This window comes from Pelecanus crispus, chromosome 1 (genome assembly GCF_030463565.1).
Source record: "Pelecanus crispus isolate bPelCri1 chromosome 1, bPelCri1.pri, whole genome shotgun sequence".
NCBI classification, from domain to species: domain Eukaryota; kingdom Metazoa; phylum Chordata; class Aves; order Pelecaniformes; family Pelecanidae; genus Pelecanus; species Pelecanus crispus.
This window is the reverse complement of record NC_134643.1, coordinates 92,028,527-92,096,672: the sequence shown is the minus strand read 5'-3', so window position 1 is coordinate 92,096,672 and position 68,146 is coordinate 92,028,527. Positions and strand designations below refer to the sequence as shown.

At 51.0% G+C, this 68,146-nt stretch overlaps 4 protein-coding genes across 9 annotated transcripts; 3 read left to right on the top strand and 1 right to left on the bottom strand.

Annotated features, from left to right (window-relative positions):
- Positions 1-10,645: 10,645 nt before the first annotated feature.
- COPS7A (COP9 signalosome subunit 7A) lies at positions 10,646-22,904 on the top strand. 3 transcript variants are annotated; one of them, XM_075709545.1, is made up of 8 exons: positions 10,646-10,807; positions 10,935-11,010; positions 11,589-11,677; positions 11,753-11,955; positions 12,433-12,538; positions 12,862-13,013; positions 13,353-13,418; positions 22,716-22,904. In XM_075709545.1, the coding sequence occupies exons 1-7, from the start codon at positions 10,646-10,648 to the stop codon at positions 13,390-13,392; spliced, it is 828 nt and encodes a 275-aa protein (XP_075565660.1). In that variant the 3' UTR covers positions 13,393-13,418; positions 22,716-22,904. The 3 variants fall into 3 exon arrangements, with proteins under 3 accessions (XP_075565660.1, XP_075565669.1, XP_075565650.1); XM_075709554.1 differs by lacking the exon at positions 22,716-22,904 and adding an exon at positions 22,651-22,706; XM_075709535.1 differs by lacking the exon at positions 22,716-22,904 and having other exon boundaries at positions 13,353-14,000.
- Positions 22,905-25,383: 2,479 nt separating this feature from the next.
- On the bottom strand, positions 25,384-32,128 carry MLF2 (myeloid leukemia factor 2). 3 transcript variants are annotated; one of them, XR_012831183.1, is made up of 8 exons: positions 32,048-32,121; positions 29,959-30,085; positions 29,456-29,491; positions 27,891-27,944; positions 27,356-27,481; positions 26,843-27,002; positions 26,514-26,754; positions 25,384-25,958 (listed from the first exon to the last, which is right to left on the bottom strand). XR_012831183.1 is itself a non-coding variant. In XM_075713619.1 (7 exons), the coding sequence occupies exons 1-7, from the start codon at positions 32,095-32,097 to the stop codon at positions 26,576-26,578; spliced, it is 732 nt and encodes a 243-aa protein (XP_075569734.1). In that variant the 5' UTR covers positions 32,098-32,121; the 3' UTR covers positions 25,966-26,575. The 3 variants fall into 3 exon arrangements, 1 of the variants encoding a protein (XP_075569734.1); XR_012831184.1 differs by lacking the exon at positions 29,456-29,491 and having other exon boundaries at positions 32,048-32,128; XM_075713619.1 differs by lacking the exon at positions 25,384-25,958 and having other exon boundaries at positions 25,966-26,754.
- Positions 32,129-40,507: 8,379 nt separating this feature from the next.
- On the top strand, positions 40,508-43,983 carry PTMS (parathymosin). Of its 2 annotated transcripts, XM_075727500.1 has the most exons (5): positions 40,508-40,619; positions 41,314-41,385; positions 42,166-42,244; positions 42,404-42,468; positions 43,034-43,118. In XM_075727500.1, exons 1-5 carry the CDS (start codon positions 40,572-40,574, stop codon positions 43,082-43,084), a joined length of 315 nt encoding a protein of 104 aa, XP_075583615.1. In that variant the 5' UTR covers positions 40,508-40,571; the 3' UTR covers positions 43,085-43,118. The 2 variants fall into 2 exon arrangements, with proteins under 2 accessions (XP_075583615.1, XP_009482973.2); XM_009484698.2 differs by lacking the exon at positions 40,508-40,619 and having other exon boundaries at positions 41,348-41,385; positions 43,034-43,983.
- A 17,607-nt stretch (positions 43,984-61,590) lies between these two features.
- Positions 61,591-67,040, top strand: LAG3 (lymphocyte activating 3). The gene is made up of 8 exons (XM_009484710.2): positions 61,591-61,678; positions 61,862-62,033; positions 62,206-62,432; positions 62,706-62,963; positions 63,144-63,437; positions 63,782-64,072; positions 64,348-64,463; positions 66,912-67,040. Exons 1-8 carry the CDS (start codon positions 61,624-61,626, stop codon positions 67,020-67,022), a joined length of 1,524 nt encoding a protein of 507 aa, XP_009482985.1. The 5' UTR covers positions 61,591-61,623; the 3' UTR covers positions 67,023-67,040.
- The last annotated feature ends 1,106 nt before the right edge of the window (positions 67,041-68,146 follow it).

Genomic DNA, 68,146 nt, shown 5'->3' with positions numbered 1-68,146 from the left:
AAAAATCAAAACAAACCTGAGGAGGACCCAGCCCTCCTGGCAGAGAAAGAACGCTAGGTTGCCTGTCATTTTTTAACTCCCAGCCGGCATTAAGGGCTACAGTGACAGCTCCGATACAAGACCGTGATCTGGGACCGTGGAACCTAGAAGCTATCTCCAAGCATCGAGCGGAGCGAGTTTAGGCACTGGCAGTGAGACCCCACACACACACTGCCTGGTGCCCCAGGCACCCCACACCTATATTTTTCTCGGTGGCCATGAACATCACAGAGTTCATGGTCCAAGAGGCAGAGAAGCAGTCATTGCTGGTTTGGTAGCAGGAAGCGTGAACCCCAGCGCTGGTGAAAAGGGGTTATATATACGTCCTGCTGTATTTGGCTGGGTGGGGACGGGGAAAGGGAGGAATCCCAGAGCAGCTGCCCCAGGGAGGTAATTCTGCTGCACTCGGAGCAGTTTTGGCAGCTGGGAGCGTGAATCCAAATGCTGGTACCCTGGGGTGGGAGATGCCAAGCCCATCTGGGGAAGGAGTCCCCGCTGTGCACGGGGCCAGGGGCGACAGCTCACAGAGCGGGCTGAATATGGGGGCTGGCAGTCTGAATGCAGTGGCTCACGTCAGGCTGCTCTACCTGGTATCTGAGGCTGAGAGGGTTGGTGGCAGCGCCCAGGAGGATCCGGCAGGACCGCGGAGGGGCTGACACAGCTCGCCTTGTGTCAGTGCAGGTCCTGCAGCGTTTGGTGACTGCCAGTGGGAATTCCTGTGCCAGGATAGCGGGGCAAGCACGCACGGGCTGGGTATGGAAATCCTAGGCTGGGGCAGAATCCGGGGCTGGAAGGGTGGTGGTGTGTTTGGACATTTCGGTAGCTAGGGAATGGGCGTGTGAAGCCCATCAACGGTCCTCTGAAGCTTAAGTCTCCCTGCATTTGGGAACTGTGAGTGTGGCCCCATTCCAAGCAGCACTCTAGGATGCCGGTCCCCTGCCATCTAGTGCCTGCCTGCAATACATGTCATGAGTCTGCCAATCTTCTGCCTCCCAGTTTCCTACTGTTCCCGGGCATCCGAGTGCTTCAGGTCCTGAGTCTCCACATCTGAATTGCTCTCTCTTGCATGGTGCACCCTTGGCCAGGCAGGAGGAGGGACTGACCCCTCCGTTTCCTTTCTCCAGCTGCGCCAATTTGGCTGAAGTCGCCTTCCTCAGCGCAGGCTCCAGTGCTCCAGCACAACAGGTCTGTGATGGAGCCCAGAGCTGGAGGGCAAGAGGCAGCGATGCCTCGGCTGTGCCCCCTCCCTCCCAGACCCTCGGGCGTCCCCTGCCCCTCCTGAAAGAGGAGGGGGGCGGGGGGGGAGGAAGGAGACAGCCAGCTAGAAGGAGACAGAGCACCTAGATAGGGAGAGGGGAAAGAAAAAGGGGGAGAAAGGACACGGGGAAGGAGACGGGGAGAGATGACTTGGAGACGGGCGCGCATCCCTCCCTGCTCCTCGCCGCTGCAGCCCCATCCCCACCCCGTCCCCCAAGCCCGGGCTGAGAGGATGAACTTACCTTGCGGGGAGACGAGTGGGGCGCAGCCGGGGCGGCGGAGCAGGGGGCCGGGGGAGCACAGCTGCTGCTGCCGGTGCCTCTCATGGCCAGGACGAAGGAAGGAGAGGAGGAGGAGGAGGAGGAAGGTTTGATGAGGCTGAGCCCTGGCTGAGGGAGAGGGAGCGAGAGATGCCTTGAAATAAACAGCTGCCGAGGACTGGTCCAGCCCCTCTTTCTCTGTCTCCGTCTCCGTCTCTCTCGCTCGCTGCCTCCCGTTAACCCCATGGCTGCTGGCACGGCCGCGTCCGGCACCGTCGCCCCCGCTGCAGCCCGAGGGGCGCGCCGGGGGAGCCGGGCGGCGGCAGCGGCCGGGCGGGGGGCACCGCGTCCCCCCGGCCCCGGGGCCCCCTGCCCCGGCGGCGGGGTGCGAAGGCTCCCCCCGCTCCCCGCTGCGCTCCCGCAGCCCCGCGCCCGCCGCCCGCCGGACCTGCCCCCCGCCGCCCGCCGCCTCCCCGCCGCCGCTGCCCGCTCCGCTCGGCTCCGCTCCGCTCGGCTCCGCTCCGCTCCCCCGTCTCGTCGGTTATTTCGGGATCTTCACAGGAAGCGATTAGGTTGCCATGGAGAGAGGTGTCTCCAAGGGACCCGTCGCTCCAGCTCGCTCCGGCGAATGCCACCCCCGGACGGGTCCGTCCTTGGGGGCGGAGGCCCCCCGCCGTCCCCCTCCCGCGGGCCGCCCCCCGGGCTCACCCCCGCCGCCGCCGCCGCCTCTCCGCCCCGCAGCAGCCCCCTCGGGGAGATGCCACCCCCCGGCCGCCCCTCGCCGCCGCGCCGGTCCCGCCCCCCCCCCGGTCCCCGCATCCCCGCATCCATCACCCCCGGGCTTCGGGCCCCCGGGCCGCCCTGCGCGCCGCGGCACCGGGGTGGGGGCAGGCGGGTGCCCCCGGTGGGGTGCAGCCCGGGCGGGCGGCGGGGTCCGGTGGAGCCTCACGGGCAGAGCCGAGCCACCCACGCGCGGGCCGGGTGGGACACAGGGGTGCTGTGGGAGCCATGGGGGGGGTCCGTCCGAAGTGGGTGTTCCCCCTGGAGGGGATCACCCCGGTCGTTTGAACGTGTCCCCAAGCGTGTTTCTGCCGGGGATCGATGGGATGCGTCTGGAAATGGTAGGGATGTGACAGCGAAATTAAAGCAAGAAGCCAATGTGCCTTTGAGGGGCTGGGTGTTTTACAGGGAAAATCTCCCTCCACCATCAAGTACCAAACAGAAAGCACAGTCCAAATCAGAAGGGAGCAGCTGAGCAACCAACGGGCGAGAGAAGAAAGTCAATGACAGAAAGACAGTTTCCACGCCAGGGTCTGAAATATGAGGAAGCAAGAAAGTAATTTCCTCAGATCCTCAGAAACAATCAAACTTTTCATCGTAAAGCAATGATGAAAGACTGTGGGTGACCCTGGGAAAAAATAGAAAGAAATAGTAGAGACAGCACCGAGCTGTAAAGCAACCTGCCACTGCATCAGGGGTGGAAAAAGATGACAAATGGACACGCGGTACCAAACCCGAGCACAGCAGGATGCCCGGAACAGATCCTGCTGACTTTGGACAGACACCTGAGGGAGCTGAGTCTGTTGGTCTTCGCCAGGCCTCCCATGAGCTCCTGCGCTAATGAACCAGGCTGATCCAAGCTTTCCCATCTCAGGATGTTTGAGTCTTGTGTGTGTTGTTGTGAGCGTGTTTGGGAGAGTCAACAGGTTTTGCATGTGTTTAGGAGTAATATTGGTGTGTGTTTGGATGTATCGGCACGGGGATGCGGTTGTGTTAAGGCTTACGGTTACTGGGCGGTTAGGGCGTGGGAGGACGGCAATACCGGGGGAGATGTCATGGTCTGGGTTTGTATGAGACGCAGCGCCATTGTGTGTCAACAGGCGTGCACACGTCTGAGCCCCCTGGCTTTTGTCCCCCTCGCATACAGGGGACTTTATGTCAGAGATTATCCAGGCTTCTGTTGCATTCTCCAGCCTTTTCATCTCTAGCCCTCCCAGGACTTGTAGAAACGACCCATGCAAAGCTCGCTCAGCAAGCCCTTGCACACTCATCCCAAGAAACCACCTGTACAGACATGGCCGGGGACACGGCGGTGCGGCATGAGCCGGCGTTCAGCTTGTCTTGCTCTCTGCGCTTCTCCTCCTGCCTTCTCACCTGGGGGTAGCGGAGGGTAGAAAGCTCTGGAAGGGGCTACATCAGCCACACGGGCTCTTTCTGACCTTTTCAAATCCTGACGAATGTGTTTAGTATAATTGGGAAGCACAAAACAGACGAGAAATTTCAACCAGGGAAAGGTCAGTTAAAGGGCAAAAATCCAAATGACGCAAACACTGAAAATCCCCCTGAAGAGCAAAACTACAGAAGGAAGGAAAAGGAGCCAGAGATATGAGAGAGAACAAGGAGGAAGATGTTGTAGGGACCAAGGAAACCTTGGGAAATGTTGGGGGGAGTCAGGAAAACCATGGAGGTGATGGCAACAGCAAGTGCAAGGGTGATGTCACTCTTACATCACCCTTACGTGATATAAAGGGAATGGCTTGTTTGGTTTGGAGCACAGGTTTAGACAAGCAGAGTGGCAACTGGAGGTACTCTGGATGGGGTGGGCTCAAAGGAAAGCTAACATGAAATTACAGGGAGATTTGAGGGGAGAGATGGAATCATGTGGGCTTATGGAGGAGCAGTCGGGTAGCTGTGGAAAGAGGATACAAGAGTGACGCTAAGTATAAAGTATTACTCTGAAGGTGTTAAAGCGAGGGTGATGTGGTGATGGAAAGAAGACGGAAATGTAAAAATTATCTCTGTTTGGCCAGGATTTGGACCAGGATGACTGTGTCGTGTGAGGACAATGAAGTACCTCCCTGCCCAGCCATACCTGGGAAGGATAGGAGGCTGTTATTTCTGTCTGGCAGAGTCACTTTTAAATCATCACATACAGATCATTTACACCCAAGAGTCCTGAGGCCAAGCAGCCCACTGCTGCTGGTTTTAGCGTTGTCTCCTAAGGGCAGAGAGACCCATGTGGTTGCCCTGTTATCTGCAGAACCTTGTCTGTCCGTCTGCCTGTTAGTTGCCATGGGTCTGACAAAAGAACCAGAGTCTAAAAGGTAAATAAGCTCCAATAAGCTGTATGAAAACTGGCAGCCTGACAGAGGAGAGAGACGCTATCGGTACCAGTGCTGGAGGAGAGCCCATAGCCATGCCGCTGGGCAAAACCCCACAGGTCGGAGCAGTCCAGCCAGCAGGCCTAAAGAATTAAGCAGAAAATACTGGGAAAGCTGTCTATGTTAGAAAGTGGTGGGGGAGGAGCCCAGCGACATAGACTACAGACTGAGGGGAAAGGACTCACAGACGTGACAGACTGTGGAAAGGGTGTCATCAAGATACCCCGGCTGAAGGTATGGTAGTGGGAAGTATAGAACATATAGGAAACAAGTCTGTAGAGAACACGGTTTCCTCAGCCCCGTTGCTCACCGAACAACTGGTTAATAAGCTCTGGAATATCAGAGACATCCCAGAGGACTAGAAGAGAGCTGTGCCCTGCCAATATTTGTAAAGAGCAAACAGAAGACCTGAAAGTTTCTAGGCAAAGCAACAAAGAGCTGATATGAGACTCTCCAGTTAATGCCAATCAGCCTGATTTGGAGGAAACCGATCTTGCTGCATAAACTTGTTTTGTTCTTGTCAGTCTTTGATGTGACTACAGGTTTGTTTGGGAAAGGTGACGGCTTAGATCTATCCAGGCTTCTGGAAGCATTAATATCCCAAAGCATGCTGATGAGAAAAAATAGCATTATGCAATATTAACAGAGCAGGAGGTTAAGTGAGCTGGTTGACTCCATTTAACGATCTGCAAACGCAAAGGAGGTCGCCCCTGGAAGCCCACCATTGAGTGGCAGTGTTTCTTACGTGGATGCCCAGGAATGAGTCCTGGGTCAGGTATGACTCACCATTTTATTCAGTGCTTGGTGAGCAGATATAGTTCATTCTGACACAATTTACTGAGGACACAAATATTGTTAGTGTGTTAAAAGTAATGAGGATAGGACCAGCACAGAATGACCTACCACACTTGATAAGGTGGTAATTCTCATAAAACTTCTTATAAGATAGTCGAGAGCAAATTGTACAGCCATGAACAGGAAAAAATGTCCGTATCTACAGAGAACAACTTCCAGTCCTGAAAGGAGGTGATCTGAAAAGGATTTAGGGATCAAAACAGGCAGAAAACCCAACACAAGGCCAGTGGGCCAGGCTGCAGCAATGGATCTGAAGTGATCCCTGGCCGTGCAAAGACAGAAGTAAGGAAGAGAAGTGAGGAGATGATTAAACCTCTCTCTGTGTCTGGGTAAGTCCCATGCTGCAAAACTGTACACTGCTTCATGCTCCATATTTTAAAAATAACTTTGAATCAAAGGTGATCCGAAGGCTGGAGATCTCAGTAATTTAAAGAGATCGACCTGTTTAATGTATCAAAAAGCAGAACGAGACATGACTTGCTTGCAGTATCACTTCTTTCCTGGGGAAAAGTCTACCAGGTATTCTGGCAGAGAACAACAAGAGCCAGTCACTGGAGAGTGATTAATCAGAGAAACAAACTACCAAGTGAAGTGCAAGATCCTCTCTCTTCTGGAGTCTTTGAATGACGACCGGAGGCCTGTCTGGGAGACAGTTCCTGGTCCGCAAAATCCTGAGGGCTGTGAGAGCAGATCGGAGGAAGAGATGCTGTGCAGTTACCCTCTTTTTTAAACTCCTCTGTAAGCAGCTGATATTGGGCTGCCTTTAGGCATAACTAGGTACAGGTCTTATGACCCTATGTGCATTAGCCCGGTACAAGTTCTAGGGTTAAAAGCCTTCTGGATCATGTTGATATCCAAGCAATTCACCCCAGCCTCCTTTGTCCTCACAGTGTTTGTCTCTCGGAAGTCTGTGTTACATAGAGTTGTGAAAAATCGTCTCAGAAGATGTGACCCTAGCTATGCTTGAAGAAGGACTGGGGAAAAAATGTCATCAGCATTTTGACAAGTTATTTGGATTCTGCGGTGGTGAAGAGAGAAACAACCTAGAATGAGACAGTACAGCTCTACAGACTTTAAAGTGGGACAGTGAGTGCATAGGGAAGAAGGTGGATCTACAGCACAAAGAGAATGGAGGTTTCTTTCTGGAAAGATCAGAGCAAGATCAGAAGAGAGGGATGATGCTAGGGGTGGTTACAGCGAGGATTAGAAATCCCAGACATTCAGAAATAACAACACAGAACCTCCCCGTGTCATGAGATTTATCTTAAAATTATGAAATGTTTTAAAGACTTGCTTTCATCTACACTCTTCGCCTCCTACTTTCAACTCTTTACGTTACATGAAAATCACATTTCACAGTTTCCCTGTGACCATAAAGATAGGCGTTTGCTTTGTGAACAAAGTGAAAGCATGGGAGTTAATGACTCCAGGAGTCTGGTGTTTATTCTCAACACCCGGCACCATGATCTAGGGATGAGGCAAAGACTTTGCTAAGTTTTGGGGATGTTACTGTGCACTCTCACAAGAGTTTGCATATTTTAGGAAGATGATGACCTTCTCTTCTGGAGAGCTCAGGATCTGATTCATTCAAAGGACTTCCTGCTCTTTGCCCTTGTTTTAGCTCTACGTAGGACAAAGAAGGAGCAGACAAAAACGTGGGACCCAGCACACAGGACATAGGACCTAGGGGTCGGCGTGGAGAAGGATGGAGAGAGCATCATGTAGCTAGGATGCTCAGGCTGCCTGGCTTTATCTGACTAATAATGAAAGGCACCAAGCGTGTCAGAGAGTGTGAGAGAAACAGATCAATAGAGAGATAAAACTGAGATGGAAGGAGCTGGCAAGGGGGTGGGGAGGAGAGTAATAAACCACTACAAATCAGCAGGGTTACGTGTGAACCTGATTTGAATGCACTCTGCGCTGGTGTAAGTGAATACAGCAAGTGTAAGGCTATGGTGAATCAGACTTAAATACAGAGAGGGAAAAGTAGGAAGGAGATAGCAGTCTTGTTAATACTGCCCTGTAACCTGCCTTCACAACTCCGACCCAATCTTGCAAGCCCTGCTTCTCCTTTAATCCTGCTATATGGAGAAGCCTGGACCTTGCTAGCTCTGAGAATACAGATTGATAGCCTTTCCCTGTTTCCCTGGGCCACCGTAATCTTCAGTCTGTCCTGAAGATGTGTCCGTTGGGTAAAATGTGTCTCGCTTACATTTTACCCAACTGAGTGCAGGAAATGATCCTTGCTACCTCATTCACCAAGGACCTGGGGCAGGACAGCTTCTGACAATAGCCTGAACCAGTGGGCTGGGGGCACTTTTCTAGGAGAGGTGACTGTCTGTGCCCATGCGTATGTTCCAAGGGAAGCTGACCAGAGAAGCCTCTTTGTTCAGCTCCAGATTTTTGAGGCAAAAGAGACTGAGACATCCCAAAGCTCAGGGGGCATCAGAGCATGTGAATGAAAATGTGTTCTACCAGAACAGGACTGAGGGTCTGGGTACCTTCCCCTGTTAGGGCACCCATTTGCCTCCCTGGCCCAGGCACTCAGAGCCATTTTGCTCCTTCTGCCTGGAATTAGTTTCGAGTGACGTCCACCTAATTCCAGTGGCATGACCATTAATGTTAGAAGTTCAGTCTTCCACACTGACCATCGTTGTCCACACCGGTCCCTCCTTCTGCCAGTAGCCTCGGCATGGAGACTAAGCACTGAAGGAGCCTCAGGGACTGAAGGGACCCTGAGAAAGGGTAGGGACAACACATATGGCTGTTCAAATGAGCTTGAGCAACCTCTCACTGGGAGACACAATGATCTCACTCCCCAAAGGCAGCCATGGGTTGTATTTTCTAGCTCTAAAATTGTGTTTGGAGTGATACAGTACCCAAAAGGTGCCTTCTCCACGACTCAGCCACAGCAGCTGCGTGAGAAGAACTAGAGTCAAAGCAAGTGATAGGAAGAGAGTTGTTGATACTGGCAAGTAAAACCTTAACAAACTTAGACTTTACCCAGATGAAGATTTCAAGATGTTCTGCTTATTTCAAGATGTTACGCTTATTTCAAGATGTTACGCTTACAGAAGTCTGGCAAAGCGCAAGTCAGCTGCCTTTAATACATGCTAAACCGATCAAGCTGAAGACCAATTCTCTTGCTGGCAATCATGTGCTGGAGTGCAAACTTGCCCTGACAGCACTAAGATTTTAACATGCTAAAACCATGTGGCCTGCACAGACTGTATTGGGCTCCCATCAATTCATTGTCTCCTTTGCTTCCATGGAAAATCATTGCTGATTTCTAAAGCAGCCAGCCACGAGGAAGTTGGTGCCGGACTGGAAACTCTTGGCCAAACAGCTTAATGCTGCTTATTGAAATGAGTGTTTGCTGACTGCGCAGCTCCCAGTCCCCCTCACAACTCACCTCCACCTACCACATGATTTATACAAGACAAGAAGAACTACGAAGGTCTTTTTTCCAAAATGACCCTCACTTTTTAGACCCATCAGTGTAAAAAGAGCTCTTTCACCTAACACAAGGAAGCGTGCCCTCAGCAATGCCTCCTGATCACATTACACTAACTGATTTGCCCACGAAGAGATACTTGAAGTATACCATAAACATTTCTATCCTTGTGGAGTGTTTAAACTATCTTTTTATGGCCATAGCCTGCCTGCATCGGGGATGCATTTCTTGACAAGTGCGATGGTTAATGATTCAGCAGATAGTAAAGCAATCTTTTTTTGTAAAAATTAATGCAGTAGAGGAGAGGATGCATGCAGGGATTTAAGAAATGCACAGTTTAAATATGTAAGTACGGTGCTTTGCAACATAAGATTTTTTACATTTACATATCCCCAAAACACTGCCCAAAATAGCGAGATCTTAATGGTGTGAAAGCAGAGCAAAGACAAGAGCGATGTGTAGGCACACACAAGGTATTCTATGCATCTCTTTTAATCCTGGTGTGGTACTTACAAAATATATCACTGAAATATGAAAAATACCGTGCCATAGAGTAGCGCATCTGTTTTCTCATCAGTTATTTCAACATAAATATTGTACGGGTGAAGAGTAGATATTCACCAGAATGTACGGAAAGACCCAGGGGTACGTGGATATTCACGCGGCATCCGTGACTGTCATGCCAGCAGCAGCTCGCTGGGCACATTTTGGTGCGAGCGGGTGGCCCAGGGCAGTTTCTGACAGGAGATGGGTGGCATAGAACAGAAGTGAGCAGGGGCTGGTGGTCAGCAGGGCAGGGCATGAAAAAAGCAGTAGAAAACAGAGACGACGGATGGACAGACGGCACCCGTGACCAGCATGGCGAGAGCCGGTGACAAACCGGTGCCCACCGTCAGCTGGGGTGGAGGCTGCGCCCCAGGCAGCCCCTGCGGCGGCCGAGTCCCAGCCGGGGCCCTGTGGAAGCAGGGGCCGCCGCCCCGAGGCTGTGCCCCGGGGGATGGCCACCCCGCCCCGGCCAGGCGTCCCCTGCCGCCTCACGCCAGGCCGCGCCCCGGGCCCCACGGAACCGCCCGGGCCGCAGAGACTGGGGCAGCAGCGAGCACCGGGCGTGGGCTTGTGCACGCCACGCCTGCCGGGCCCTGCCCGACCCCGGGTCCGGGGGAGGCCGGGGCCAAGGCGGGCGGCGCCCCGCGGCGGTGCTCGGCTGCCGGGGAGGGGACGAGGCCGGCGCCCACCGAGGCCGGCGCCCACCCCGGCCGGCGGGGGGCGACCTCGCGGCCGGCCCGCCCCGCCGCTCGGCCCCGCGGCCGGCCAATGGGAAAGCGGCGGAGGCGGGCCGTGCCGCTGCCTCCCCCAGTCGGAGGCGGGCGCGGGGCCGCGGCGTGGCGGGGCCGGGCGGCGTCAGCAACCGGAAGTCGCCGCTCTGCGCCCGGCGGTGCCATAGAGAAGTTCTGGCGGGGCGGGGAGGGGGCTGAGCCGGGTGGCGCCCGGCGGCGGGGCCGGGGCCGGGGCCGGGGCCGGGGCCGGGGCCTGGGCCTGGGCCTGCGTCTGCGTCTGCGTCTGCGTGGGGGCGAGCGCGGCGGGGCCCGAGCCCTGCGGGGGGCGGCGGCGGCAGCGCCATGGCGGCCGAGGGGAAGGTGACGGGGCAGAGCCAGGAGCAGTTCTTGCTGCTGGCCAAGGCGGCCCGCGGCGCCGCCCTCGCCAGCCTCATCCACCAGGTGCTGGAGGCCCCGGGCATCTACGTCTTCGGGGAGCTGCTGGACATGCCCGCCGTCCGGGAGGTGAGACCGGCCCGGCCCCGGCCCAGCCTGGCCCGGCCCCCGCGGCCCGCCCCGGGCGGCAGGCCTAGAGGGCCCTGCCCGCGGCCCGGGCCGGAGTGCGGCGGGGCCTGACCCTGTGTCCCCGCAGCTGGCCGACAGCGAGTTCTCCCCCGTCTTCCGCCTCCTGACCATCTTCGCTTACGGCACCTACGCCGACTACCTGGGTGAGGCCGGGCCCCGGGGTGGCGGGGGCACAAGGTGGTTCAGGGGCCCTTTCCCCTCCCGGTGATGCTGGTCCCTCGGTGCAGAAAACGTGCCGGAGCCCCGAGCCCTTGTAGACCCTCACCCAAACTGCCACCCTTTGCAGCAAGAACTGTGCCTCCATCACTACGGCCTGACAGGCGCCCGGTGGCGGTTTGGGCCCGAGACTGCTGGAGTACCTGACAATAATTAATGCTACTGTTTGCCAGCTGCGTGGGGAATTTCCAAGAACATCTTGACAAAGACATTTTTGAGGGGCGAGGGGAAAGACTTAGGTATCCGCTGGGATATGCAGACCTCCATAAATAAGGCACCAGACAGCTAGAGAGGATGACTTGAGACTGAGGGGAGGAAAGGCTGCTCAGAAAGGGTCTTTTGAGCTGAGAATTAATGGGGACGGCTTGGCAAGACGAAGCATCGCTTGGGGGATTGGTGTGCAGAAGCTTTAAGAAATGGGTATGGTGCAGATGCTTCTGTGCAGGGCTGGGAAATGGAAAGTGAGGCATAAATTCTTATACCCTGTTCTTTCCTGTGACAACAGCTGAAGCAGCAAACCTCCCTCCCTTGTCAGAGGCTCAGAAGAACAAACTGAGGCACCTGTCAGTCGTCACTCTGGCTGCCAAGATCAAGGTAGTGGCCCTTTTTTTCCCCGAATTCTCCTCCCACTGGGATTACCTCATGCTAGTTACTGTCATGTTTCCACAGTGCATCCCCTATTCGGTGCTGCTGGAGCAGTTACAGCTGAAGAACGTCCGACAACTGGAGGACCTTGTGATTGAGGCTGTGTATGCAGATGTGCTGCGAGGGAGCTTGGATCAGCGGAACCAGCGCCTGGAGGTGGATTACAGCATTGGGAGGGACATCCGGAGGGAGGAGCTAAGCACCATCACCCGCACATTGCAGGAGTGGTGAGGAGGAAGCCCCCAATACTAACATCCAAAAAAGGTTGCAGGAGTGGCCGGTGGCTTCCCCGGATCCTCTTGTGTGTCACTGGGGGGTAGTGTTGTGAGGTGGCCTACTCAATCCCCTTTCCCATACTCCAGCGGAAAGTAATTTTCCAAAAATAATTTTCCACATTCCCCTGTTTGTTGATGGAGGAGTGATGAGACTGCAGCATCCTTTGCACAATCCTGGCTGCTGGCAGGAGGCTTTCTGAGTATATATCTGTAGTTCCTAACCTCGTGTCACTTTGTTATTTGTCCCCCTCTCGGGTAATGACGTCACTACGTTATTACATTTGACTCCTGCTCCTGTGTCTTCCCTGCTTGGTGTAGGCATCACCTTCCAGTCTTTTTGGCCTCTAGAGTTGAAATCTGTCATCTTTCACGTTTCTTTCTATGCTGTGTAAATTACCTGGCCTGTTCAGTTCTATGTCTTCTCTCCAGGTGCCAGGGCTGCGAGGTTGTCTTGTCGGGCATTGAAGAGCAGGTTAGCCGGGCCAACCAGCATAAAGAGCAACAGCTGGCACTTAAGCAGCAGATAGAGAGCGAGGTGAGTGGGCCGAGGAGGGAGCAGCCAGTGCCCCTCACTTAAAAATCACTAGAACCAGCACCCTGTGGTTGTTACAGTCTTTGCTCAAGTAAGGCATTACCTTTTCCCTAGGCCAGACCCCCTGGGGGGTGTGCCTGAAGAAGAGTCCTAAATCAGCTTAGCACTCCTCTGTAGTACAGAGGTCTGGACAGCTGTTAGCTCTTGTTTGACCTGAGCTTGCAGCTCTTAAATCCCGGGCTTGCTTTAAAACAAACAAACCCCAAAACCCAAAGCAAAGTAAAAATGTGGGAAATTCCTTGGTTCTTGCTTTTCTGCTGTTGCAGGTGGCAAACCTGAAGAAGACCATTAAAGTGACAACAGCAGCTGCTGCAGCAGCCACATCCCAAGACCCGGAGCAGCACCTAACAGAGCTCAGGGAGCCGGCCCCTGGCACCAATCAGCGCCAGGCGAGCAAGAAAACTTCCAAAGCCAAAGGGTGAGGAGTGGGGGCAAATGAACAGAGCTGCTCTGTGTGTGTGTTCAGGAGGTGAACTGGGGTGCCCTGTTTCAGAGCAGTGAGGTTACTGACTGCAGGGATCTGCTCCCTGGACATGGAATGGTCAGATATGTAGTCCCAGCTGAGCTCGTCTCCTGCTAATTTGGGGGAAGATCTCTGCAACTCTTGATCTGAAGCAGAATTCATAAGCCTTCCTTGTTGTTCTCTTGCAAAGAACATCAGCCACTCTTTGTATGCATTTAGAAAAGGAAGTCAGGGGTGAGCCTTAGTGTCCACTCTGAATTGGTTTTGGTTTTTTGTTTTTTCCTCTCTCCACAGGCTCCGGGGCAGTGCGAAGATTTGGTCTAAATCAAACTAGTTGGATCTCCCTTCACAACTGGGAGGGTGAGAGGAAGAGATTTGGGGGATGGAGGGGTAGCAAGGGTCCCAAGTGTGATGCTTCTGAGCTCTTCTCTGAGATCCTGTCTTGCCAACTAATTCTCCTGCATGTTTGTTCTCTTTCCTATCTTCTTTACCGACTTCCCAGGCAGTGCCTCCCTCCTCTTCATTACAGCATTTCACACTCTAAGCTTCCAGTTGTACGCGTTGCTGTTTCCCTTACCCCTCAAGCCCCCATAGCCACAGCTGTGTGTTTCTCTCTTTCTCTCTCCCTGTCCTTTGACAGGTCAATTTAAAGAGCCATAGAACTGTGTCGGTCACCTTTGCACCCGCAGGGCATCACAGAAGCTTGGAAAGAGTGCACTGGTGCTCAGCAATCATTTTGGCTCTATGAGGCCCCTGGGACACTTTGCTCCAGGATGCAGCTGCCATCTTTGATTGTTTAATCTTTGTTTTGCTAGGTGGGAGGGTAGTTTTTGAAGGGATTCTTTTAAAAATATATAAATATATTATAAATATATATAAAACAATAAAAATATAGACCTATGGACATATCTGTACAAACTTGTGCTCCTGTGGTGGTGTGTCTCCGTCTCGCATACTGATTCTGGATGTTCCAAAATAAGTTGTGATATTGAGAGCCTCTATCCTGTTTCTGGGTGGAATATATCCTCAAAATACTCATTTTCTAAAGGGCAGTGCCACAGTAGCTTGGTAGAGCTGTGACTAGAGTCCATAAAGCAGGAATGAATCCTAAATCTTATTTAAAGAGTTTCTTGTGTGATTGATTTGCATCTTTTGAATGTTCCAGAGGTGCTTTTCAGGTAGTCTGAGAGGAAGGTGCAGAGGTTGAGGAAAAAGTGTCAATACTACGTGCCTGGGGACAAAACAGAAAGTGATGTGGGGACTTGCCTGACAGAGTTGAAGGTAACAGAGTCAATGCCCATCTGGGTAAATTTTCATGGTATAGATGCTGCTTAAGCCATTCTTGGGTGATGTTGGAGTCTGGTTGAAAAAAGATCTTTTTAATGAAGTTGGCTCCTGTGAGATGCCCAGAAAAAAACGTCAGATTCTTCAGAGGATGCATCCTTGAGGCTGGCTTGAAGCCAGGTCAGACGGATGCGAGTGCCGCACTGCACACTGTGACTCCCGCCCCAGCTTGGTTCTGCCTCTTCCCTTGTGCCGATGCTACAATTTGATTCCCTGAACCTGGGTGTCTGTGTGTGAGCAAACCACCAGAAAATAATTCAACAAGGGAAAGCCCTGATCTTTGTCTGCATGGAGACTTTTTCAATTCACTGGCCTGGGTGAGTTTTCTTCTGGGTCAGCTCCCTGTGCAGACAAGCGAGAGCTGGGGCTGAGGCAGCGCAGGTGGGAGCAAGCCTTGTTAAGGAGGCAGGGAGGGGGCATGAGACCGTGCTTGTTTACTGGTAGCAAGGTGTGATGTCATCTCAGTACTCTAACACCACAAAATGCTGGTTTGTGCAGTATCGCTGTTTTACTAATTCTAGACTGCTGTAATGCAGCACTCGCTTTCGGTGGGAAACCCCTGTCACTGAAACCCATGAACTCGTAAAACTTTGAAGCAGCTTTCTTCCCTGTGTGTAAGGTCGCAGGGCGGGGCCTACCAGCCAGCTGTGCTGGGGCGAGGATCTGCGGAGCTGTCCTGGGGTGCCTGCTGTCACTGGCTGAGGTCTCCAAGAGCTAGGGCAGCCCCACACCTTTTCTCCATTCTGTGCCCCGAGGCATCAAGCCCCTTGGCTGCAGTCATCTGGCAAGTAAGTGCCGAGCAGGAGAGGTTTGGCATTAAGTTGTCCAGACAAGAGATGCAAATCTGGCTGCAGGAGCGCATAAGGGGGCAGCTAAGCTGGGGCTCTAGAGAGGTCTGGCTAATTTGCAGCAATAGGGAGTCTACTTGACGAGTCCTGTTTTCTGTAAGTTACAAGGAGGGGTTGTGACAGTGCTTTCAGCTTTTGTTTAAATTACCTCAAGCCTTCCTCCCTCTGCATCACATTGCCTTCGTCTGTCTCTCTCAGTGAGGAGAGTCACCGTGGTCGCTGCATTTGCGATTGTCTGCAAGAGGCAATAACATCCGTGCTCATCAGATTCTCCCACTCCATGGGAAGGGCCAGTCTGGGACTGAGGTGCCGACAGGGGAGGTGATACCTGGCAAGCCCTGAGCACCTGCCAAATGTCTGGCACCTCACGCCCTTTGAAAGAGGAGCTGCTTGCAAAGCCGTTGGGGTGTGAAGTGAAGGAGAGAGGAGAATGGGCTTGGGATGGAGCCAAGCAGCCAGACAAAGCACCTGTCCTAACAGCCGGCTGAGGTCCAGTGGGAGCTGGGCTGGAGCAGTGGCTCCTCCGGGGAGAGCTGAAGTTACCAGTAACAGAGGAGGATATTTGTGCCCCACAAAAGTCCTGCTGCTGCTTAGGAAGAGCAGCTCTAACAGCCCTTTGTCCCAACTGTCTTGGCTCCTCTCTGACCTGTGGGCCCTTGCTCTCTTTAACTCCACTGTGGCTATTAGGCACAAAGGGCCTTTTTAGACACCCTGAATCCACAGTTTAAATCCAGGCTGCAGATCCCAGGAGCGGAGTTGGAAGCATCCCAAGCCAGCACTGTGAGCTCCATGCCAGTCGCATGCGATACACTTGTTGAGCACACCTGCACAGCACACTGGCAAGGCAGAGCTGTGCCTGAGCTCTGTACACACGCTGGCATCGGTCTTGTGAGCACAAAAACCCGTGCACAGGTGACAGCAACCAGAACATGGACCACCATGGGGTCCTGGGGGGGCTCAGCACATCAGCCTAGGGCTGTTCTGAAGCCCCAGGCTCAGATCCTCACGGCTAAATCACAGCCATTGCGAGTCTGCCTGCGTGCTTCTGCCATAACTTTGTTTTGTGGCATCCAGTTTTCCTCCTCTCCAAGACTCAGCTCAGCTCTCTGATAGTGGCATTTGCCAAGCACAGCCATAGGCTTTGCTCCCCCTTCCCGTTTTCTTATTTGCCCCTCTTGAGGCTGGTTGTGTTGTGGATTTTGGAAGAGTTTGGGATTAAATGTATTTGCTCAAGAGGCATCTGCACAGCTCTGAAAGTCTTCCATTTTGTTTATTTTCCAAAGGGAACACCTTTTAGGACCTCCATTAAGAAAAAGGAAGCAGAAGGTAGCAGGTAAAAGTACTTCAGACCTTTGGTATGACTGAAAAATACATGAGAGGTGTGCAGTGCAGAAAGAAAATGTTGCTGCACATTGCCTTGCTGGATGGCAAACAGCGGGCAGGAGCATAGGTTTCCCCTCGCCCTTCACCTGAAAACCATGCTTTTTATTTTCTTGTTCACTTCAGCTGTTTCTCTGAATTTCAGTCAGAGAGGGTGTGAAGATTATTAGTTAACATTTGTAAATCACTTTGCAGATGGCAAGAGTGAGGTAAGTACTGAGCATTATTATTATAGGTTTCATTTTAATTTTAAATGTCTTTGTGTTTTTAGCGCTGTTTTCTCCCAAAGAAAAGACTGAGAAAATGGACCCTGAGTAGAGCAGAACAGAAATACCTGGACACACAACACCCTAAGCTCTGGCAAAGGACTGAGGTTTAGGGGACTGTAGAAGAGAGGGTATGGAGAAGCCTTTGTCCTAGCTTGAGGAGCAGATCTGCCAGCCCTAGCATAGCGATTGTACTGACTCTTGCGCAGTGATGCGTTGCAACCTGTCTTTCGGTGTCATACGTGGGGCTTTCACATCTGGATTCAGAAAAGGGAGAAGGTAGGACAGGACCTATCCCTGCTCCTCCAATTCACACCTGACTGGGGAGAGGGATGTCTGAATTTTGCCAGCCACCCTGTGCTGAGAGGTAGCTGCAGATTCTTATTAGGAATCGTGGTTAATGAGGGTAATTCTTCGCATTGCATTACTGGAGACACAATTTCTTCTGGGGCAGTTGCTGTTCCCCTTCTTGAAGGTGATGGGGTCAGACACCATGGTGCCAGCAGCCCAGCATCCGCCGTGGTGCCCATGGGTGCCTGGTGAGTGGAGAGGAGCCTGGCAGCTGGGTTGAGCACCCTGCAGGACTTGCCCATGTTCTCCCCATCCTCCAGTGTTTTCTGCTGGGGGACCTTCAGAGGTAGAGGTGGTCTTTCTGCTTGTCCTGGTTTCGGCTGGGATAGAGTTAATTTTCTTCCTAGTAGCAGGCATAGTGCTGTGTTTTGGATTTAGAATGAGAAGAATGTTGATAACACACTGATGGTTTAGTTGTTGCTAAGTACTGCTTATGCTAGTCAAGGACTTTTCAGCTTCCCATGCTCTGCCAGGTGCACAAGAAACTGGGAGGGGGCACAGCCAGAATAGTTGATCCAAACTGACCAAAGGGCTATTCCATACCATATGACGTCATGCTCAGTATAGAAACTGGGGGGGTTGGCCGGGGGGGCAGTGATCGCTGCTCGGGAACTGGCTGGGTATCGGTCGGCGGGTGGTGAGCAATTGCATTGTGCATCACTTGCTTTGTATATTATTATTATTATTATTATATTGTTACTATTATCATTACCATTTTACTTTATTTCAATTATTAAACTGTTCTTATCTCAACCCAGGAGTGTTTCTCACTCTTACTCCTCCGATTCTCTCCCCCATCCCACCGGGGTAGGGGGAGTGAGCAAGAGGCTGCGTGGTGCTTAGTTGCTGGCTGGGGCTAAACCACAACACTGCTTAATGGCCCTCAGCAGGGCTCCCCTCAAAGGGAGCCAGCATTTTGTTTATGGGGGGTTGCTGAGGCTGCCCTTGCCTCTGTTCCCCAAATGAGACATATAAGGGGTTTGTTTTTTGATGAACGGATGGGCTGGGAGGGAAACATCTCATGACAGAAGGTTTCCCCAGGATATGCACCCGCTGCCTCCATCCTCCAGTGGGTCCCCAGTGCCAGCTGGGGGAGTGGGTGCTGCAGCATCCTTCGGGGCTGCAGGGACGCTGCAGAGGTCACAGTGATGCGAGCTTGCCTTTACTGGTCTGGAGGATGTTCGCGTGGCTGTGTGGTTCCCCCAGAGCTAACAGTGGGGATGCCTCACCTCTGCTTTAGTGGGGTGTTGGCTCACCTCCCCTCCAAAGGCTTTATGTGGAAGGTGGGTGCCTGACAGTCTGGTCTGTTGGGTGAACTGACACAGCTGGATGGGTGTCCTGGTCTGCTTCCCGTGGGGCCGTACCTTCTCACAAAGGCTCCCTGCCGACAGCAGCCGCTGAGGGTTGTGCCTGCTTCTTGCCTGGGATGAGGCCCTGGCTCTGCAGGACTACAATGCAGTGAAAGGTAGAGTAGTCAAAAGAGTCCTGTGGCCCATGTCAGCAGCTGCAAATGCATCTCTCAGATCCCTGGCATCCTTCTCGTCTCCTCTTTATCCCCTGGAATAGCTTCTCACTTTCCTTCTGTGGCCCCTTTCCATCCTCTCCATGACTGTCTGTGTTCCTACCCACAGGGCTCTTCTCTCCTCATCCCTTTTCCTAGTGCTAGTCAGCACTTAGCTGCAAAACTCAGAAAAAACCCACCTGCTTTCTCTATTGGTTCCTCAGCCACCCACCTCTTGGGTGTTTCTCTTCAGGCCTGCTCTAGTTTTCCGGGAGAATCCCTGCCAGTGCGGTGTGGAACTGGGCTGGTTTTTCCTCTGCCAGTGGCAGACTCTTCCACTGCTGGGGAAAGGAATTTGTTTGCAACAAAAGTCTTTGCGCAATTATATTCATGTTGTGATTAATTCAATAGATACCAAAATGGCAGGTGGATTCGAGAGCCATGACCCTTATACACAGGTAACAAGAACGTCCAGAATTTCTGTAGCACTTGTGCATGTGTTAAAAGCAACTCTGAGCCCTCCTGCTCCAAGGCACAAGTGAAGTCCCAGCCCCTTTGGATCAGGAGAAAATGTTTCTGGGGAGGCTTTGCCCTAGCTCCTGTGGGATTCCCTGCATCTGCCTCTGAAGCATTTAGCACTGGCTTTGGGATGTGGGAAGATGGATGAGCGGTTCGGTGGGAGCAGCAGTGAGAAGGAGGCTCCTGGTGACCGAGCGTGCTCTCTTACTGGTATGGTCTCATAATCCCTTGCGAAAGCTTCTCAAGTGCCAACCAAAACCTGGTTAATTTTATTGTCCCCACTAGTCCCCTTGGCAGGCTGCCCCAGAACCTGACTGCTGTAGTGGTTAGAAAGTTTTTCTAATTTCCAGCTTAAGTGGATTCACAGCTAGTTTATATTCTCTTGTGCCTGTGCCAGTGCAGCTTTAGCTGAAGCTGTTCTTCCTCCCTGGTGTTTATTTCCCTTGAGCATAGATTTCACTTTGCTTAACTAACCAAACCGGCCGTCTCATACATTGTGAGCTCTCCGTAGCTTATAGGCTATCCTACAAGCTTGCTCTTACTTGCAATTTCAAATTAAGCTTTCTTGGCTAGAAATGAGCACAGTTCTTTTCCACAGGTGAAGTCTTATCAGCATCTTGCACAGCAACAGTAAGGCACACCTATAGCTACTAGAAATGCCTCCCAGATCATGTGCGTCTTCTCCTTGATGCCCTCAGTAGGTGCTTACAGTTATTATATGATTCACTGGTGATCCTGAGTATTTCTTCTTTTTTGCTGCTTAATCAAAGAGGCTCCAATTTACAGCTAAGAAAGTCTTGGGTTTAGGTCCTATGTGCCTTTTCCCTTTTACTTTGTACTGCTAACTTTAGTCCCTTTGCTGTTACTGACACCTTTAAGGCCACCTGCGTCCTCCTGTGTGATACCCTCATCCAATTTGGCAATGTGTCCGGGTTTTATTTATTTACTCATGTATTTATTTTTTGCAAACCTTATTCTCCTTTTCTCTTATTAGTAAGGAATGGATATCGTGAGGCTAACATCTCTACTTCTAGCTTACCTTTGACCATTATGGCACCAGCAGTTGGAGTTAGGTAGTGTCTATTCTATTCCCCTTCCTTTGTATCTCCTTTTCTTGCCCCCTAAGTTTGTATTAAGTGCCCTCAGGATTTATAAGCAGCCACATGTGAGGAGATAGTGGAAGGAATAGTAACCTAAGTGAAGTTTCCTTATGGGGACATTTTTTGAAGTGTTGTCTTTAAAAAAGCAAGTTCCCAGGAAGAGAAAAAATAGTTATATTTAAGACAGGGCTGAAAAATAAAATCAAGTAATTTTTTTTGGTGTGATTTGGAAAGTAAAAAAATGTTGCAAAAATCAAACAAGTGATTTTTAACCTAGACCCCTGTACTGAGGTCTGTTTTAAATCCCGTTGTTCTCCAGCACCAGAGTCAGTGCCAAGGGAGTGGCATTCACCTGTGGGATTTCGCACTCTCACCCCATGGAACTGCACACTTGTTTCCCAAAGCAACCACCGTGCCCACAGAGCGCTCTGATTCCTGCAGGATTTCGCACTCTCACCCCATGGAACTGCACACTTGTTTCCCAAAGCAACCACCGTGCCCACAGAGCGCTCTGTTTCCTGCAGCTCGCTCTGTGGTCCCATGTGCTTTGAAGTGCCCGGCAAGTCACCAGGTCTCTTCTTCCCCTTCCCACCCCCGCCCCCCCCCCCCCCCCCCAATCTAGCACTGCACCAGCCTGCTTTCCTCTCAGATTCATAGATTTTTAAAGCCCGAAGGGACAGGTATAATCCCACCGTTTGGCTTCTCAAGTGGCCAGGAACTACCTCACCCCGTTCCTTCTCTTTGAGAGACCCCATCTAGGTTTGGAGTAGCTGGAAAGCCCAGGTATGCTCTAATGATCACGCTCTCCCGTGAAGGTCTGCATCTCCTTTCCAGTTCCATCTTTAGGTGGCTGCAGGTTTTCTCCTAGGCTGAGGAGCCCTCTACTGTCAGAAACCTCATTCCCACACGGGTAAAGCCAGCCCCTGCTCAAGTGGAACGAGCTCAGACACAGGAGTCTTGAGTTCATGTTACCTCATACTGCCAGTCACTGTTTCCAGGCTTCAAGTCATCCTTGTTGCTCCCTTCTTGAGTCCTTCTACTCTTTGGTGTCCTTTTTAGCGTCGTATACTCAGATTTCACACAACAGGTTCACTATTGTGATACAGGGGAGAAACTTTACCTCTTTTCTTGGGGAACGCAGGGTAATGCCTCCAAGTGTAACCCATCTCCGCAGCTGAGGAATTAGGCCAGTAACATTCATTTACTTGGTTATCTCTCAATCTCCTAGTTCTTTCTGGAGTCTCTCCAGGGTTTCCAGAAAACAGGCCTCCATCTTGAAAAAGCACAGACTACATTTATGTTCCTGGATGAAGGTCTTTCTGCTTTCACTGCAGCCCAGAACAGTTACTGTTTATAAATAAACACCACACCAATAGTTATGGACCGCTCTGCACATCTCATCTTTTTCCAACATTTCTCACCTTCATTGTTCCTTGGATCTTCCAAAAGCTTTATCAGCACGGGTTTAGTATCTTCTTTCAGATCATTAATCACGTTACTAATGAGCATTAGTTTCAGAACAGCATCCTACTAGAAATAATTTCATATTCTGGGGTCTCTTTTTCCCCTCATTACTTGAAATCTATCAGTGAACTGAAATTTATAATATTGGCCCTTTTGTCATGTTAATAATTTCTTTCTTTTTTTTTTTTTTTTTTTAAATCAGGGAATAGTCTTGCATGGCTAAGTAAGATACCTTGTACTGGTGTAACCTGTAACTTTAGGTTGCTGTAGTGCCTTTGTTAACTCCCCCCCATGATTTAATCAGAAAATAGTACAGCAGTTGGACAGGAACAATTTCAAGAAAGTGAGATTGAGAAAATATAAAAACAGATACATTGATTTTTATTTTTAAGTTTACTGCATTTTCTCTTACCTTGACTTAATGACAGTTTAACTGGTTTACAGCTGTGGATATCATCTCATTTACTGTTTACAAACATCGGCACAAGGTTATTTCCTCAGTATTCTACAATGCTTTAAAAAGTACAGTGAAAGGTACACAGAGCTTCAGGGCTACCAACAAGAACATTTAAGGACCAAGTTTCCACTAGCTCTAGTGGCTCTTATTTTCACAATACATTCTGAAATATGGAAAAATGGGTATACAACAAACCAACCCCCTTAAGTTTCTACTCTACTTGTGTGTAGCTAATGTGCTCTCACCTGCAGCTATGTCACCCATGTCTCTACCAGTGTTTCCAGCCTCCCTCCACCTCATTCCGCCCACCTCCCCTTCCCTCATGCCTTTTAAGCACAGCCGGCCCCTCTGCCTCCCTCCAGGTACCCTACTTGCTCCTTAGCATGATCCAGAAGAATCACTGTACTGCATCGCTTTGGTGTTTCAGCTAGCCCAGTTTGAAGGCAACAGCTGTGGGAGAAGGAGCGAGAACGGATTTTGTCTCTATCGGATGGATGACTTGGAACCGTGCCCTGCATGTCTTAAACAAACACAGCTGGACTTTCATGTCAGGAACACCCAACCTTCTCTTTCTCCATCCTGCTGGAAGAGCTCTCACAGACATCTCAGAAATGTGAGAGACTCATCCCAGGCCTTCCCCTTGCCCTGATACAGCAGGTGGATGACTTTTAACAAGAAACCATTTCACTTGAAACTGTAACTAATGGGAGAAAAATTAACCAGACGAAGTTATAGTCTAAATGCCAAAGTGAGGGCTGTGTAAGAGGTGGGCTTTCCGATTGTGTGCGTGTTCTTGTTTCCAGGCAGCTCAGTTATAGAGTAGTGCTGCACACAGACTCGGGCACCTGCTTACAACTTAGAGGTTCTCACAGCTTGTCTAAAGACAGAGGAAGAGGAGAAAATCCTTGGTTGTGCACACATACCTTTTTGTTGCCTCCATGCAAATCTCTGCATGCTCTTCCATTGGATTAATGACTTGCATCAGTGATCAGTGAGTGAATTTTCATCAAACCAGGGTATCGGTGAAAGGGAGAGCCCCAAGCACAACTCGCAATCGCTCGGCAACAGGCACCAGTGGCAGTGCATCTTACCCCCGCCGGGGTACGGATCTGCCCTCTTTCTCTTTGCCTTCACATTCTCTCCTCTTCTTGAGAGTCCCTCAAGCCACTGATGGAAAAGCATCATCGTGCCCGGATTGATGCCAGCCTGGAGCAGCTAAGGCGGCTTCTTCAGCAGAACCCAGAGCAGCAGGTGAAGAACGGCTTCCCAGGACCGGAGGAGTCAAGGGAGGTTCCCTTCTCTGGGAAAAAAACTTCTGCTCTCTGAAGTCAGAGGTTAACATACCGTGTCAGCCTCAGGAGCAGTGGAGACCTTCCCAATACACTTCCTCTACTTACTTTTTGGTTTGGGATCTCTAAAACTCTCTTCTGGGTTCCTGTCTCTGCTTCCCAGCCTTAACACAAGGTCCTCTGATAACTGAACCTCTTTTCCATTTCCCTAGACCACCAGATCCTTTTCATGCCTGGAGAAGGCAAAGATCTTGGAAATGACTGTAGAGCAGTTAGCAAGGCGCAAACAGACGGGTAAATCACACCCCCTGCCACAGAGTGGAAGAGGATGCCAAGGTCCCAGATCCGTAAGCAGGACAGCACCCAACAGGGTGCAGATGCTGAATCCAGATAAAAGGATTAGGGATTAAATCAAAATTAGGAATTCCATGCCCAAGGAGGAATGGATCCTCACATCTTAAAGGTCCAAGTTAATCCCCACCACCAGCACGCCCATCTCCCTTTTCCCTTTCTCAGACATTGCCTCAAAGAACAGCCAGGACTTCGCAGCTGGTTACCACCACTGTCTCGATGCCTTAAGCACAGCATGATGTAACGCAATTTCTGAGCTCAGCTGGTTCTTCGCCAGATCAAAACACCAGGTCCCACATCTTGTGCCATCTCAAGACCTCCACTGAGATGAGGGCTGCCGTTGCTCCAGTTCCTTCTTTCAAAGTCTGGCAACCCCAAGAGGACTTGTCTTCCACTACACCTCTCCCAAGCCCTGCTTTTTCCTGTGTAGCTCCTCCTTTGGCCTTGCTCTCTTCAGGGCCTGCCCTGACTAAGACATCTCCAGAAATTCAGTCCACTCCCAGGGGCAGCTGGTTTATCCCCCTCCAACGCTTACTCCACTGTCTCAACCGAGGTCCCTCCCTTCACTCTCCCAGATGCCGGAGACCTCTCCAACTGCACCGGGATGTGGAGCCATCACCTGAAGACAGGACTCCTACTGGGGTTTGCTATGGGACAGAACAGCACAGGGAAGCGGGGACAAGAGCCTGCCGTCAGCAAAGGCTCTGCCCTGCGCTTCCTTGAAGGGTGGAACACGTGCAAACTCTGCCCTAAGCTTTCAGGGGCTGGATTTGGCATCCTTTTTTCAGGGCAAGATAGTCCTCAGCGAGGTGTCCGTCCCTCCGTTAGTCCCCATACATACAACATGGGGATACACGGCAAGATCCCGGCATGCCACTTCCAAGTCACGCATAAACTTCCTGCCTTCTGTTCCAAATGAGTTGATGAAAAGGTTTATGGAGCAGGAAACTGGCCCAAGAACCCAAGAGATCTTTCCCTAGACCTGTATTCCTAATGCCCCTCAAGTTTCACCTAATAACTTAAGAAGTTAAGAAAAGCAACGTCAGTTTCAGTTGCATAGAAATAACAAGAAAATAATGGAAATAGTCCCTGGCCATGCAGGAACCCCGGAGGCCTACTTCAGGGCCACACAGATGACCAGGCAGCAAGAAAGACCAACCAACCTCCCCTGAGTGCACAGCAAAACTACAGCAATTAAAGGGTATTTTTGCAAACGGTGGGTTCTTGGGTCTTCTTTCACAATTTCCATGTTGAGCATTATCTCAGTTTGTAACTATATGGGAAGGCTATAAGGCTATTTTCTATAAGAAAATAAAGCCTTAGAATTAAACACCAAGTTTCTCCTCAGCAATTTCCCAAGGATACGAAAGAGGTTACTTAATTCCACAGCAGGCACAACTAGGTCAGCTGCAGGTAAAGACTGATCCAACAATTCTTTACAGTTTATGTCTTTATTCAGTAAACATCTAGTTACAAGTTTCACAAATTAAAAAAGTGGGGGAGCTGATTGAAGAGGGGTCAGGGGGAGGGGGGGGCCCACAGGCTGATCCAACTTTTATTCTGCTCATCCCTTCTCTAACGTACACACCCTTCTGCTTCTCCATAGCTGCACCAAGGAGCAGGAGGGGAATCGAAGCCTCTGTCCTGGTGAGGGGACTGACATGGGGTTCTAGCAGAATTCCCTCATATTTTTTTCACAGGGGACTAAACACAAACTTCAGAACCAGCCCAACCCAGCACAGAAAGAGCGGAAAGGATGGAAGAGGCAAGGTGGCAGCTTCTCATGCCCACCACTACTGGCAGAAAGAACAGAACCAAGGGAGAGCAGAAAGGGAATGGGCATTTAATGTGTTCCTTGCACATCAGTGAGATTCCCCACACCCCACTGCAGCACCCAAATGGGGCAAAAAAGAACAATGCAGAAGATTAGTTGCTTTGTTTCAACTCTTAAGTGGGAGGGAGGTTAATACTAAATTTGAGGAGGGTCCAAGTGGTGCTTTGAAGGGGCTTCAGAGTTTCACTGTCTGTACCTGGGAGGAAGGGAAACGGAGAACATAAAAAGAGTAAGTGGTGACCAGAAAGCAGCACAGAAAAAGACAGAAAAAGACATGTTTAAACCTCACGTCTGGACATCAAAAAAAAAAAAAAGGAAAAAAGACCTTTTTCAGGCGCTAGAACACATCCTAGTGAACCCTATTCAAAACACAGGAGAGCAGACACCAGCATTTACTTATGTTTCAAACTGGACTGACAGCACATGGTCTCCGAGTTCTATACAGTAACAGTATAAACACTCTACAGATTGTGATCCTACCTCATTTCATACCATTTCAACCACCATTTAAGGCTGACGCGACACTTTTTTGTTGATAGCAAAGCTAACTTGAACAGTTTCCACCTTCCCATTCAGAGTAGTATTTCCTCAAAACTCCCACCCCGTCCTGCTCTCCAGGTTAAATGGGAAAACCCATTTCCAACCAACACCTCAAAATAATGTAAGACTGGGGCAATGAAAAAAAAAAAGGCACATGGCTAAGAGGCAACTGCACAGCAGAAGATGAGGAAACCAACTTGTTAAGACTTACAAGAGCGTGTAGGTAGATTTGGGGGTGGCCACACTGCACCCCCCATAAGGTCTGCTCTAGGTTCACCAGTCATACCGACGGGACTGTCTGGAGGGAGAATCCTCAGGGCCCTGGATTGCAAGACGAGTCCCTTCAGCCCGACGGCCACTGCTGCCTTCATGCCGTCGGTAATCCAGCCCCCGCTGCGGCCGGAAACGGGATGTCTCTCGCCTCCACTCGTCATCAAAGGCGGCTGCATCACCTATGTAAGGAAAGAACAAGCTCAGATGGGGAGGAGGTGGGGAAGCAGCACCTGGGCGTGCTGGGAGGAGGACACAGACAGTACTCACTTTCATCCATGTTGATGTAGTCCTGCCTCTCCTCCTGGTCACCCGTGCGATGGTTCCGGGACCGCTGCATGATGTGGGCCCGCTCCCTGATGTGGTGTCCAATCGACATCTGTTCCAAGCCACTGTCTGAGTCCCTTACGGTCCGTCTAGTCTCACGGATCTGAGGGCAGATTCCCACATAGGATCAACATTTCAATTCATTCTCCCAGCCCCATAAGGCACTCTGATTCTTGCCTGCAGCATTTCAGTCACAGTACGCTGCCACCACTCCCAGGATGTCAGATGCAACATAATGATGAGGGATAAATGGATTCCCCCCTGCCAGCACTTCCCATCCCCTCCCAGTGGCCCTCAGCATGGTTCAGTGAGTCACAATGCGTTCCTCGAACTGCAACCGACTGCAAAGCAGAAGTGCTGTGGGTGGCCAGCGCTGAGCTACCAAATGAAGTCTATCCACCCACAGCAAAACCAGCAGCCTCGTGCTGGGAAGATGCACTGCAGCCTCCTCCTTACCCCGCCAGGTGCTGAACGCATCTCTGAGGTCTCTTGATAGACTTTGGGCCCATCACCCAGGTTGGAATAGGAGATGACAGTTGAGGAGGTAAATGTCTGGCAGTTAGCACCACTTGTCATATGCTCCTGCAAGAAGAAATGGGGAACGGTATAAAGGAGGAATGGGAGGGAAGAAGAGATGGCAGTTAATTCTCTCTATATACAACAAAGTAGGAAGAATATAATCCCCATGGATCCATCTTTCTGGAGAACACATCTTCCTGCTAAATTAATCCTTGCTTCTTGCTAAACAAGTCTACCCCCACACTTCCTTCCTCACCCATCTCTCCTCCCTGCCCTCAGTGGGTACGCTTCAGGAACAAGCTCTCTATCACTCTGTATTGGTCAGTAAGCAAAGCTTACAGCCTCTGCCACCTCAGCAGCTTGAGCAGAGCCAATGCCAAAGCAGCACAGTAAGATGGGAGACCTTAGAGAGGATGGCAGGAGCACCCTCAGTACTCCCCTCGATACAGACTGGCTTATGGAGGGTTCTTACCATGTTTCCAATCATGTCGTTCATCATCCCAAACATATCTATAAAGCCACCTGCCTGATAAAAAGGAAAAGAGAACACAAGAACAGTCAGTTTGGAAAGATACAGGAGGAAAGAACAACAAAGTATCTGCAAGGGACAAAACCCCGCTGCCTAAGAAGAAAAAAATTGTTCTTTCCCCTTTCTCTCAGTAGTGCAGAAAAAAACCCCCCAGGATTTGGGGTTGCTGTTCTCTCCATTCTCTCAGGTTGCATTGCCCAAGCGTTCTGGCTCTCCAGATCTCTGGATATGCCAAAGATTGTTCTTTTAGTTTGGGTCTAACTCCCAATGCACTGGGGTTTGTGAGTCCAGGCACTTGGCAAAGCTAGGAGAAGAAATCTCAGGTATGCACTTATAGTGATCCTAACCATAAGACAGTCATCCTCAATGATTTTTTCACCTCATCACCGTCAACTCAATTTAAACCACAAGGAAGTTTCCATTGATTGTATTCTTTCTAACATAATAACAAGTTTTCTTATTTTCCCTACAAACACCTGACTTTTTAATCTTGTAAACCTAAAGGCTGCAGTAATATACTGGGCCAGCAGGTCTCACAGGTTAATTGTGCAATATGTAAACAAAATTACTATGTCAGTTTAAACTTGCTGATTTTTTTGTTTCCTCAAGTAGCCTCTTGTTCTCATTTCCAGCAGAGCAGTACTCACATGCAATGTTATTATCCTTTGAAGTCTATCTGTTTGTATTCTTATTAATCCTCTGAGCTACAACAATTCCAGGATGCTTAGTCTCTTTCACTGAGGCAATCCTGCAGAGCAAGGCAGCTAAAGTTGCTGGATCTGGAATAACCTATTTCCACTGTATTATTTTAGTAGATGATGGAGATCAGCACACTCCAAGCACGGTGTTCTCACATCCACAGTCATTCTCATTCCAGTCCTGCTCACCTGAAGTACTCTGTTGGCTTTTCCATCTGCCACCACTGGCAAAGGAGGTTCAATAATCACCTCTGCCTACCAATGGCTAAGTCTTCCCCTTGCGTTGTCACAGTTCCTCCATTACCTCCAAACAAATCTGCAGCTTCTTTTCTGACGTATGAGGTTATTAAGAGACTACCTGCTCTTCCTGGATATTAACTGTCCCAATTCCTATGAAATATTGTGCTCTAACAGTGTTAGGGCTCTTCTCTGGTCAAGGTGCAAATACAACCTCCCCATACAAACAGAGTTAGAATCTCTCCTCTAAAACAGCTCTCAGACTAGATTAAGACATTAGAGGGGAAAAGAGGGAAAGGCCTGAAGTCATATAACAACTCAATGAGAGAGGTCCAAGGGAAACCAGCTGCCTCCAGTTTCAGTTCAATACCCTCTTCTGTGTTCAGTTTACTATAAATCTAGAGCTCATTCTGGTCTCTTCACACCTTCCCACCCTCACTACCCATTAGGCTAGATGGTCTTGCTCACAGATGGCTACGTTTTAGCACCGGCTGCACACAGCACTGATGAATCTCAGTATGGAACCACTATTTGGAAAACCTCTAATTTGACCCAGAAAAACAGGGAACTTACCATGCCAAGCATCCCGAAGGGTGAAACAGCTCCTGCCTGCCAGGACAACAGAAAAACAGAACAGAGAATGACCTTGCAACAGCCAAACACTATAGATCCTCCTCAACACCCTCATCCTTCTCAGAAACAGAACTGGGAACACTCAGGCCCAACAAACAGATCAAGAAAGTGCCCCACTGCCTCACAGCGGTTCAGACCGCATCACCCCTAACAAACCAGACAGAAGGTGATGCTCCTAAATTTCTCCCAGTTACATTGATTTATGTCCTTGAGAAGTAACACGTATTTCTTCCCTTCCTCCCATTCAACCTAGAACACAGTTGTGTTCAATATATCAATGCACGTGGAGGAAAGAAGAGGGCAAGAACACCACTGTTTTAGAGGTTAATTCTGCACCCACCACCTGTGTGAAGGCGAGGGGCGTGCCCAACCAAGTAGCAGTGGAAGACAGAAGCTAACAGGCAGTTTAAGAAAGCCTGTCCTGTACTCAGCCCCCCTTTTACCTGCATCCTACGGCCAGCCTGGCGAGCCCCAGGTGTGGTCCCATCAGTGATGCCAAGGAGCGGGCCGAACCCAAAACTTCCAGAAAGCATGCGGTTCATGTGCTGCCGGTGGATGGCAAAAGGGTCCCTTTTGGAAAGGTTGAGAGAACAATGGTGAGGAAGGGATGACAAAAGAAAAAGCCCCGCATAATCCACCCATTCTGACTTTGAGTTTCTTTTATGTAGCTGTACATTCCTTTCCAAGCTGAAAATCCAGAATCCCAAGAACTCAGTGTTGCTTTTGGTGATCCTTGGGGCTACAAGGGACCTCTGGATCCCATCTTATGTCTTGTAAGAGAACATATTACACTACAGAATCCCTCTCAGGCACTAACTGATGTCCGTTCAGAAGTAGTTTGGTGTTCTGGTCCCACTAATGCTTTAGGGCCAAGCATGGCCAAGGCCATTCCAGAACCTCACTGGTCTAGCAGATAAAAGCCACTTCTCAGATCTGCAGTCCACATACCACCATCATTTCATGCTCATTTCCTCTTGTGCCATCAAAACTCTTTACGGTAACAGCTCTGCAAAACAATCAAACCCTTCTAGAAGAGCAGTTCTTAATTTTGCAGGGAGGTGCATGAAGACCCAAGAGAGGGACTACACTTAACGGGACCAGAGAGCACGCGATCCTAGATATTGTCCTCTCACCCCTCTATGCACACAAACACACTCAAATGCAAGACTGAAACCTCCAGTATGGCCTGACACTGTGTGACATTCCCCCACCCCAAATCATCTTCATCTGCTATTTTCCTACAATGTTATGTGTACACCTATCAAGAGGTTGCGACCACATACAGCTTTTGCAGATTTGAGAGGGAAAGGGAACAATAACTGGGGTCCCTAACTGGTTTTCCTTCCTTTCCTTCTTTTGCAGCCTCCACTTTGAGAGCTGTACACGTTCACACATGCTGGAGGAGCAAGGAGAAAAAAAGGAGAATAAGGACAAATGGTCACAGAATACAGTGGCCACAGTAAAAAAAGTCTGGGAAATACCACAGCATTTCTCTGCACATCTTACAGTCTGCACTTCTCCCTCTTGCGTGTGAATAACTTCAGCAGCATATCATACTCCTGAGATCACAAAAGCACCAATACTTTTCTGTCTCTACTGGAAATGCTTCCCATAATAAAAGCTAGACCCATACCTGCCACATCAATGAGAACACACAGTCATTCTGTGACTAACTGGGACATCAAGGTCTTCTCTCCTGCTCATTTGTTTACAGCTGATAAAATTCTTGCTTATTACCAATTCTATAAGCAAAAACCAGACTTTATTCTTCTACATAAATCAATTCCACCAAATTTCTAGTAGTGCCATGCTTAACATAATCAAATTCTTACTGTATTACAGTCTATTCCTTATCTGCTTTGGCAAGGGCTGCCAACTTAGTTTCACTGCCAAAATTTATCAACAGCATCCAATTTCTGGACTGTGGACAGAAGAAAAACCCACTCAGCAAAGAGAATCCCAGGAAGAGTTCTTGAGACCTTTGTTAGATTTCAAGACTCTTATTTCAAAACTACTTGTTGTCTTCACTTAGTTCCTTACAACTTGACAACTGCTTTAGCAGTCTTCTCCAGCTCTGTTAACAACTTCCTGTGCATAACAGCAACAAACACTGGACAGAACAGTAGATTTTATCTATCTGAACTGAAGTCCTACTTGGTATAAGAAAAAAAAAAAAAATCTTTATGCAAAGATAAAGATTAGGTATTCCAGCCCTCTCTTCCTCACACAGTTGCAATGCCTTCTGGCCTACTTTATTTAATCACGCTTCCCTCCAAGACCATGCTCTAGTATCACGGAAATCAGACCAACGCGAACCAGGTTATTCCCTGTGCTGCCCCTTAAGAGGATGTTTGGATTTTTCTCCAGACAGCTGCCGCGCTGCGGTATTTCCCGCGGCCCAGAGGGCCCTCTGCCCGCCTCTCCGGACGCGAGGGTAGCGCACACCTGCCCCCCCCCCCAGCCCCCGGGGATGAGCTGTGCCGCAGCCCCCCAGTCCCCCCGCCCCCCCGGAGGATGCCCAGCTCGACTCACATGGCAAACATGGGGTCCTCCGGCTCGCTATCCCTCATCAGCCGGAACATGCTTCCCTCGGTCGGGGGCGGCCGCTGCGGAGGGGAGAGGGGGGGTGAGCACAGCCGAGGCGGAGGGCGGGGAGGGGACGAGCAGCAGACCCGCCCCCCCTCCCCCGCCCCACCCCACCCCGCCCCGTCCCGGGCAGGCGACGGCAGCGCTCCCCCCGCGGCGCCCTAGGCCACCACCCCCCGCCGTGGCCCTCCCGGCCCCGGGCCCAGGCCCCGCCCCCGGCCCCTTCCCCTGCCTGCCGGCGCGCCGGTGGGTGCCAAGCGGCGAGCGCAGCCCTTCCCCTTCCGCGGCAGCGGGAGGCCCGCGGGCCGCTCACGCCTCCGCTCCCATCGCGGCCCGGGACCGCGCTCGCCCCCGCCGCCCCGCTCGCGCCAGCCGCCTCGCCCCGCGCATGCGCGCCCGCCCCGCCCCGGCCGGCGACGCGCTCACCGGGGGGGGGGGGGGAGGGGGAGCCCCGCCCCTCGCCTCGCGCCGACACCGCCCCGACGCTCGGGCAGGCCGGAAGGGCCGGCGGGCAGAGCGCCCCCTGGCGCCGGGCGCCCCCCGGGGGCCGTCAGCCCGGAGCCCGCGCCCCCGGGCGGCCCCGCGCCCCCCCACGGCCGCGCCGCTGCCAGCGGGGCGTCCCGGGCCCGGCTCCGCAAGGACGGCCCGGGCCCGAGGGGTCGCAGGCCGAACGCCGGTACGGTGGCTTCCGCAGCCTGCCTTACCCTCTAGGAGGCCTCGGCGCGGCAGGGTGCCGCTAGCGCCAGCCGGCCCGGAGCACGGCGCTGCCCGGTGGGTCCGGGAGTGAGCTGCAGCTGGCAGCAAGTGAAAACGTGCCCAGTCACGAGGGGCCACCGTTCCTGGGGCAGAGGCGACGGCAGACGGGCACCAGGGGTGTTGCTCACGTCCCGCCTCGGTAAGAGGAGGGGCGGCTGACGGGCGAGGCGAGCGCTCGAAGGCTCGGAACGAGTGGGAGCGCGGTCACGGGTGCCTCTGCCACGCTGGCTGGCCAGGGGGACGCCACGGGGGAGGTGGAGGTTGCCACCTGGCAGCTCACCGTAAGGACAGCCCCAGCGGCTGGTGACCGCTTAGTTCATGGCCACAGTCCACAGCTCCGTCTGGGCCGCTGCGGCGACAGCGTTTGGCCTGGGCTTCCTGTACCACGCGGGCAGGCGGGAGGCACAGACAGACCTGCTTGCCTGCGCTTGAGAGCACGGACAGCATACGCGCACCAGTGCTCTGCCTGGCAGAAACGGGGAGGGTACTTTGTAAGCCGGCTGTGGGCCGTCGCTGCCCCTGGGCAGCCACCAGGAACCACACACGGAGCACAGGTACTCGGAGCATGTGCCTACGGCAGCGTCAGGGAAGCTCCCCCACACAGATCAGTGGGGTGACAGCCTCTGTCACCATCCCTGGGGAATGCTGGTTGCCTTCAGCTACCTCCTGCTCCGCTGGATTAGAAGGAAAAGAGCAGACTAACGCATTCCAGCTTGAGACCAGCGCAGGCTTCCTTAGCAGTGTTTTTGTTGACTGTCGCGTCCTGCCTGCGGTGTGCAGGAGCCAGCCTAAACCCATGCCAGAAGACTGGAAATAGCAGGTTAGAAGATGTGGTTGAGAAATCGAACTCCTCGGTTGTGGCAGCAGCCATGTCCTTGGATTTTGGAGTCTGACAGAGGAAATTGACCCGGTAGCATGCTTTACGTGGTGGAATGCATAGGGGCTTTGGCAATAATACTTCTTGCTACAACGGGTCTCAAAACAGCTTGGTGTCCAGAAAGACCTCTCACTAGAGGCCTGTGCTTGTGAACATGCAGAAGACTCCTCAGATGTCCCCCATTGTAAGTGCATTCTTCAGAGGCTGAAACTAATGTCCACAAGGTGGAAGCTGTGGATAGCACAGCGGTGCAGGATCGTGAGGTGGAGGCAGACCCTATGGGCAGGGCATGGGCTAAGCAGTGACAGACCTCTCGGGCGCTGCTCCTTAGGGAGGCTGTTCATAGGTGAACTGCTGAAACGCTCTCCCGTCACCAGCTCAGAGCTGATCTGCGAGCACTGAAGTTCATACAGAGCCTCTGCTCATGCTGCCTCAGCCTCTCTGCCTCTTCTTTTGCAACCCTGAATCATCCTTCAGAGACCTCCAAACTGGAAAGCATTTCCTGTTTGGTGTGTTTTCCTTTTGCTCTGCAGCTCTCCTGGTGTTTGATTAAGAGTATGTGGAGCTGACCTCCAGTGGCAGGATTAAAAGGCAGGTAAAGAGCTGCTTGGGCAAGAATGTAAGCATCTCTTTTTCTTCTTTCTTTTTTCCTCCCAGATCTGGGATAAAATGACTTGCTGTCCCCCAGATACCAGTGATCCTTCCACTCCTGGAATGTCCTGAAGATGGTAGGACTCCCTCAGTTTTTACCAAATACTAAGTCAGGCATTGCTGCCTTCCAAACAGAGAGATAGGGAAGGAATAGGATGGAGTCTGGAACAAATACTGCTTCGCAGATCCTTTTTCTTTCCCTAATGCTGCTCCTCTGCAAGCGGCCCGCGACCCACAGGGCTGAGTTTACGAGACTGGGGGCTGACACCGTGTCTTACTGGATATTTCTGTAGCCTTACAGGCAGTCATTACACCCGATGAGCCTGTTACCAAAGACTACGTTACCAGTGGTACTACGACTTCAGCAAATCTTGAGGGAATCTAGCTTGCAAAGAATCATGCTGGTGGCTAACGCTGGGTGAAACCCTGGCAGGAGGAATTGGAAATGCAACCTTTTTCTGGAACGTGGACAAGCCCACAGTTCTGAGGAATGCAGAAGCTGTATTCCTGCCCTGTTCATAGGAGAGGTTTCTGTATAGCACTCACCACATTACGTCTAATGTGCACCAAGGAGATGGCCATTTGCTAGGTTAGAATAATGACGCACATGAGGGTGTGAATGAAAAGCAAGACTCCCATCTTGCCTCGGTCACATTCTCCATTTAGGCTGCTTCTGTTTTCCGTCATGAATAAAAGCCGTTAACTACGTCTCTCCATTTCCTTCCTTTCTTTTTTTTTTAAGCTGCCCAGGTTGTGCTGGAGGCGGTGGAGGATGGGGGAAGGGGAGGAAGAAGGAGGTGACTGAAGGGCAAAATGGAAGAGGGACGAATGGCGCCGCTGCCCTCAACTCCACCTTCTCCCGCCTCTTGCCTGCTGCTGCCAGGCCGCCTCCCCCCCAGCATCCCCATCGCCCTCCGCGGCACAGTCAGCCGCAGGGGCAGCCACGGCGGAAGCATTTTAGTAGCAAACTGAGCGTCACGTGGTGAGGGTAAACAAACGGCCCGCTGCAAAATCATCCCTTGTTACCTGCTGCTGCCAGGGACCCATCATTTTGGCCAGGAAGACAGAAACAGCTTCTTAATGCGTCCAAATGTTCCTGGGCCCTTGTGGACGCCTGTAAGACAAAGAAATCCTCGTTACCAGAAGTCGGAGCTGCCCACAGCCATTTCTTCACCGGTTCCCTTCATCTGTGCCGCTTATGTAATCCTCACCCAACAACTAACTCTGACCTCAGATGAAGGGCACCCTGAGTGAAGGACAGCTCTGATTTGATCCTCAAATGTGACAGTTCATATTTGGGATGATAGAGTCAGCTTGTGGCGGCTGCAGCTTGTGTTGCACAGCAGTGATTACTTTCGGAATATTTTGCTCGTGTGAAGAATGCGTCTGTCACACTGTGAGTGAGAACCACGACCTCCATCTGTGCCATGTTAGCAAAGAGAGGTTCACAAAAATCACGATTCAAAACCTCCTCCCCTTCCCAATCTTCTGACAGGCTGTGTCACCCTCATCACTCCCTTCTACTCCTCTTGCTTCCTCTCGTGTTACCTACCCTGCTTCCCAGCCCTCCGCAGTGCTTATTGAAATGTGTTGCCTCTCAGGAAGCCACTTCCCAATGCAAAGTCGGCCGGTGGTTGAATTCTTGGCTATTTCCTCTTGACTTCAGGATACAGCATCATGGAAGAAGAACAAAACTGATTACCTGCTTGGATTTTTAATGGACGCAGGACAGAAAGATGAACAGTGTGGATTAAATACATAAATGCATTCCCTCCGCACATTGAGATTTTGCCGTAACAAAAGGACAGATACTCTCTGTCTCTGAATTTATGTAAATCTAAGAAAAGTTAATGCAAATACACAACCTTCTGCTCATTTGTTGTTCAGCAAACAGTTTGGAAGAGTTTTGGAACTTATGAGTTAGCTCACAAAATAAAATTTTTTAAATACCCAGTACTGTGTTTTGCTTTTGCTCAGAAAACAGCTGAGTTAGTTCAGCCTTCAACATCAACAACAAAGTCCCCGCCCCCCCCCCCCCCCAGTACAGTGACAAGACTAGCAAAGTATTTCAACAAAATGCATAAATATTTGCTTCTAGGTGCATGCACCCTGCATATGCTAGGAGAAAAATACATGAAATACGCATGAAAGCCCAGACACATATGCAAGCACACGCTCGTGTAGGAAGACACACACATGCAAGCTTAACACGTGCCTCAGTAGAAAAGTACCATAGTTTCTATACTCACAAAAGTAAATGCATGTAATAGAGAGAAAATACACCACTGTACACAAATAGGTATGTACTGCACCTAAACACATGCACGCACCTGCATAAAGACAAAGCACAAACAGCGCACAGCAGAAAAATTGTAACTTACTGTACTGAGAAAATTACATTCAGATTGTTCTCTGGGCTGCAGACATGCATATTGTCTATGTTCCCAAACAATGATATATCATGTAACTCCTGCACCTCCCTCATTTTGTCTAAGGACATAAGACTCTGAAAAGGATGGAATATATTCTGCTGAGTTGGCAAAGCAACTTGAGGCAAATATTACAGAACACGCTGAAAAGGGACTCGCATCTGCAGACCGCACAATGAGTATACTCGCATTTGCAACAAAGGGAAAAACACAGATGGGAGAGGGGAGCAGAGAAAAGCTGCAAATCGATCTGGCAGACAAAATGCAGAGCAGCACAAATCAGACAGAGCAGCAGAAGACACAGGGAAGAGTTAGGTGAGACAGTTAGAAGATGCCCTCAGGGCTTGAGTGAAGCGGCTGCACGCTAGAAGCCAAGGGAATCCCACCATCAGGATCCGAAGGGCAAGAGTTGGGATGCAGAAGCGGGCATGTCACAAGGCACGAAGAAGAGTTTCACATAGGATTTAAGGGGAAAAACATACTTGATGCAGGCATGCAGGGCAAAATGGGACATGTGAAAAATGAAGGGGGGGCATGAGATTAATTTTGTATGTGGGATAAAGGATGTCATAAAGGGAAGCCAGGGAGAGGGCCACGGGAAGAATGCTGCCAAGAATACAGGTACAAGGCAAAAGTTGAGAAGCAACAGATGAGGTAAGAATTGCAAAGAGGACATGGTGTGGAGCGCAGAAGGGAAAACACGAGGTTGCACCTGCAAGTGCTGGGGGGAAAGGTCACAGGTGGCACACCGGTTTGTAGAGCTGACTGAGCAGCCCCATCCTACGGGTTGCTGGGAACAGGCTTCCCTTACACAAACAGGTGTTTGTCTATTTGCATCTGTGGGTGCACTGTCTGTGTCAACAACGCGCTTTGGGCACAGCAACACCACTGCATAACATCCTTGCTTTCTCCCCTCTCAGATGTTGTGTCAAGGCCTGTTTGTGCATTAATGTGAAAATGTCTCTGCCAAGGGATGCGTATTGGTGTAGTTTTGCATTTTCAGTAGCTGAGCATGTGAAGGAAATGATGAAAACCCTGGACTGGTGAAGACAACAGTAGAGCAATGAGCCACGCATCTCCTGACAAGCAGAAGCAGAGAGGAACAACATCTGCCACTTTATAGAGTTTTGTGGCTTCTATTTTTGGGTGCAGCTCCAGAAATTAAGATTTTCTTCTTAGAAGAAGAGAGGGATGAAAGAGGGGTACTTGAACCAAACCAGGGCTTGATGCTGATAGAAGCTGCACCTGAGAAGTTGGCCGGAGGGGCTTATGAAACAGAAGGGGAAGGGGGGGAAATTAATACACATATTTTCATGCTTTGTTATTTCGGTACTAGTCTAGATCCGTGTGTCTGGGTTACATGACAATTTCTTTGGGGCAGACACTGTTTCTAGCTAGGAAGAACACAGATTAGTCAGATTATCTGAGAGAAGCAGCTGTAGCTACAGAGGAGATGAGATGCCAAGGTGGGGACCTCCTACCTCCCTGTCACACAAATTATAACTTACCCAATCTCTTTCATACTTTCCTTCAGGAGTTACATACTTATTACCCTCCCTGTTGCGCAAGTACCAATCGCTTTTTCTATTAAATGCTCAAACTGAAACATATTCAACTAAACTCAGAGCACCAGTTCTAAATCCTGACTTTGTACGGAATCTTACTGAGGTTCTATCAGAAGGACAAGAAGGGCTTGCCTGCCTAAATACGTTTTCCAACCTGATGGGTTAATAACCTTGCCTCATACCTGTGAGAACGGCTGTGTACATGTCTACATCCGTATCTACTCATGTGCATGCTTAGTTTTGCACATAGGCTTGCAAATGCATGCAGACGAAGAGTGGGACAATATAAGTCTTCTGGGAAGGGTAAAGGGAATTTAGTCATTCCGGTCTGCTCAAGCTGATAAAACAACGGTTTGAAGTGCGGCTATAAGAACGCCTGTTTAGTTAGCAACAAATCCCTGCAGCTGCAAGACACAACCTGCCACTCTGCAGAAAGGGCTTTTGCCTAAAAGGAGACTCGGCGCAGGGTGGCGATCCTCCTCAGCGGGCCACCCCTGCCCGGAGGCACCGCCAGCGCCTCCGCGGGCGGCAGGCGGGCCGAGCCCGGTCTCCGAGATAGGCGGGCCGGGCGCTGCGGCAGGCGGCAGGGGTCAGTGTTGCCTGCCGCATACTGCCCGGCCGGGCCTGCGCTTGCTCCGCCTCGCCGCTGGAGCGGGAGGCCGGGCTGGCTGCGGGCGGCTGGAGCGGCTCCCGGCGAAGAGCCTCAGCGGGGCGCCGCCGCCTCGGGCTGCCGAGCGCCCGCCGCGACGCCGGGGGGGTATCTCGGGGGGCCCCGGCCCTAGCACCTGCCGTGCTCCCGTGGGGCGGCACACAGGCCTGAGGAGGACGCTGGGGTGCGGCCCCGCGGGGACCCCCGCTCACGCCACCGAGGGCTCCCCCGGTTTAAGCGCCAGCTGCGCACAGGGGGGCCGCCCGCACCCCACGCTCCCCGGGCGCTTCAAACCAGGCCCCTCTCCTCTCGAGCCGCCCCGGAGGCCAGCCAGCACACCCGGGAAGGGGAGGCCGGCACCGAGCCGAGCCGGGTAGCGCCACGGAGCACCGGCGACCGCCGCCCCACGTCCTCGGTCCCTCGCGCGCCTTCCCCGCCGCCCCACGTGCCAGCGGCCCCTCCCCCCCCTTACAGCAACCGTCCCTGCACCCCGCACCCCCAACCAGAGCGCCTACCCCCAGCAGCCAATAGGAAGCCTGTTGCCAGGCAGACGGCTCATTTGAATAGCCCAATCAGGCGCCTACCCCTTAGTCCCTCCTTATATGGGGAATCGGGACGCGCTGGCTGAGCCGCCCTCCCCCCCCCCCCCCCCCCGCTGCGAACTGCCTCGCCGGCGCGCGCGCGCGAGCTGGGCCCCGCCCTCTCCCTCCTCCGCGGAGAGAGCGCGGGAAAAGCAGGCTGGCTCCCGCCCCGCCCCCAGCCGGCGGGTTCCCGCGCAGGGAGGAGCCCGGCCGCCGGGAGCGCTTCCAGGAGAAGGGAGGGAGGACGGGCAGCTGGAGTGGAAAATTCCAGGCAGGAGGCCGCGTGAGCCCGGCCGTCGCCAGCGCTGCCCTCCCACACGGCCCCGTAGCGCCGCTCCTCTCCCACCCCGGGTTCCTCCGGGAGGGGCGGCCGGGCTCCAGGGGCAGCTTCCCCTCCCCTCCCCCCGCGGCCGTGCTGCAGGGGCGGCGGGCACAGGGCTCGGCTCCCCCAGGGCAGTGCCTGGTGCCGCGGCTGGGCGGGGAGAGCGGAGCGGGGCTTCCCTGCTTCGCGCCCCCGCCTGGCCTCGACGGGCCGGGCCGCGGCGGAGGGGGGGGCGGTGCCTTCGCGGGGGCTGCGCTGCGCCCCCGCTGCCGGGCGGCCGCCGGCCCTGGTGGAGCGCCGAGTGCACATTGTTCTGGCGGCCGCCCTCCCCGCGGCGCGCCGCGGCCCGTCCCTCTCCCCTCCCTCCCTCCTCCGCCTCCCGTCCCTCTCCCCTCCCTCCCCAGGTCCCTCCTTCCCTCGTCACCGGGCGGTGTATAAATCCCCTTCCCCGCCGTATCCCCCCACCGCGGGAGACCCTGGTACTTTGGCCCCCGGGGCGGGAGCCCGCCGCCTCCGGATCGCTGGGACTTTGCGCTCCCGCCGCTGACCACCCCCCTCCCGCCGCCCCTCCTCGCTCTTTCCCCGCGGGGCTCCCTCGGACGGTTCCCACCGGCCTCTTCCCTTCGCTACCCGGGCCAGGATGTCGGAAAAACGCGTCGAGGAGGCGCCGGCGGAGCTGAGCGCTAAGGTGAGAGACGCCCCGGCCGGTCTGCTCCCGATGCGGGGTGGGGGGAGGAGGGTGCGGCGTAGGGGGGGGTGAAGGGCACGGGTCCCGCTCGCTTCACCGCGGGGCCGCGCAGCGGCGTCTGAGGGTGCCCGGCCGACGGGGGGCGCGCGCGCAGGCCCCCCGCGCCGCCCGGCCAATGGGGGGGCGGGGGCGGGGCGGGGGGCGCGAGGGCCCTCGCGCCCCCCGCCCCGCCCCCGCCCCCCCATTGGCCGGGCGGTGCGCGCGCTGGGTTCGGCTCGGCTCGGCTCGCGCCGGCGCGAGCCGAGCCGTTAGGGAACGGTTGAACGGCGGCGGGGGCCGCACCGGGCGGGCGGAAAAGTTGTGGTGGACACAAAGCGCGGGCCCCCGGGTGGCGGGGCCCGGAAACGCCTCGATCCTACGGACACGGTTTTTTTTATTATTATTTAAAAAAAAAAAAAAAAAAAAAATTTGACCTCTTCCGTACTTCTGGTTTCCACATGTGCGTTGTCTTGGAGTAGCCCTGACGCGTTTTCGCTGCTTTTTCTTTGTCAGGGAGGGCAGGTTTAACGCCCAGTGTGTTTTCTCTCCTCACCGTTATTCTGCGTCTCCTTTAAACCCTCTTTGTTTAAGCATCCCGGTGTTTTTATTTTCTTGCTGCTGACCACCGGAATGGTTTTTCTCATCTCGTGTGTAGGAAATGAAGGAAAAGAAGGAAAAACTCGAGGAGAAAACAGTCCACAAAGAAAAGGTGAAGGAGGTAGTAGAGGTGAGGCCCTTCTGGGGGATAGATTTAGAGGCGTCGGGGAGGGTTTTATAAGGGGTGGTTAGCCTGGCTTGCTGTGGGTAATGAATGTGAAGGCAATATGGGAGATTAAGAAAGAGGACAGGCCAGGGCAGCTCATAAGGGAGAGGGGCAAATGAAGAGCAGGCTATAGGATAATTGTGGAGAGTGAGCCTTGAAAGACTTAGCATAGTCAGCATGGCCCAGTGAGAAGGAAAAAAGGTCAAAGAAGGGAATGGAGACAAGGGCAAGTAGGAGTTAGGAGGAAGGTGCCACAGGAGATGTGGTCCTGCGCCTACGGAAGCATCCCGAGGTGCATAAGGAATATAAGTTGAAGAAGGTGGGGGGAGGAACAGTGAGGAAACGCACAGATTGGTGAAGGTCAGAAGGGATCTGGAAGCAGACGTACTATGAGCACAGGCTAAGTCATTAGCCTGTAACCAGAGAGATGTTCTGATTGTTGGGATGGGGTGGCAGCAGCTTGTCAGGATGTAAGCTTGTGGAAGTCAAGGAGGTTCATATTGGTGGGGAGGGACTGGATGGATTGGTTTTGTAAAGAAGGCTGGTTGGGAGGAGGGTTTCAGCTGGGATGGTGGGAGTGAGGGTGTCTGAGTAACAGTGCAGAGGTCGCTTACTTGATGCACATCCGAGACTGGAGTCTGAAGTGGCCAGAGCTGTGGAGATTATTCTTGCACTTGCAGCAAAGAGCACATGGGAATGTCATCCTGATGTCAGTTTCTGCTCTGACCACTTTGTTTCACTCAGGATGAGGAAAACGGAGCTGAAGAGGATGAAGAAGAGAATCCTGATGATGTGGATGAAGAAGGTGGCGATGAGGATGAAGGTAGGAATAATTGGTGTGGGAAGAATGGGAGGAATCAGGCTGTGGGGGAATAGAAGATCTTGGAGGGAAATCCCTCCTCTGAGCCCTCTGACTGTGAGATTACGTTCCCTTAAATGCTACTTCAGTTAACCTGCAATTTCCTCTCTTGCTTGTGCTCAGAAGGAGACGAGAATGGGCAAGAGCAGGATGGTCACGCAGAAAAACGATCTGCAGAGGAGGAAGAGGTGAGTGATAGTGTGAGAGCAATGGCAATGAGAAGGAACTAGGTTACCTGCTATGTGCTGATGAAATCTGTGTGGATGCCATTGCTGAACATCTCAAACTGGTCTCGGGTCTCATTGCCGCTTCAGCGGCAGATGGGTAAACAAATCTGACATGGCAAGGGGATAATAAACCCCTGTAGGCTCCTTGTAGGATCCAGGTCCTTCCACTGGCAGTGACAGTGCTGAGGGTTTGAGAGTCAAGGTGCCTGAAATTGCACTGGGCAATGGGCTTGTAAGGGCAGGTTCTCAGGGTCTGTCTGAAGTGATGTGAGCCTGGGCTTATACCTCCTGAAAGTAAGAGCGCAGATATCCTTCCAAATGGAGCTGTCCACGTCTTAGCCATGACCATCAACAGAACAGTTGTGTCAGGCACTCAAAGATCCTTTAAATTAGGGTGGGCCAAACAGATTTCCATATAGAGGAAAGAGCAGCAGTAAGAATTTTGTGGGGAAACGATGTGCCTTGGTGTAGTGACTGTTTGATGGTAACTCTTCTTTTTCTTTTTTCCTCTCTGTGTCCTATGTAGGATGAAGTGGATCCAAAGAGGCAGAAGACAGAAAACGGGTCTTCGGCTTGAGTCCTCCCCTCCCGTCTCCTCTGTTCCGTCCATCTCTCCTCCTCCATTCCAGCCTGTGCTTGCACTGTCCATTAGCCTCTGGCTTCACACAATCTCAGATGAGGAAAGATTAGAAATGCTCTCAAACAGGGAAGACGGCAGTTTCCCTTTCACCCGAAGGTCTAGTCCATCTGTGACGTTCCCCAGCTGAAATTATTCCAGTCCCTGACATCCTTTCGGCTGTGCCCCATTTACAAATGATCCTCTTCCCTCAAGAATCTCATTGTTTCCTGGGGCCCAGTACGTAACCTCGCCGGGCCCGCGTGCCAGGCTCTTCACACGGCAAGCACCTCTCCCTCCGTTTTCACTTGCCTGCCTTTTTTTGTCACTAGTAAGGCTGAGATTCTTGACAGCTCCTGCTCTCCAGACCTGCTGTCAGGTGTCCTTCCTGAGTCCAGGAGGCTGCAGGCACAGATCTCATAGTGCATTTTCCAGTCCCAGGCATCCTTCTCATCTGCTTTCCCCTTGAACCCTGAGAGACAAAGAAAAAGAATATTACAAGCAAATAATGGTTCTATTAAGCCACACATGGAGACAGAATTTATTTTAAGCTTTTTTTTTTCCCCCCAAGTTTACATGACAGCAAGCTGGGCCTCGTGAATTTTTCAGAAGATAAGGGTTGTTTTTATATATGAATTTCATCGGAACTGCGTATTTTTTTAATTTGGAGGCTTTTTTAAAAACAAATCGAGAGAAACAATTGGGGACCAAACTTTGATTTCCATTTTTTCCCTTCAGATTTTCTTGTGACCATTTTTTGTAAATGAAAGGCGATATAGCCACAGCATTTTCTATGGCACAGACATCATGAGGATGATAGATATAAATATATATATTGTTTTCAACTAGCACTGTAAATAAAAGCGTTTAAAAATATTTCAAATGCCTTGTGTGGATGGTTGCGTCTCTACGTCTTGGGTTGCGTTCTGGTTGGGTTGGTAGAACCTGGTTTGCAGAAAGACGGGGTGGCTTTGGCCAGCAGCGGGGGTAGAAGGGGGAACAGAAAGTTAGTCAAAAGGCCTGCGTTAATTATTCAAATGGCCCCTGCCTGCTGGAGACCAGCACGCGTGGGTCCTGCTCCTGCCCTCTTGCACTGCTCCAGCTGCTGGGCAGCCACGGCGAGGGCACGGCACGAATCCAAGGTAAAGCTCCAGGGCTACCGTGAAGCATTTGAAACGGCAATCGGGCCCCGGCAGCGGCTGCCAGAGGTTCAGAAAAGGGACCTTGAGCTGCAGCAGCTGGACGCAACCGAGTGCCGCTCTCACCGTGTGCTGCCCTGCAGCCTCCCCTGACACAGCGACAGGGAAGCGTTCCAAGAGGTACGAGCTTCAGCTCCTTGTGCCTCCAGCTGCCTGGGAAAGATCTGTCCAGCATTTGTCTTTTTATCTTTGCAGACCTTTTACAGTTGGTGTTAGCACTTCGTCCTTTTTAAACCCGTGCTTTGGCGATCGTGCAATGAGCCACCGAGACCGGGAGCTGTAAATACCAACTTTTGTCTGAGCATCAGTGGCGTTGTGCTTGCCCGACTGCAGCAACTGATCAGATACAGGAAGCGCGAATGGTTGCTTATCTCCAGAGGGGCAAAGTGTCAACCGTGATTTTCTCCAAATGTCCGCATCTGGCTGCAGGACTGCTCCCGGGGCGTGGAGGGACACAAGCGTGGTGGTGGGACAGCTCCTGCCCAGCCCTTTCTCACCTGCAAATGTCTCCAGGGACGCATGCCTGCCAGGTGGGATCTCACCGCCCTGCGGGGTGTGGGTACACCACTCCCCCAGCACCCGTTTGCTGGTGGAGCCTTTGCTGGGTCTGAACCCATCTCAGCCCAGGGGCCACCACAGTCCTGGTGCTCCTGGCCCAGCCTCTTCACTCCTTCCCGGCTCAGTGTCAGGGAGGGGATTTGGGCCCTTCTCCTCCAGCAGGGATGAGCCTGGTGCAAGCAGGCCCCTCTGGTCCTGGGACATCCCCACCTCCAGCTGGAGCCACGTGCAGGGCTCTGCGTTCAGGGGCGTTTGCAGCACAGTTGTTGTAGCCGTGCCCTCTCTGCTGCCCAGGGTCAGCCTCAGCCATGTTCACCACAGCCCCGTCCTGCCCTGCAGAGCTCCCTTGGCAGCTGGAGCCACAGCCAGTTTGGGTGCCTTCCCTCTGTGAATGGCATTTCAAAAGCAGGCTGCTGCTCCCCGGGACTGACTTGCAACACCCCTCCCTGCTCCCGCCTGCCTTGGGCACTGTGATCAATGTCCTGCTTCAACCTGCGTGTCTCTCTTAGCTGTGCTTTTGCAATTTTGTATTCCTACTATTGCTCCATTTTAAAAACCAATGGATTCTAGTCTCTGTTCAAGATACTTTTACACTGGAGCAAGTCCTCAGGACTCCCCCAAACTTTCTGCTGTCCAGTTACCTTTTACCGTTCGGTACTGAATATAAATTATTAGCGGATGATACAATCTCTGCAGAGGCTGATCACAGTTTTCATGCTGCTTCCCCACCACTGCAGCAGTACCTGACTATGAATAGTGAAGAATGTACTTGCCAATGAGAAGTTGTGGAGAGATAACTCCATCTCTGCTTTCTATGTGGGTGCAACACCAGTACCTCTGGTTCTATCCAGCCAGTCATCCAGAAGGAAGTGAGGCAGCATCTGATTGTTAGGCCAGCACTAGCAATGTGAGCAGACATCCCTCATTTCCTCTGAATGAGAAGGACAGAGGGAAGTGACAAAGGGCTGTCAGCCAGGTTGCCCATGTCTCTATGGTCCCCTTCACTCCATAGCTTCTACTAGTTCTTCCATCTTATTCAGTTTTATTGAACACCTTTGTCATCGTCTATGGATAGTTAGAAGAATGTCTGCCTTGGCATTTTTTCATCTCGGTGACCTGCGGGACATCATCACTGACTTGAGGGGAGGGCTACAGATAACATAATGGGAAATTGCACAGTTTCTTCCCTTTCCTTAGATCTGCAAAGATCTATGCTGTATCTGGTGGTATTTTAGCTGACAAGGCGATCACAGCAAGAACTTCCACAGATTTCCAGAAAAAGTTGATGATACAGCGTTCTGCACTGCTCTTCATCTCAAGCCTGCCTGTGCACTTGATTTGCACCCAAACTTGAAGATGCTTTTTATCCTTCAGTCTAATTCTTCTTCCACAGTGAGATCAATGGTGTTGTGCTGGTGTCATCAAGGTTAAGAACAAAGCCCATCTTCACCAGTGATCCCTCAGAAGTAACGATAGCATTCAGGGGCATTATTCACCTTCCTTGGCTCTGTGCTAATTCTCCACTCATTTAATTTAATTCCTGTGACCATCTGTTAACCTCATCAGCCAGGGGCAGAACTCCCTCAACTGTCCCTTCCTTGCTTCCAATGGCACCTGCTCCTAGCAGCTCTGGTCCTGCCAGCTGAGTGGCACTGGAGATTTCCTTCTTTCTCATTCTCCTCCGAGGCTGCTTGCTTTGAGAGAGTTGTGGAGGTGGCACAGTCATGCTCTTGCAGGCTCTGCTACGATTCCCTCTAGACTGACAATCTCTGCTTCCGATGGCCCTTTTGTGTGGTTTAGAAAAGCAAATGCAGACGCCAGTGTGAAGAGCAGGTAGAGCCACCTATGAGGTCTTAGCTGGGTCCCTGTCCTAGCTTGGACAAGCGAGTAACTCCTTGCTCCCTGGCAGGGACCACCTGACAGCTGGGTCCTGGACCCACTGGGGTAGTGAGCTGGGTGCCTGAAGGCTGTGTCTGTGGCTGGGGGTGCCAAGCCTGCCGGGATGGTGCTGGTGGGATGTGAGCAGCTCCTTGTTGGGTGACCATGCAGGTGCAACATCTTGAAGAGGACAGCTCTGGCTGCAGTGGTGAGCTGCAGATGGCAAGCATGAGAGGAGGCAGCTGATCTCTGTGTTGTGTGAATAAAACCAGTTAACACTTCTGGTTAAGCAGAGCAACCTGACCTAGCTTTGGAGTCAGCTCTGCCATGACCAAGGGGGTTGGGCTAGGGATCTCCAGAGGTCATTTCCCACCTACATCTTTCTGCAATATATGAAGAAACAGATGCCTGCCATGGAAAGTTTGAGCTGAGTTTGAAGATATTTTGAAGTGCTGAGCCCAGAAACAAATGCTCTTTGCATCTTATAGCTGTCACTTCCTCGTTTCCCCCTTAGGCAAATGATCCCCTCCGCCCAGCCTCTTTGGTCTTTCACACCAGTTTTAAGCCAATAAATGAAACAAGACTGGCGTAATCAAAACCATCGCACATGCAGAAACGTGAACCCTCCCTCAGACCTGGAAAAAGTGAGCCCTCCAGCTGCTGCTGGTCTGGGAGGAAAACCCTTCTTGCTTCAGGAAAGTCCATAATCACCCTGTTGTACTAGCTTTCAAAAAATAGTGAAGATGAATTACTTCTCCCCCTGCTGCCTCTTCCTCTGGGATCAGGGGCTTCTTCAGGCCCTCTGGTTAGGAGATGCATCACTCAGCTGCTTCCCATATGCCATATGGGAAACTGAAACAACTTGCCTTCCCAGATCCTTAAGAAGCCTGTGTACTTTTCCCTCCCACCTCTCTCCCTTATTTCAAGAGTGGAGTCAAAGAGAGGCACGCTCATGGCTGATCCAGTCTGTGTGTTTTCTCAGGGAAGAAGTCTGTGTTTACATGTGTGGGCTCAGACTGGGGACATATCGCAGATGGACAGGACTGGAGCGCTGCGTATCAGTGAATGAGTTTGGGGTTTGTTTCCTGGTGAGTTCTTAAGTTTTTAGCAAAACTTGGACAGTCACAGGGGTGAGGAGAGATCTAAGGTGTTAATATTCAAGGGTCTCAGCCACACAAAGATGGCTTATGGACGAAGTGTGATGCCATCAGGTACAGCTTCGCTCTTGTGGGAGGCGTATTCTGTCAGACACAGAAGAGGATGCTTTTCCATCTCAGGCTGTTCAGGAAGCCTGAGTCCCAGCTGGAACTATTTGTGCACAGCAGTGGCTCCTTAGCTGAGCCTCAGAGAACTGGGATATCAGAGCAGGGAAGCTTCACCTTGTCAGGTGTACCTGTGCAGGCAGGCTATGGCAGATGACCAGGTGACTTGCTGCAAATCACCCATTAAAGAGGACAGAAGAGCATGCAGCTCATGTATGTGCTGTGGGTCATATCTACCTGATGCTACTTGTCATTGGGGGGCTGTAGGAGCTGCACATTCTACAGATCTCCAGCGTGTTTTATAATGACATTTATTGTTCCCATTCTCTACCGTGTACCTTAAACACTTTGTCTCAAAAAGTCCAGCTGAACATTTCCAGTGTCCTAGTGGGGTTCGGGATGCTTTAGTCTCAGTTTAGTCCCTTAATCCATGAAGTGTTGTCATAATGTCAGCAGGGTGTTTGGCCACATGTCCATGTCCTGCAATGAAGAATCTTGTCCCTAAGTCTGAAATGTTGCTGGGGCTTCATGCATCCAAGATGGAAGATCCTAAAGCCAGTAAAGGCTGTAAGATGTAGCAAAAATAGTCAGCTTCCAGAGCTCTGTGATTATGCATGTCTGCAAATTCCTCTTGGCAGCTCAGGTAGAGTCATGTCTTAGACTTTCCCAGGTCTTACAGCAATTCATCCATCATTTTGGGATGCATTTACTAGGCTGCATAATTTGTAATGAAAATTTTCAAAGACCGTTACCTGAAGCATCCTTCAGCAGCTCTTCTGTTGTTGCACATCCAAATGACTTCACAAAAAGGTCTTCAATGGACAGCACTCCACAACATGAACTCAAGGTAGTGCTCTGAGTCCATAAGCACACCAGAAATCCCATCTGAAAACTTACAGCTAGTTGCTGTTTTCTTATGTGAAGGACAGTTTCTTAAATGGTACTTCTAAATTTTTTCCTATGTCAGATCCAGTCTTGAAAACAGCTGAGGCTGTCGTATGTGGCTCCAACAAACCTCCTGAGCTTCCGGGATAGCAGCATGGTAGATATGGACCCAGATTTGAGCTGGGAATTTGCCAGGTAGATTTTACAGAAGATTCAGTAGAGAAGTTCGGGAAAGCCAACCTTGTAATTCAAATGAGTCATGAGGTTTTGCTCATAACTAAAGAAAATACAGACTGCTTCAGGGTCTGTGAATCCGTTTTCATAGCTGTAGAAATAAGCATTCTTGTAGAGGCTGGCTAACAGTGTGCCGTGTTGACTGTAGTTTCTCGCTGGGAGAGGATCCTGTTCCACCTCAGTTTCTCTATGTTTTAAAGGGTTTCCAGATCAAATCCTGACTTAAGGTCTCCTATCTGTGGCAGGATTCCTATAGCTGTTCCCGGTATTCCCCAGTGCTGCTTTTGCTTTTACTTCCAAGGGTGAAAAGCCTACAGATAGCTGATGGGATCCCAGACTGCAGACAAGAAGGAAGACTGCTGTCATGGAATTGGGATACAGCGGTGACACCTGTGGTGTCCCAATAGCTATACAGTAGAACATCTCAGTGCTATACGTGCTCCCATTGCTGGATACTCCAAGGGGACCTCTAGCTGGACCCAGTCCTTCTGTGTAACTTGGGACACAAAGGCTAAGCCCCCGTCTCTTCTTTCAAGACCCCTGCTTGTGCTGAAAAAGATCACCACTCTGGGAGACTAGGCAGCACAACCAAATGTAGCTCAAACTGATATATCTTTCAGCTTGACGGTGCACCTTATATTGCTTTTCTTGATCCTCTTGAACGGATTTATTACTGTGAGAGGAATCTCTGGAGTCCTTTAAGCATAGGTCTACAGCTCTCCTGCCTCAGGGGCCCTCTGGTGGCACCAGACTTGACATGCCTGTAAATACTTCACGGAAAGATTGCGAGCAGTCGTCATCCGAGTTTCTCTCTACCCAAAATGCCCGGCACAGAGCATGCTGTGAGCTGTCTCCTAGAGCGGAAGAACCAGGAATGGCTCTGATCACACTGCCGGCGTTATGAGAGGCCTAACTCAAACCTGGAGAAACAAGAAGTACCTGTGTGGTCAATCAGTACCAGATTTGTCTTGGCCGGGTGTCCACAGCATGATTTGAACACACACAGGTTACTCCCTGGCTTCCAGGAGAAACAGTCCTTTGCCTCGTGAGTCCAAGGCAGGTCTACAGGACCTGGAAGGAGATTCCTTCTCTCTTGAATCCACTCCTATTAAGTGGAATACTGTATTACTTTCCTAATATCTGCTCCAAAAATCTTCTCTCCTGGCCCAGTACAGTTCTTACTCTGCTTTTGTCTGGAACAATTCTGGGTCAGAAAAGGGATATTTCATCTGGGATGTCCTTTCTCAAAAAAACAGCCTTTCTGGGGTTGCACCATACTATCAAGTGCATCAGGCAGAGTGTAACCATACCCTCTTCTCATCTGTTTTTCTCATATGCTGTCAGAGGAAGGTTACCTGGAAGGGAAGGCTGAACAGAACAGAACAGGTCCTGTGAGCCTCTTGCACAACTTCAGGAGCCTTAAAGAACTTGTGGGAAGGATCTAGTAATCCCAGGACTCACGACTCTTCTTCTGTGGCCAGAGTTGACTCCACCCATGCAGGTCCCAAAGCCCCTCTACTAGAAAGGCACATATACCTTCATGCCACTTACAGTCTGCTCAGCTGCAGCTGATTTTGGACCCTTTCCCAGTGGCATTCCCTCCCATATTGGATACCCTATGTAGAGCCTTAGAGTTTGACTGTTCCCCCTTAGGAAGTTAGGGGCCTGTTTTTCTCATTGTCTACAAGCCCAGTTAGTTATGAAGAACCTATATTGGATGCCCAAGAGCAGAGCCAGTACCTGAAATCACTGCAACTTTTTGGAGAACCTGTTTTAGGATTGTCAGCTGCAGAATTTTCTTGGGGAAACAAACTTCTGGGTTTAGCTGGCAGGTCCGCAAGTCCCCAGGCAACCACAGCAACTGCCCTAAGTATCTTAAAATCTGTCAGTGCTGCACTGTCACCTGGGCTTAAGACACTGCTTGGACAGTCCACTTTTCCCAGAGCTATTTGCAGACATCAGCCAGCCATCTGGAGTGTAATTCTATGGGACAGCAATGGGATTTAAAAAGTTTTCTGCATTTTCCGCTCCTCAGCACAGTTTCTCATCCACTCAGTTGTGCTAGGCAGCTGCCTGTAGGAACCTGCCCTGGAAGTAATTTGAGTTATTCCCTATTCTAATTACACACTCACCTTTTCTTCTCCTCTTCCTTTTAAACCTAATGTTTACATTGGTCTAGCTTATGGCACCATGAAAGGCCATATTATCACAAATTGTGCATGGGGAGGTGAGTATGGAGCCAGGGGCAGTCATTCCCGGTGGCAATGAGACAGGAAGGCAAACTTGGAAGTGAGTCTCTTGGATCAGTGTCCTCATGAGAGCAGCTGTGAGGTGGAATCCCACCCTCAGGGACCTGGGAAGGTTTCCAGGTCATCTTCTGACCCTTCAATGAGCATGCCCCTTCACTTCGAGGAATTATCTGTTTTTTATATCTACCCCAAATGTTTGTTTTTCACAGACCATGGCAGGAAATGCTGTTAGTCTTGGTTCCTTTTTTTTTTATTTTCCTTTTGAAAACTACTCTTGGGCCAGTATTTTGACTGTAGCCTCCTTTTCCATTATTAAAGCTTCTGAACTTTACCTTGGCTCATGACTGGGCCATTTTGTCTGTATTTCCCCCTCTGCACAAGCTGATCTGGTCTTTCAGTTCAGACAGGGGCACACAGAACCCTTGAGGTTACCAGTCTTTCAGAGTGACTTTTATTTTGACTTAACAAGCAACACACAGAAGAAAATGATAGTAATAAAAAACCATGAAAAAAAGAGAAACCCCTATATCTCCTTCAAGTCTGGAACAAGTGAGCCTTCTGACCACCTGTAGCTAGGGAAAAAACAGCAGGTCCCTGCTAAACTCAGGGGAAAGTCCCCACACCCACATGCCACCACCACCTCAGTTCATTTGAGTCCAGAAGCCTTTTCCTTCCTTTTCCCTGTGGGTTATGTGCCTCAGGTTAGCAGTCATGCTCCTCTGCTGTTTCCCAGCCCTGCACTGGAGTTTTCTTGCAGAGCAAGACCAGCTGGCTTTTTCCCTGAGTCTTAAAAATGGCCCACATGCAGTCTTAGGGAAGCCCTCCAGTTAGGGCTGTGAGTAAGGGAAAAGCCTGGGGAAATATGGATAGATAGTGTTTTATTCTCATCATGGTGATCAGCTGGCTTGGCTTCCTTGTTCCTGCAGAGAGCTCCATAGCCTAGGGCAGAGCAAGAGGATGCCATCGACCACTTTTCACATCAACAGTCTGCAGGTGGTGAAAAGACCACCACAAGAGTTCTTCCCATGAAAGAGCCTTGCTGTGAAAAACAGGTATCTCATTTCCAGCCAGATTTTGGGTTTAATTTTGAGCCACTGGTCATGCTTATGCTCCTCTGCTGGAGTAGAGAACCTGCTTCTATTTGACATCTTCTCCTCATGAGGAGAAAATATCAAAGATAGATTGTGAATGTAAGAGCGTAAAAATAGTTGTACCAATGGTCTCTCTAGCCTAGTGCTCCACTATGGCTGATACAAGATCCCTAAGAAAAGTCACTGAGAGACAGGACATCATATAGAAGTTTCCTGTAAACAAGACCTAAGGACATCCTGAGCTGGCAGGCATGCCCAGGCCATCATATTCAAAAGCCAGGGAGGAATTGATCCTCCACAGATTACCTAATCCCTATTTGAACTCATTTATACTCCTGGTCCCCCTGTACTCGGCACTGGTGAGGCCACACCTTTAATACGGTGTCCAGTTTTGGGCCCCTCAGTACAAGAAGGACATTGAGGTGCTGGAGTGTGTCCAGAGAAGGGCAACGAAGCTGGTGAAGGGTCTAGAGCACAAGTCTTATGAGGAGCAGCTGAGGGAACTGGGATTGTTTAGTCTGGAGAAGAGGAGGCTGAGGGGAGACCTTATCGCTCTCTACAACTACCTGAAAGGAGGTTGTAGTGAGGTGGGTGTTGGTCTCTTCTCCCAAGTAGTTAGCGATAGAAAGGGAGGAAATGGCCTCAAGCTGTGCCAGGGGAGGTTTAGATTGGATATTAGGAAAAAATTCTTCATGGGAAGGGTGGTCAAGCATTGGAACAGGCTGCCCAGAGAGGTGGTGGAGTCACCATCCCTGGAAGTGTTCAAAAAACGGGTAGATGTGGCACTTTGAGACATGGTTTAGTGTGCATGGTGGTGTTGGGTTGATGGTTGGACTGATGATCTTAGAGATCCTTTCCAACCTTAATGATTCCTAGTTTTTGCTTTCTTTGGGAAATGGTCCAGCCACCAAGCCACAAAACATGAAATTATTACTCTACCCTTAATTGGTTTAGTGGTGGACTTGGTGGTGTTGGGCTGATGGTTGGACTGGATGATCTTAAGGGTCTTTTCCAACCTAAATGATTCTATGATTCTGTGATTCTATTCTACATCCTCTAACAATAATTCTACTGTTTTTGTGACATGAAAAATTAATTTCCTTTTGTTTGCAGTAAAATCACTGCCTGAGCTAACCACTGCTTCCTTTGGATTAGGTAAAATAGATCAAACACCTCAAGTACTGTACATTCAAAAGCAAGACCTCCAGGTCCCAAGTCAGGGTTTTTTGTACCACTCTTCTAAATCCTTTTCCATTTTTCCACATCCTTTTTCAAATCATGGACACATTCCAGTAACTTGTGCTGTAAACAGAGGTAACACAATCTGTTCACTCTTTGAGATCCCTTTTTATACAGCATGCTATCATGTATCTCCCTTCCTGGAGTCTTGTCTTCCCGGGATACTGTATTGTGTTCTGGAAGCGTGATCCACATACTTTGTTCCTCAACATAAAACTTTATGTTTTAATTCTAAGTGTGATTTTACCAGGGGTCTTAGGAGGCAGTTGCTCCCCATTAACCTTGCCAAATATGAAGTGTGCACCATGCCAGGAGAGACAGTCACACCTGCAGAGCTGTGAAGGCCTCCTAACCACATTTTGGCAGCGTAAGAAAGCCACGGACATCAGAAGGCAGTTGGATGTTGAACAAATCATGTGGCAGCCTAGCTCTGGAAGCTCACAGAGTCCAAATTTCTAGGATGCTTTCATCTCATCAGCAAAGGGTCTGAAGTATTTACACAGGACACAAAAGCATTAGCTGCTTTATCTTCTACCCTTACACACACTAGAGAGGGTCCTTTGGTCTTTTCTGGTTTTCTGAGAAAAACCTGGCAGAGAAGCCTGTTACAGTGGAGAGAACGCTGGCCCATTCACCTCCTGGAGAATGGGACCTGACATGTGCAAACAGAAAATTCTTAGAACCAGGAAAAATTATAAATGGCACAAAAAAAAAAAAATCAAGCTTAAACCCATGTTTTCCCCATGTGGCCTTAATTGCACCCCAGTGATCGACTCCTGGCAGAACTTGCTAATATTTAGTTTGTTGGAGCTCCATCTTGAGAATCCAGATCTCTCCCACCCCTCATCGTGACACAGGAGGTGCCACCCCTTCTTGGGAATTTTAAAGCTCCTTTACACAGAAGTATAGTTCCATCTCTTTGGTCCCAGCCTCCTTCAAGGGTAAATAAGAGTCAGCCCTTACACCAACAAAGCCTGGTGTACATACCATAATGATAGCCAGTCGTCTTCCAGTGTGGTGAGAATGGGGGTACCTCCAGAGTCAGCAGGGTCTCTTTGCAGTGCTGAAGGCTAGCCGAATGCTGGGCCTCATTAGCAAGAACATAGCAAGCAGTGATTAATCCCATCTTCATGGCACATGAAAAGCCACATCTGCAACACTGTGGGATGTTGACACACTGGAACAAGTCCAGCAAAGGGCCCTAAGATGGCTGTGGGGTGGAGGACATGACGCGTGACAAGGAGCGTATGTTCAGCCTGAAGAAGAGTGGGGAGCTAACTGCTGCCTGCTACTGCCCAAAGGGAGTTAGAAAGACGATACAGTCAGACTCCTCTCACAGGGCCAGAGAAAGGGCACGAGGCGAGGAGCACAGTTTGCAACAAAGGAACTTCTTACGGGACACAAGGAAAAGCCTCTCCTGTGAGGGTGTTTCAGCAGAATCTCCATGATTGGAGGTGTTCAGGGTTTGTCTGGGCCAGGCCCTGAGCAACCCAGTCTAGTTTGAGAGTCACCCTTCTGGGAGCCCAGGGATGGAGTGGAGACCCCGGAGGTCCCTTCCCACATGAATTTTCCTGCAATGCTGTGACTAACAGGTGGGTTCATTTGATTTTCTGTTTTTTCTTAGTGGGGCAGTAGAAGCTATCTTACAAAATGATGCAGGCTGCTACCTGCCATGAGGTGCCAAATGGAGAAGAAATTGAAAAAACAGCTCAGCTGCCACCATGCTCTGAATCTCAGTCTGTCACACAATCATGTTAATCCAGCATAAATGTGTATTGCAAAAGCCGTGTTGCAGGAAGGGGCAATCCCATCTTCCCTTTCATCTCTCCTGCTGTCTCTCTTTTGTCAACACTGATGAGCATCAGAGAATTGATCCAGCTGAAAACTAAATTGTAGAGAAATAAATCCATTTTGATTTGCAATGAGCCCTTTCAGTTTAAAAATGCACCATCTCCCTCCCTAGCAATTTTTGTTCAAAGCAAAGTGGTTGGGGATCACCAAATCAGACTTTATTCTCTTCAGGAGTATTCTGGAGCATTGATGTCCCCTTCCTTGCTGTGCCATTGTCCATATGAACCTTCCCAGGGATTGTATTGTTCTGCAGATGATTTCTCATAGCATCACATGGTCCTTTAGTTACCCTCTACTTTTTTTATATGAAGCTTTCCCACTAAGAAGGAAATAACATATTCTTTATTAATAAGTATTTGCCTGTAATCTCCAGAGCTCCAGTGTACCGTAAGCTACGGGCTCATGTTCTCCTGCCATGACACACCATGAAAACACAGCACATGGACCAGATCTACTTTTTCACAGCTCCTCAGGACACATGCAACCAAGCCTAGAGCCAGGCCCCTCTGTGCCCTGTGCCATGCTCATCCCCCGGCATCTGAAACAGGTCCAAGGTGCCTCTTCTCTGTCAAAGAGACCCACACTGCTGTCAAGAGTAAGACATAGAGAGGATTCAAGCCCTGTGAGCAGAAGGCACATCCTTCTGTGGCAGTTTTTCTTTGAGGGAATACTTGCTGTATTGTCAGTTGAGAGTAACAGCAGCAATGGGGATATGAGCCTGGCATATCTCAATCAACCTATCTTTCTCTTGGCACTCAGGAGACCTTCGATATTCCCCCAGATCAGCTGCTGGACGGTCTCACACCAGCAGACACAACCCACACCTGTTCTGGAGATCTCTCAGGCCATAACAGCTCCCAGGGCAGGCAGTCATACAGTCTCCCTGCAAAACTGGCAAGAGACTGGCAAACCAAAGAAGCCACACCTAAGAAGAGGCTTGCGTGTAATCTGTTGGGGGAATCTGGGTGCCCTGGTGTCACTACATGTCCAGCATCATCCTCCCAACCTGTCCTGACACCACTCTTACCACCAGTCCTGGTGCTGGCGGCTCTTTTGGAGGTCTTGTTTGCTGGCCATTTCTGCCAGTCCTCACTTGCTTTCTGGACCAGCCCTGGCATCCAGCACTAGTCTGTCATCCAGCTCTGCTGTTGGCACCGGAGCTTCCAGCCCTCTGGGGCCCAGGGATCCTGCAGATGGTCAGACTTTCTCTCTCCAGGTACCTCTGTAAGAACAGACCATGTTTTGGGAGTCCCACTCTCAGACCAAAGTTCAGTTCAGGGGGATTGGGCTAGATGACCTCTAAAGCCCCTCCCAACCCAAAGCTTTCTATGATTCTATGATTCCTATCAGAGCACTCCTCAGCTCCTTTCAGCCCATACCTGAGTCAAGGGAATTTTTTAGGACTGTTCTGCTACTGTCCCAGTCACTCAGTGACATATGGCATATTGGGTCAGTGCGTGACTCCTTCACCTCAGTGTCAGTGAGAGCTTTCTCCTCACAGCTGGCACACTTCTCCCGTCCCTTGCATGCATCGGGCTCCTGGGTACCTCTTTGCTCTTGAGAAAACTCACTGCAGCCCTGGGACACTTGGGAGTCTATCACGTATTTTTTTCCATTTGATTAAAAGCATGGCATGAATGCTGCAATGAGAAGTGAGTCAAAATGTAACCTAGCTTGCTGCATGGATTTTTGTAGTTAATCCATCTCACCCTCTGTGTTGCAAAACACAGAGGGTGTGGCATCAAAGACATCCTGCGGCATCAAAGACATTGCTTAACTAGACCTTGGCCAGGGTACCGATATCCATCACCATCTCCACAGGTGGTTTTGGATGTCCAAAGAGGATCCTGCATCAACCCATCTCTTCCCTGGGAAGGATCTGGAGGCCTTTTGAAAGAGGATGGTTACACACTTCTCTACAGCTATTGCTGGCCAGATACAAGATGCTAGCTGCCAAATATGCCCATGAATGCTGCAGATTCTCTCCAGTGATGGAGAGAAAAACTGAGTTTTTTAGCAGAAATGCAGCCCACAGTTTCAGTCAGCACCCTCCAATGTTGTTCCTGACTTTCTAATTCAGGTTCCTCTGGGATATTCAGCTGTCTGCTGAGGATTGTCATACAAAGGTCGTTTGCCTTTTAGTACTGTAAAGAAAGAGGCTGCAGATTTGTCCAAAGACAAAAAGCTATGCTTTCCTACAGGTATTCAGGATTCTGGGAAGCAGGCCACCTCTAGACTGTCCTCAGCTCCACGAGAGACCTGTGATGACCCAGGCACTGCCCATTCAGCAAACCCTTTAAAAAGGACCTTTTCAAAAGTAAAGAGTCTCCCAACAAATGTCAGGCAGCCACCCACTCTTCCTCCTCCTCGCACTTCTGCAGGGGCACATTTTGGTTTTGCCCAGAACTACTAAGAGATGCGAACTTTCTCTTTTCTAATCCTCTTCTCCTCAGCCCTTTTTGGGATCTTTCACCTCAGATAAACAGGTTCCTCCTCCAAGAGCACTCTCTGATGCACAGGGCACCCTGGCCCTGGGAAGATAACATGCTGCTTCCAGGCATCACGGAGGGACAGAAGCCTGCAGCAACCACTTCCTCCCATGAGAAAGGAAGCATGTTTGTTACCCACCCTGGACTTAGAGGAGCTGAGCAACTTCATATACAGAATGGATCTCAGGTTAGTGCCTTGGTAGAAATCATCATGGCCCTTTGCAGGGGAAGAGTGTTTTGCATCCCTCTGCCTCAGGGGTGCCTATTTGGATGCACTTCCACATTGTGCATCTCACACAAAGCCTGCTAAGCCGTGGGCACTGGCTCTTTCTGGTTCAGGATTCTGCTGCTTGGCCCCTCCGTAGCCACAAGGCATCGACCCTGGAACCACTGTATCTCTCCTGAGCACCCAGAGAAAGGCAGCTCTGTTACTTCCCCCCTGGAGCTGAGCCTCCCAGTCAGTGCCAGAAGTCTTGCAGTGAATCCCAGTCTGACCCCTGGAAACCCTGTTGCCTGTCCAGGCACCTGTTGAGTACCAACCTGCCTGGCAGCCTTTACTCACTCTACATCCCCTGCCAGACCTTCCCTTCTGTCTCCCCAGGCGTACCTGCTTTCTGTTGACAGTCCCTTGCCACAAAGTTATTACTTATCTCTTATTAGTAAGTAACTTCTTTTTGCTTGTTATGTTTGCTTTAGCTCTGGGCAAACAGCAGTCAGGCCGTTTTACATGAGGCCCATTTGGTGAGCGCTCTATCTCAGGAACACCCAAACCAGCTGATCTTAAGTTGCACGGCTGATAACCCAGTCTTCAAGTCACAGCACAATTTCTTAGGTCAGTTAAAGTCTGCAAATAAATTATAGAGCACCTTAAAAAGTCAGCACAAAGCAGAAGACTATGACTAGCTTCAGACTTGATGCTGCAAGGACCAAAACACGAAAGTGGCATCACTCAAAGAAAAACATGGTATCACAGAAATCTGGAAATGCAACGGAAAATTCCTTCAGCAAGACTAATTCAATGATACTGCAGAATAGTGTTTTCTATTCTTATTTTTCTTGGTAAGTGTAGTTTGCACCCATAAGCCATGCCAAGAGAGACAACAAAAACAATGTGTTAAGGTTGTGCGCAAGGTGACTGCTGCGGGTAAGTCTGGAACCTGGCTGAAGCTAGTTAATGCCTAACACGGACAAAAGAGTATTTAGTGAGCTGGGCTTCTGTACCCCGTCCTGGGCTACTCCCATCGTAGCCTGCCCCTCATTCTCCATGCCTCTGCCAGAGTCCCACATGTCCCTCAGCCTTTCTGCCCATCGAGCCCCAGGGGATCCACACAGGCGGTTCCGAGAAGATGTCCCTGTGCTGATCTTGCTGCGGTCACTGTCATTTCTGCGGCAGGGTCCTGTTCAGGGAGATGACGAAAATGCCATTCAAGGGAGTCAGCATTTAAAATGGGTCGTTAGAGAGAAACGTCACAGGTGTCTTTGCTAAAGATAGCCTGGTGCTGAGTAAAACAGTGCCTCCAAAACCTTCATTTCACAACATGCTCTCTCAGCATAATAACCCCTCAGTCCCAAACCCCCCGCAGTGCCAGACAGCTCCTGTCACTTTCCTGGGCTCTCCATCAGTCCCTCGTGACCGCCTCTCAGGAAGCGGCAGCAGAATGGGAAACGTCTCTCTGCTTTGCCAGTTCTTACAAGAAAGAAGCATTTCCTAGAGAAAGGATTCAGTTAAGGGTGGTTTTGGGGACTAAAGGGGAATAGTGCCAGGGCGCCGAGGCTAAGAGTGCAGCACGGGTCGGGATCGAGGGGGAGAGCAGCGAGCTCGGTGTCCCCTGGGCGAAGCCAGGGGAGGGAGAACAGGCAGTGCCAGGCTGCAAAGCCATACGTGTCTCCCCACCACAGTTCCATCTCCCTTCTCTCTCTCTCGTCTTCACCCACACACTCACACCATTCTCGCACTGCTGATTCAGGGGAAAGAGAAGTTGATGCTTTCTGCTTGGACTGGGCACCACAAACTGTTTTTCTTGAACAGGAGGAAAAAACACCTCCTGTCAACCGTCACAAGTTCTCCCCCATCTTTTCTCCTCTCTTCCTCTCTCACGCAATCCTATGGGCTGTGTAACACAGAGGGCGTGAAGGACCACTACGAAGCAGTCGCCCGGGGACATCGAGGCACACAAGGTTGCACCAGGTTCCCCTACACCGATCCCACTCCTCAGGAGACTGAAGAGTAATGCATGATAAGAGACGAGAGCTGTCACCACAACAGGGAGCTGCTGAAGTAAGGTGTACCACTTGCTCTCTTCTACCCTCCTTCACTACCCAGCTGAGGAAAACTAGAGAGTGAGCAAGGATCCTTCCACAGTGAAGAAGCGGCCACTCTGAGTCATCTCCTTTCCCTCACCCCCAGGAAAAGCCCCAGCCCAGGCCTTGGGCGATGAGCTGCCAAGGGGCTTCGGTGTCTGACACCCGCCATGAAGGGCTGATTAAGTCCGAAAGAGTCAGAGCCAGTGGGTTGCTGGAAAGTGTGAGCCACAACAGTGGGGGTTCTCTGAGGCAAAAGGAGCCCCAGGATGAGACACACAGATGGAAATGTATTGCCCTATGCAAAGCTCAGCAGCTACACAGGAGCTAGGATGAGCCCCCTCAGCACATGAGCTCGGGTGGGTTTTCCCCAGTGCTGCAGGGGGAGGAAGGTCCCTTCCTCACACCCCTCGCAGTGCCACAGAGTGCAGCCCCTCTTCTCAGTGCTGGTTGCTTCTCCTGGATGCTCCTCTCTGTCTCCTCAGACCACCTCAGCTTTGTCCCAGATTTCACCTAGGCTCTGGCTTGATGGGTCGGTCACATGTGCCCTGGTTGGAGCTCACCATAGACCCTTTCCTCATGCTGTCTGTGACCTGGCCAATGAGAAAAAGCAAAAAAATCAGCATATTTGAAAGATTAAAGAAGGAGAAAAAAAAAAAAAACCCAAAACCCAAAGACCCAACAACAACAACAACAAGAAAGAAAAGCAGAAAAAAAGAACAAAACGTTCTCAAAAGCCCTGAAACAATTAGAGAGAAGCTGTAAAAGGCGGAAAGATCAAACCAAAAAAGGTAAGAGATGAAAGAAAAACATGAAAGGCACTTGCTGGGAAGTGTCCTCTACACTTTTTCCACTGTCTATGTAGAAGCAAAACTTGTAAGAAAAACAACAGCGACCTGAAGAATTTCCACTAAAAGATGCTTAGAGCAGTGTCTCTGGTCCCTCCCTCCTCTCTCTCACTGGCTTAAGCTCTGCCTTCACGTGCCTCAGACTTATACTGGTTTCTTGGTCGTGACGCATCTTCTTAGTGATATGAGGAAACTGGCTGCCCACTGCAATATAAGGTCATCTAGGGAAATGCTTTGATCGGAGAGAGAGACAGCACGAGAGCAAGCACATCCAGCTGACCCCCCTTGGTTCATCCACCTACTCTAACATCTTCTTTGCCCATGCCTCATTTTTGCTGAGCTCTTAAAACTTCGGACCTGATCAAGCACGGACCCGAGTGTGAAGACGCAGCCCCTTGCCTCTCCTGGATGCCACCATGACGCTGGCGTCCCTAGTGCTGTTCCTCACCTTCACTCTGCTGGCTTTCAATGGTAAGAGGGGCTGAATATATCAGGGAGGGCAGAGTAGCTCAGGAAACTGAGTCTGGTTGTTACTTGGTTCCTGACAGGTCTGAAAGGGAGAATTTGTGCCCTTCTAACCTCACTGAAGATGGCCAGATATTGCCCTCTGCCCCGTGAGTCCCACCCTTTGCTCAGCCCTCCATCTCGTTACAGCTGGCCACATCCTACGAGGAGTAGCAGAGGGGGAAAGCAGAGAGCAGAAAGTGTGGGCCAGAGCGGGGAGTTCAGCCGTGCTGCCTTGCCACCTCAGCCCCAGAAAGATGTCAAAGAGCGGGAAGCAACTGCCTGACAAGACATCTGTGCTGTGGAAGCGACATGGGGGAAGGTACTCCAGGGCCAAGATAGATCTGTGTCCTTGGGGGGGGGGGGGGAGGCTGGGGAGGGGGGCAGATTCTTTGAGCCCCCTTTCTCCTTCCCCACATTCCTTCCTTCCTGGCCCTCCACCCTTGATCTCACCTTTGCCTCTGGCACAAGCCACTCACTTCTCCCACTCCCAGCGCCCACCAGGAGTCACACATGGTGCTGGAGGTGGGGTACTCCGGCCTCCGGAAGATGTCGCTGCCCATGAGGCCCCGGGTGTCAGTTCAGGACTCTGCCTTACACAACGGCAATTTCTCCCTGCGAATCGACCCGGTCCGAAGCGAGGATGCCGGGCTGTATGAGGCACAGGTGGCATACAACACGGACATCCAGAGCTGCCAGGTGGAGCTGGGGGTAGTTACAGGTAGGAGAAGATGGAAACCCTGGAGAATGTTGATTTTAGGTCCGGGGAGGTTGTAAGGGTGGGATGGGGTGGGGATGCTGTGTTTGCCAGGGCAGGTTAGAGTACAGGCAGCAGCCCCCCGAAAGCACACAGCTTCCTGCTGTCTGCTCTCAGCTCTAGAGAGAGGACTGCCCAAGGGACAAAGATAGGACAGGAGTGGCACAAAAGGATGGTTTGGTAGTCCTCCTGTGATCTTAACTTTCCCCGTCTTCCTGCACTTTCTTTTTCTTGCAGTAACCCTCAGTCCACCCAGCCCCGTGGTAGAAAATGAACCGCTTTTGTTGAGCTGCAACTCTAGCCACCGGGCCAGCCTTGTGGAGACGTGCTGGTTCCACAACGGGCACCTCGTCCCCACCTCCAGGACCTTCTGCTCCTTGCATGGGGCTCTCTCCATCCTCCGGCCAGCCGTGAGTGATGCGGGCTCCTGGCGCTGTCAGCTCAGATACTCAGATAATGAGATCATTTCTGCCACGTACAACCTGCAAATTCTAGGTGAGCTCAGCCTCTGTGTTGCTACTCCAGCATCCCCAAGTTGCTCCTTTTGATGTGACTGACCAACCCCAGTGGCTCCAGCTTCCCAGCTCCCACCCTGTCCTCACTTCCCAGGCCAGTTACCTTCCTGCAGAGCTCTTTCCAACAACCACCCCACATTGTCCTCTCTCTCTGTCTCAGGTTTTGATGGCCCAATGAACCCTGTGGTCTACGCTGCAGCTGGCTCTGCAGCTGATCTACCATGCACCCTGAGCTACCTTCCCAGTGCCTTTGGGAGCAACGTGGTGGCAGCCCACTGGAGCCGCCTTGCAGGAGGACACTTACAAGACTGGGACATCTCCCAGAATTCAAGTAGCAGAAGCTTCCCCCTTCATCTCCCTGAGGTGGGGCCAGGTGATGCAGGGCAGTACCGCTGTGCTGTCTCTGTTGGCAGCAAGACAATCACCAGGGATGTGACCTTGGCAGTGGTTACAGGTGAGAGGAGAGACAGGGAGGTGCATCACCTCTCTGGGGTCCCCCACCACTTGCAGATAAACCTCCCTGCATGTCAGTGCAGTGAGCGTGGGTTGTTCCTGCTCATAGGTTCTCACCCTGAGGCAGGAAACAAGGTTTCTATTTAGGGCATTGCACTGCACTGGACTCTGCTGGAAGCAGGGGTCTTCCTGGGTAACTTGATTATTCTTCTTGAAGACTGAGGAAGACAAAGACAATAAATTCGAGGAGGTGACGAAGGAGGGGTATATTAGAAGAAGGAGGGATGGGGAAGAGATGTGGACCTGCCTGTAGTCTTTCCTGAGGACAGTTTTCTTTTCCTGCAGTCACCCCGAGCATCCAAGGACCGGTTTCTGAGGGGTCTCGCTTGCTGCTCATCTGCAGCCTCACACATCCCCGGGGACATGAACGTTTTCAGTGGAAGCACCTTGACTCAGTCCCCACTAACAGCAAGCTGGCTGTGGCCACCTCCCATAACCTGGAGGGCCAGAGGTCCCAGACAGGCCCTACCTTGGAAATACTCCAAGTATCACAAAAGGATACGGGCACGTGGGAATGCAGTATATATGGCCCAGAAGGCAGACTGGGAGCAGTGGAGTACGGGCTGCACATCACAGGTACTGTGTCCCACGGATCTGTAACCAATCCCTTCTTCTCACCCTGTTCAATTCCCTGGTGCTCTTTCCTCTCTCAGCCTCACCCCTTCATTCTCCCCTTTGACCACTTGGATGCCATCTTGTTGTCATCCTGTCTGAGCTCTCACCAGTCCCTCCTGTTTCTCCTTCCAGTTCCCTGCACCCTTTTCCAGTGTGCCTCTCTTTGTGCAGTCCTAGCCTTGCCTCAGTGAAAAATCAACCTTCCTCTCCTTCCTAACTGTGGTTTCTCCTCACAGGTGCCCAGGTCTCCAGCCCTCCTGCCATCTTCAGTGGGCAGGTTACTTTTGGGCTCACGCTCACCCTCTTCCTCCTGCTTATGGTCTGTGTTCTGGCTCTGGCCCTACAAAAAAGGGTAAGTGTCCACCACCCCATTTCTGTTAGTCATCATCTCTTATTTGACCTTTTCCTGGGTACCCAAGAGACAGCAGTGAAATGTCTCAGGGACACAGCAGCCAGAGGAAGAACGGGGCTCGGGCAGCTTGCTGAGGGTGTCAATGGACATGTAGTGAAAGTTGTATCCTGGGCATTGGCAGGTCTGGTTAACTGTGGCATTTGTCTGGGGGCAGGTCAGACACTTCAGAGGAGGGGTAGAACCTCCTAGGAGACAATCACAGCCCAGCCTTGAAAAACTTCTTGTTTATTCTTGCAGAGATCAAGCCACACTATAATAGAGGAGGGTTAATTTCCAGGCTTTGTAGGTGTCATCTCTCTATTCCTTATCTGGATGCTTTGATGTAACAGAGTCTCCTGTTCCTTATAAATGCAAGCTGGTCCCCAGACACTAATCTCGATGCAGGTCTGTTGTTGCTGGCTCAGCCCTCACGCCTCGGTTGTCTGCTTCCGGCAATTTACTGCCCTTTGTTCACTCAGCTTGTTCCAGTATCTTGTCTTCTGAAAACTCTGCCTTGCTTTTATCACCCCAAAGGCCAGGCCAGGACTGATCCTTCCCCAGCGTGCCACTGGAAAAAACTGTGCAAACAAGTCAGACCATTTCTCTGCAGTTTTCATACTGTTTCTCTGCAAATTAATTACATGCCAAATTCTTCCTTCAGGGTTTCTCTTTGCTGACAAGGGACACCTTTCATGAGTAGCTGTGATGTAGTTACCTTCCACTCAGCTTCTTAGAAAGGGCCCACAGTGAAAATCCGCTTCTAATGCAGAAGCATCCAGGGCCTCAGAGCAATCTCAGGTTGGGAGAATTTGCCCTGGCGAAAGAGCTGGGTGCCTTGAAGCTGCCTTGAGCTGAAGATGAGGGATGTGACAGCATTGACACGAATTCTTAGTAAATCCCAGTGGCTGGAGGCCGAAGACAGGCAACATCAGAACAGAAGCAAGATGGGCATTTTAAAAAAAACACTGCGGGTAGCGCTAGAGAGACTTGTGACTGCTTCTTCGTCATAGGTCCTTAATCAGCACTGGTGGTAAAAGATAATCTAAGGCAGAGATCTACATTTTCTGGGTGACTCTCTAGACTGTGCAAGTCCAGGACAAGATATTCAGAACGACCCTTTCTGGCCTAAAACCTTGGATAAATAACCCTTTACATTGTAACTGTAAACCCTCACTAGCAGGAAATAGGATACCTGGGTGTCCAGCTCTGCTAGCCAGGATACAGCTCTAATCCAGCCAGGATACTTACCGCCTCAAAGCATTTGTATATGCCCTCACAGCCTTGCTTTGCCAAATAAGCAAAGCTTCTCTTTTGCAGCACAGGTCCTCCACCCATCAGTGGATGGTCCTCCTGTCCTTCTCTGCACAGTCTCCCTGGTGGGCTCGTCCTTTGTGAGAGTGCAGATGAGGCACCTTGAGCAAGGATACTAGCTCTTCTCTTGTTCTCTCCCTCTCTCTGCTGGCATTCTCTGAGATTACATTTGGTCGTCTTGCACTGGTTGAACACTGGATGCTCACCCGTGTCCCTTGATGGGCTATTGCCCATTCCACATTAGGAATTTCTGTTCTGATCCTCTGAGCCTATCAACGCGTGGTTGGTACTGTTGCATTTCATTCACCCTGTCATTCAGTTTACTGCTCCATTCTCCTAAATATCTGGGTCTTGGGTGACATTTTCATCCTCTTTCTTCCAAATGAGGCTCCTCAACTTTATCAGCTACATAACTCATTAGCACTTTCACACTGCCTGTGCCATTAATGATTGGTCCCACAACTGATCTTTGAAGACTTGTGCTTATCATTTCTCTACAGCCTGGCAGAAACCTGCCAGCAAAATCCCAGTTCCTTCCTCTTAGCTGAGAAAACACCTACCATGCCATTCTTTTACTAATCTCATCTTTCCAGTTGTATTGATTACCTGTGTGTCACCATATACATTACCGTTATCAGGAGCCCTGAGATCTACCTGTTTTCCATTGTCTAGAAAGTCACTTGTTAAAGCAAGATGTGAAAGTGCTTCTGTCTTTGATTTGTTCTTATCTCATTTTGCACAAACCTTCATGCCTTTAATTATTCTCTCTGAAAAGGTGTCGTAAAATCTGGCATACCATTGAACCTGACAATGGCCTGACCATTGCCCAGATAATTCTTTGCTCTCTCTTAAGTGTGTCCTGTCTTTGTTATTCCTTATGCCCATGACACCACAGAGGGTAGTGTTGAGCGAAGCCTTCCCCAGAAGAAACTGCATGTCTCCAAGAGTGGGACTGGGGCTCTTCCCTGGCTCTAGGAGGGAATGGGAGCCTCGTGGTTGCAATCAGTAGGACCACGTTTTCCATGGCAAGGAGAAGCCCAGATTTGCGCCATTTAGCCTCCCTCCCATGCCTGATATTGCCCCTTTCTTCCCTTTCAGGCACGGTCTCCTGCCTTCCCAGCGCTGGAAGGGATGGTTGCAGTCACTGTGCCAAGGAAGAAGGAGGTGCAGGAGAACCAGAAAGAGAAGATCCAGCAAACTGAGTGCTGATGGGAGCAGGGACACCGGGCCCAGTCTGCATGGCAGGATGAAACTCTGTGCCGTGCTGCAGAGAGATGGACACCATGCAGACCTCTCAGGAGGGTGTAGGGATGGCATGAACATAGCAGGAGGCCATGGGAGCTCTGTACCTGCAGAGGGGCTGGAAGCCACATAGCCAGGCAAGATGAGACTCACCGCTGCAGTAAGGCAGCAGGCAGCACAGACGCTTTGGAGCTATTGGGAGTATTTGAGCCAGTAGCTATTGCCTGCTTCAGTGCCACTTCTCTCTCCCACCCTTTGCCCCTCCTTCACGGCCTCTCTCACAGCCTTTCACTGGTGGGACACTTAAATGCGGGAGGCGGCTGGAACCCAGCTCCCCAGCAGCCTGGTGGTGTTTTTTCCCCCTGCCCACTTTCTTCTCCCTCTCCCCACACTGCCCTGCTCTTGCGCTCATTCAGTGGCAGAGGGGACCCCCACAGAGGACTGCACATGTTGCACATTTTGAGCGTTTTATTTTATTAGAACCTAAAATAAATCTATCTGACAAAAAAACCCGCTGGCCTCTGAGTGTGCTTGTGGAGGATCGTGCCTACTGACAGTGCCGGCTGTACCTCTGCCTGTGTGAAGCAGCTTCTAAAGACTTTGCTGCCTTCTCTTTCTCTTTCAGTTCTGTTTTACTGAAGTTGCCTGTTCATTTCTGATATTTTGACAGTGGGGAAGGGGAAATTAAATGCCACTAGAGAAGAAAGAATCACAGGTTCAGTCTTTCCTTTTTGCTGTGCTTCAGAGTGGTTTTTTTTTTTCCCCTGTCTGGCGCTCCCTGTTCATTCATTCATTTATTCCTTCTCTCAGTCCTCACATTTTCTTGATAGATCCCCCACTGATGTTGGGGTTTCTGACTCCTCCGGCTAAGGATGTACTTACTAATGTGATTGTGAGTCCACCAGGTCCCATCTCCCACAAGCCTCAATGTGTTTAGGTTTCATCTAAAGAGCATTAGAGAATGCTCTTCACCTACTCTCCAAACACCCATGGAGGACTGTGGTACTGCTCTTGAACAGTCATTGCATGCCACCCCAGAAGAAAGCCTTACTAGTAAAGAAAGAGAGTCACACATGTACTTTCTCCCATAT

What these genes read in the sequence shown, in the direction of transcription:
- PTMS (XM_009484698.2), top strand. Translation starts at nt 42,167, where the DNA reads ATGAGGAAAACGGAGCTGAAGAGGATGAAGAAGAGAATCCTGATGATG. An exon ending in AGGTGGCGATGAGGATGAAG is followed by an intron (nt 42,245 to 42,403) that starts GTAGGAATAATT and finishes GCTTGTGCTCAG; the next exon opens with AAGGAGACGAGAATGGGCAA. An exon ending in GATCTGCAGAGGAGGAAGAG is followed by an intron (nt 42,469 to 43,033) that starts GTGAGTGATAGT and finishes TGTCCTATGTAG; the next exon opens with GATGAAGTGGATCCAAAGAG.
- COPS7A (XM_075709545.1), top strand. Translation starts at nt 10,646, where the DNA reads ATGGCGGCCGAGGGGAAGGTGACGGGGCAGAGCCAGGAGCAGTTCTTG. An exon ending in ACATGCCCGCCGTCCGGGAG is followed by an intron (nt 10,808 to 10,934) that starts GTGAGACCGGCC and finishes GTGTCCCCGCAG; the next exon opens with CTGGCCGACAGCGAGTTCTC. An exon ending in AGCAGCAGATAGAGAGCGAG is followed by an intron (nt 12,539 to 12,861) that starts GTGAGTGGGCCG and finishes CTGCTGTTGCAG; the next exon opens with GTGGCAAACCTGAAGAAGAC.
- MLF2 (XM_075713619.1), bottom strand. Translation starts at nt 32,097, where the DNA reads ATGTTCCGGCTGATGAGGGATAGCGAGCCGGAGGACCCCATGTTTGCC. An exon ending in CCTTCGGGATGCTTGGCATG is followed by an intron (nt 27,945 to 29,455) that starts GTAAGTTCCCTG and finishes CCTTTTTATCAG; the next exon opens with GCAGGTGGCTTTATAGATAT. An exon ending in ACGACATGATTGGAAACATG is followed by an intron (nt 27,482 to 27,890) that starts GTAAGAACCCTC and finishes TTCTTCTTGCAG; the next exon opens with GAGCATATGACAAGTGGTGC.
- LAG3 (XM_009484710.2), top strand. Translation starts at nt 61,624, where the DNA reads ATGACGCTGGCGTCCCTAGTGCTGTTCCTCACCTTCACTCTGCTGGCT. An exon ending in CACTCTGCTGGCTTTCAATG is followed by an intron (nt 61,679 to 61,861) that starts GTAAGAGGGGCT and finishes ATCTCGTTACAG; the next exon opens with CTGGCCACATCCTACGAGGA. An exon ending in GTACAACCTGCAAATTCTAG is followed by an intron (nt 62,964 to 63,143) that starts GTGAGCTCAGCC and finishes TCTCTGTCTCAG; the next exon opens with GTTTTGATGGCCCAATGAAC.